Raw genomic sequence first — 72,089 nt, 5'->3', positions numbered from 1 at the left:
GCAATTACCTAGAAGCCTATGAAGCAGTGAGCCAGCTCTCAGATTTCATCAAAAATATCTTAATTTGTGTTCCGAAGATGAATGAAGGTCTTACGGGGTTGGAACAACATGAGGGTGAGTGATTACTGACAGAATTTTCATTTTTGGGTGAACTAACCCTTTAAGTACAGCAATGCTATCATAAATTTTGCTTCTTTAGCTCAAAAATAGAATTTTTCAGGTTACGAATGCACATTTTAGGAGTAAACAAGCACAAAAGCTGGTTTTATTAACTGAAAGGTGGGACTTCCATTCCTTCGTCTGCCATATTGAGTGCTACAATTTCTTCTATATGAGAGGTTCATCTCCTCTCCCTTAAACGGTCTTTTAGGTTGGGTGACGTCACTTGTTTTTGACGTTCGAAGTATTGTCAAACAAAATGGAGGCTAGCTCGTCCCTCCCTCCTCCTCATCCCGTCCCCTCCCCATCCCTCCCCATCCCTCCCCATCCCTTCCATGCTTCCTGAAACAGTCATGAACGCCAGACTGGATTTAACCACCTGTCTAGCAAAAACAGAGCCACCTGAATGTCGGATTGGAAGCCCTTCTCCTGGCGGAGTTCTCGCCACCTTTCGAAGGCTTTTCCGATGGAAATTCGGGACTTCGCACGTTCCTTCTCCTTTTCCCTCTGCTTTGCTATTTGTTCATCGGAACGTCGTCTCTTTGGTCATGTGTCGGCCATATCAAAATTCAAGAGAATATAATTCTAACGTTAGTTGTTGTCTTTGTCTAGGACATCTCTCCTCTAGCTAACTTCCCTCTTCATGCTTCTCTCTCCTCCACTCCCCACACCCCCCTTCATGTGCACGCACACTAACCCCCCAACCCCCGCCCCCAAATCATTCTTGTCGGTTATTGGCTGGAACACTGTTTGTTATGTTTCGTGGTCCAGGCTGGGCCAGTTTGTTTTTCTTGCAATTTGTGGAGCCTGGCAGCTTGCGGATGGTGAGGAGATGTTTGCTGTATGTGACAAAAAAAATTTCAGCTTATAAAACGTGTGACATCGCTTAGAGCACCTTTAAAAAGAGAAGATTCAAGACGAAACTAGACGAGAATTTTTTTTTCAAGCGATACTGCGTTCAATCATGATGTATTTTTGAACAGCAATAAAAACATACAGATTTGAAATATGTTTGCTATTTAGACTCAGGGTTTAAAACATTCAAACAATAATCAATCTTTATTAGCAAAGAAACCTTTCCAGCCTATCACCTGTCATTTCTAACCCTGCGGCCCGCCATCGAACACAGATTTATGAGCAGAGTTATACAATTAAGCGGCATACCAGTCACTCAATGCAAAACTGCACAACAACAGCCCAGAGAAAGAAAAATCCAGGCAACATTCACTGAGAGATGGCTTGATTGTAGAAGATAAACCTGTTACTTCCCTTGTGAAAAAGAAATGCACTTTAGCATAAAAAGAGTACTTTAGAAGTAATGTGCTTTAAAACAGAATTTTTTTTTTTTTGAGGTTTTAACATGTAAACAAAGCATTCTGGTGAACTCTGACAGAAAAAAAAAAAACACATTTGCTTTAAAAAAAAACACATTCACTGACACTAGAGCTGGGCATTGACAAATGTAACAGTTCAATTTATAACTTTAATTGATTTGTAGGCTACTTACATTTTAAGTACACATAAAGAAGTTTTTATAATACATTTTTAATTACATAAATTATGTGTGTTCTTGTTTTTAATATAAATATTTAAATGGTGGCTGTCATAAAATGTATTTATTCAAACATATGACATTCAATTTTGAAGAACAGGTAAGTAAAAAATACAAGGAATATGCAATATAGTGCGCATATTTAGCAGAATGCTCCTCTCTCAGTTCATTTTTCTAGCTGACTAACGTGTTTTTGGACATTGAATGGCTTTTCTGAGGTAAATGTGACATTATGGGACATTGTTCCCAAATGTTTTTATTGACGTCTTTCCGTGGTTGAAACGTGTAACAGGCCTATATATATTACATGACATGATACGGATTTCAATAAGTTGTAGCCTACTGTATCTTTCAACAAACCTTCTGATGTTCATTCATATTTATTTAGTGTCGTAACTAATTTAGTGTCGTAACTAATACAGATGAAAAGATTATTGATTCACGTGTGCTCAGCTTGATCAAATCATCAGTGACTTGCCACATGACTATATATATAGGGTATGTGAGTGTGTGTATGTGTGTATAGCCTATAGCCACACACATATTATATAAACAAACTTTTATGTTAGATGCGGTTACTTGACAGCACTAATATATATATATATATATATATATATATATATATATATATATATATATATATATATATATATATATATATTACCTTTTATTTAATTAATATTATCAACAATCACAGGTTTCTTAATATGTCATTTTTTAATTACATATATTTTTTATTATATATATAATTTTTTGAAGAAGCCTGTAAGTGCTGATAATATAATATTAATTAAATAAAAGGTTACTTAAGTGTACTCAAGGAGAGTATAGGCCTATATACACACACACACACACACACACACACAGAGAGAGATTACAAACCTTTATGTTTGATGTGATTAATCACGATTCATTGATTTGACAGCACTAATATACCGGTATATAAGATTTAAAGTACACTACAAGTGCACATTTAATTTAACAAAGCATACTTCTTTTTCATAAGAGCTGTTACACTGTCACAAACACTTCTGATGCATTACTCTGTGATCATAAATTAAATGATATGCTCATGAGCAAGCCCAGAGAGACTTTTTCCCCACTCAGTTTGAGACAAAATCAGCTGAAAAGATATAAAATCTGTTAAACAGCTGTAAGTACAAAACTCTATGCCAAAATCATTATCAAATGATCTACAATATTTAATAAATGAACACATAAGGGATGTAGGAGGCTGTATATAAGTTGTTCAAATCTTGCAGAAAATCTGTGAAGCATTAATTCCACATGGGCCTCCGCATGAGTTTGAATGCTGTATTCAACATCATATTCTCTTCCAGAAAGAGTCCAAGATGAAATGTCTTTAATCATCTGTACAGTGAAGGCACATACAGACACACACAACAACAACAAGGCAATTTCTATTTCCAACTGCTGTGCCAAGCTGCAGACGGGCTGGTAAATGCAAAGCCCTGCTGCATGAGGCCCACAGCGACATCAGAGCGGAGAGAGGCACAGATCACATCACTAATGCACCACTTAATACAGTCTTAGAATAACACATACATATACACATGCCAAGTTCATCACCAAACACACGGCCTGTCTTGCAGCTGAATGGACACTCAAGCCTTTAATGCCCAAGGGTGATGCCAGGGGCCACTGCAGAGCCACACCTGTCCCTCTCGGCCCCTTATCTATTGTGTTCAGATTAACCGGACAGACGGCAGACGGACAGTCTGCACATACTGTACATGCACATATACACTGTGTACCAGTTTGTTTAATATTGACTCTTATAATGACCATGAACCGTTGTTTATTTGTCCACAGCCATTTAGAACTAAACAGGTTGTTGCCACACTGTAAAAAGTGATCGGTTGACTTAACTTAAAACAAGTGAGGAAACCCGTTGCCTTAAAATTAAGAAATAAACTTCATGTGTAATTGAAAAAATTAAGTTATGTGAACTTGACAATTCCACATAACTTAAATTTTTCAATTACGCATGAAGTTTACTTATTAATTTTAAGGCAATGGGTTTCCTCACTTTTTTAAGTTAAGTCAAACGATCACTTTTTACAGCGATACTGTAGCTTTAAGACTTATATATTCAAAGGGATAGTTCACCCTAAAATTTAAATTCTGTCACCATATACTCGTACCCTCAAGTCCTTCCAAACCTGTATGACTCGTTTTCTTCTGTAAGACACAAAAGAAAATATTTTAAAGAATTTTTTGACTTTCTGTCCAAACAAGGAAAGTCACTGGGGTCCAAAACAATATTCGATTGGACCCCATTGACTTTTAATGTACACTGTAAAAAATGTCTAACCCTCCCAAATCAACAATTTCAAGTGACCGATAACATCTAAATTTTTCAATTGCCCCAAGTGAAATTCTTGTTGCAATAGTCTGTTAACATTGGCTCAATGAGAAATAATACGTCAGACTAATTGAAAAATTTAGATGTTATCGGTCACTTGAAATTTTTGACTTGGGGATGTAATTTTTTTTTACAGTGTAGACATTTTTCAAATAAAAATTCAAATGTGTTTTTTATAAATTGTCTGGATGAAGAGTAAACTTCCATTTAATGTACTATGTGGACATATTTAAACATCAAAATGTCATATGGCAAGGGTGGGTATACATATTTCTGTGCATGTCTGAGCATGACAATAGTTACATAATGTCCAATAAGCCAGCCAAAATCACTCCTGTGCAACAAACAATAGATGGAACACATCCAGATCAGGTCACAGATGGGTTTCTAAGACACAACAGCACATAGCAACACTGATGAAGTCAAATTCTGTATGTGTTAAATGATATAGCTAGAAAGTTAGCCACTAAAAATTTTCACATTATTCACAACTCACAATAGTGCTTTAGTAGCTGCAGTTAAATGGACCGTTCTTCGAAATAAGATTTGTATGTCAGTAAAAACGTTTCAATCTGTAAGGTGAGTGGAGTTGTTTGTTTGTTTGTTTGTTTGTTTGTTTGTTTGTTTCTATGAATATAAGCAAACTTTTCAATGTCTGTTCTGTGCTGTATTGACAAGCCTTGAATGCTCATTAACAAATGTAGTTCTATATTTGCACTGCACTATATATCCTTTGCATGGTAACCGTGTTGATAATGTGTTCTGGGAGATTACTTATTGGTCTTAGTAAAAAGAGTTTTGTTTTTCCCTCCAATTATGCCATCCAATTATGGAAAGAAATGGTACAGGACAAATTATGCATCAAAGTTTAATATTTAGGATTAGAGTTAAGCACCACTATAAAAACGAATATGGTTTCTGAAAATTTCTGTCATTTTGTTCATTCATTTTGTTTTGTTTTCTATTTGAATGTATGTTAAAATGTAATTTATTCCTGTGATGGTAGCTGACTTTTCAGCATCATTACTCCAGTCTTCAGTGTCACATGATCCTTCAGAAAACATTATAATATGATGATTTAATGCTCAAGAAACATTTATTATTGTTATCAATCTTGAATCAGGATTCTTTGATGAATAGAATGTTCAAAAGAACTGCATTTATATGAAATAGGAACGTTTTAACAATTGAATGTGTCCTTGCTGAATTAAAGTTATTTTCTTTAAAGGGGTGGTTGATTATGATTTCACTTTTCTAACTTTAGTTAGTGTATAATGTTGCTGTTTGAGCATTAAAGGGATAGTTCACTTTGAAATTAATTTTTGGTATGTTTTAGCTTACCTCAAGGGCATCCAAGATGTAGGTGTCTTTTTTTCCGCAGTAGTTTCAATTTTTATATTTTTAGGTCAAACCGTTCTTGTCTGTCAGTCATATAATGCAGGTCTATGGTCACGGTCTCAAAACACATGCACAGAGTCCAAATTAAAACAATTCCCCATCGTAAGTACACATTGATGGCCTAAGACACGAAACGAGCGGTTTGTGTGAGAAAACGAACAGTATTTATATCGTTTTTACCACTTACACGCAGCCATGTCGAAGTGATCTGATCTGACGTGTACGCAGACTGGTGCATAGATATATACACTAGATGTCGCCTTAAAGACATTCGTTCAATGAACTGCCGTAGACAAGGCGACATCTAGTGTGTATATGTCTATGCACCAGTCTGCGCACACGTCAGATCAGAGCACTTCGACATGGCTGCGTATAAGTGGTAAAAACGATATAAATACTGTTCGTTTTCTCACACAAACCGCTCGTTTCGTGTCTTAGGCCATCAATGTGTACTTACGATGGGGAATTGTTTAATTTGGACGACGGGGAATTGTTTTAATTTGGACTCTGTGCATGTGTTTTGAGACCGTGACCATAGACCTGCATTATATGACTGACAGACAAGAACGGTTTGACCTAAAAATTGAAACTACTGCGGAAAAAAAGACACCTACATCTTGGATGTCCTTGAGGTAAGCTAAAACATACCAAAAATTAATTTCAAAGTGAACTATCCCTTTAACAACATCAGCAAAGTAACGACGCTCAAAGTTCAAAGCAAAGGGAGATATTTTCTTTTAAAGAAATCGCTTTTTAAGGACTACAACAAACGGCTGGTAGGAACTAAACACCATTCCTCCCGGGTTAGTGACATCATGAACCCTAAAATTTACATTAACCCCGCTCCCGGGAACAAGATTTATAGATGATCAAGACAGAATATGCTAATCAATGACTAGAAGATAACTACACATAAGCTACATAAATTAATCAACTAACCATTCAGAAATGTCCTGTTGCATTCTACATGTTGTCACTTCTTCTTGAGTCTCTCCATCATTATCTGAATCCGGTTTGAACATAAAAGGCTAAATGTTTTTTGAAATTTTCAGTGCATGTCTGTTTAAGTGCAAGCTCTTGAAGCTCCGCCCTCTGTGCCGGGAGCAGCAGCTCATTTGCATTTAAAGGAACAGACACAAAAACGGTGCGTTTTTGCTCACCCTCAAAAATGTACAATTTTAACATGCTATATAAAAATATCTGTGGGTTATTTTGAGCACATACACACTCTGGGGACATCAGAAACTTATTTTACATCTTGTGAAAAGGGCATTATACCACCCCTTTAAATAAAAAACAGACTTTTGAGCGGTACTGTATTACTTTTTATTTTATTATTTTTTATATACAATTGTGTTAGACTGTAGTGGCTAATATATATATATATATTTTTTTTTTTTTTTTTTTTTTTTTTTTTATACAATTGTAAAGACAATTAGTAGTATAGCTATGTGTTTTGTTTCTTTAGCTCTGGTTACCATGATACAAAAATGCATTTACGCCTGTTGCCTACATACAGAATGACAAAGCAAAGGATTGTTCTTCTGAGAAAGAGGTGAGAGGAGATCATTGTACAATACTGAGAACTCTTTCAGTGTTTATAGGGACGTCCTTAGCCAGTATGTGTGTCTGTGTGTTGAATAAAAGTGTGCTCCTCACCTCAACACTGTTTTCAAGTTCACTTCCAGGAGACAAAGGCACTATTCTGCTGAGGAGGAGAAAAGAAGGGGGAGCGGGGGAAAGAAAGAGGGGCTGAAGAGAAAGACAGTGGAACTTTCCAAATCATTTGAGTTTGGAATTTTGTTAGAAGGTGCTACATAGCTCAAAATATTTGTTGTTTCAGTCAGCATGGCAACCAGTACACAGGCCAGCAGTTTGATAATCAGACTTAACATTGAAACTGCTGCCTCAGTTTCTTACCCGCATACAAACAACATGAGAGGTTTCAGGACTCTTCTTGCACTCTTTCTTTTTCTCTCATTTTTTTGATTGCTTAGATTTCACTGATGGCATGCTCCAATGACAAATGTTGAGTGACAACGTCTCTCAGGTGAAACCAGTGACTAGAAACGATAAAGAGAACAGAACAAACTGTCACTTAATTATTAATCTCTCTCTCTCTCTCTCTAGTGCACAGACACGCACCCATCGAAAAAGTCTAAAGCCATTGAACCATTTACAATTCATTCTAATCATTTAAGGGGCAACACAGGTCAACCATTATTGTTATGGCTTTGCAATAACGCAAAAGATCAACCACAATCTAAGGCTAGAAAATTACAAAGCTAAATTAAAGGTACAGTTCACTCATAAAAAGAAAAGTCTGTCATTACTCACCTTGATGTTGTTCCAAAAGCTGTGACTTTCTTCCCCCTGTAGAACAGAGAAGGTAGTTTTTGCAAGAATATCTCAGCCAAAGCTGAGCATGTTTGTCAAAAAATGACTAAAAAGGACAATTAACATATCATATATATGTGATCTATACTAATTGTGCGCAATACTCAAAAGTTTTCTGAAGTCATACAATATCTTTGCATGAGGAACAGATCAAAATGTATTACTCTGAAAATCTTGTGAGTGGCACTAAAACTCGCTCAGATGAATCTAAAATTCTGGCAATGTATTATGTATAATGTATACATATAATGTATTTCTCGAGTTTGTATTATATTTGTATTGCAGCAATTGAGAAATGAAATGTCCAGTGATTATTGGACATACCGCCTATATTAACCCCTAAACCTAAACGATAGTGTTAACAAAAGCAAACGCGAGTTAAAAATGCATTTGCTGAAGCAACCGTGCCATTTCAGCTTTCTTTTATCATGACTTGTGTTTTTATGGGACTCGCACCAAAGTGCTTCACATCACAAGAGCAATGCTGTACCAGGTGAGCTAACAAGCAAGTTTACTATTTGAAAAGCAACACTTAGGGAAATGATACTGCAAAAAAAATATTTTCTTCGTTTAGGATTACTTAGTTGTTGTTTTTTAGTCCTAATATCAAAAAATTAGTAGCAAAACGCCATAAGATATTATGTCTTGTTTTCAAAAAAAAATTAAAAAAAAAAATGAAGTGAGTTTTTGCTTAAAACAAGCAACATTATCTCAATGGGGCAAGAAAAATAATCTTAATTCAAACAGAAACAAGATTCTCACCCCATTGGCAGATCAATTAGCTTGGTTTAGGCAAAAACTCACTTCATTTTTTTATTTATTTTTTTATCTAGTAAATGCATTTAGATTTTTAGAATTTTTAGATATTTGGACTGGAAACAAGACAAAAATACTAAGTAAGAAAATCATATTTTGCGGTGTATGCTATGCGAATGTCAAAATGTATTAGTTTACAAAACGTGCAATATGGTAAACGTGTTTTGAGGTCAAAATATTGTGCAATGAACCATGAAAAAATAAGTATTTATCAATCAATAAAAGTTGTTGATGTTTTACTGCCACTAGTTTTCATTTCAGCTGGAAACTTATATGCTTATATGTATAGGTGCGCTTTTGGAGGAAAGGAGCAACCAGTAGAATATTCAAAATAAATAAATAAAACTGTAACATACAAAGTATGTGATTCTCATATCTAGTATAAGCTTAATTTTACCTAAAGAGGAAGGTGGGAAGAATAAATACAAATAAAAATAGAAATGGAGAGGTTGAGACAATAAAAAGGGAGAAACGTAGATCCGAGAGGTTCTTCTGTTGCTATGCATGCATGTGTTTATGTATGTTAGAAACAGATACAGTGAAACAGGCATGAAATCTGATCACAGATCAATACTCAGCTCTGCTCCACAGAGACCAGAGAACATCAGATAGTGGCTTGTGGGGTGGAGTGGAGGGTGTCTTAATGCACTCGGCTTGGTACATTGCAGGAGGTGCCCACAAATGCTCACCCAAGTTCTTAAAAGCATGTGTTCTGCTTTGGCTGATTGCCAGAATTGGTGTAGAGGTCTACTTCTAATATTTGAAATGTAATCATAAATAAAAGCAAATGAAAAACGAGAGAAAACAGCTAAAGGTGAAAAGACTGTTAAATCTTGCTTCTATATTCAATGTGACTCATGTCAATTCACCCATCATCTAAAGCAGATGACGGACCAAACATTGTACAAAGCCATTTGGGCTAATTACATCATTAATTATTCATCAGTACTTGACCAGATTGAAGGCAAACCAGAGCTGTACACATTAGACAAAATAGAGGCATGATTAGCTGTAATCATTGAATGCTTAGTGTCACAGTAAGATATGATGGTGGTCTTTTGTAGCAGCCCTCTAACCAAAATCAATTACATAAGTGGACACACAGCAACAGGATTCGTTAAATGGGAAACGGTGTGTGTGTGATGGATACGGTGGACGGTTGTGTTATCTGATCACTCAAATGCCAATAATCATCTGTGAAAAGAAGCAGTGTGTAGTAGAAATATGAGAAGAATATGGCTTTTAAAATGATACTTTAAAAAAAAACATGGATTCTTTGGCAGATGGAAAATAAGACTTATCTTCCAGAGGAAATGTCGACACCAAAACGAAACATTTAAACATTAAACTAAATGAAAATAAAAAAGGCTTTGCGCAGACTTGCTGTCTGAGGGGAAAAATGCAAACTGTGGACGAGTATTACTACAGTTTTTGCCGTTTAGAGACTCATGACTGGTAACTGAAAGGTGGTGTGTCTCATAAGGGACCATCCACGAGCTAACACCATTGTGTCCTTGGGGAAGGCACTTAAACCCAGGCTGTTCCAAAGAGACTCTGCCTTATGTTCAACCCAGGCTCATTGGAAAAACGTGCTGTCTCTCCTCTACCTAAAACTCCAAAAACGTACATACACTGTACATGCAAATCACTGCAGTTTCCAAATGAACACTAGTTAAACATCAAACACTTTTATTCCTTTTCACACAAATTATGATTACAGGGGGTTAATTTAGTTTAATAATGACTTATTTTCGTACTTTTCCATGTACAAATTATGAGCTTAACTCACTTTTAACATAGTGAATAATTTGTAAATGAATGCATTTTGACATTTGTCTCACCAACTATTACCAGCTTCATATGTTTAGCTTTTCTAATGTAGTAAACTTGCTCGCTGCATGTTTGAGCTCTCATGTGCTTTTATTAACACTATCGGTTAGGTTTTGATTTGTATGGAAGCTTGTTTCCGCCACAGAATAAAACATTTTAAAAGATATTTGCGACATTTTATATCAATTGCGAGTTTACATCTCGCAATTCTGACTTTATTTCTCAGAATTACAAGATATAAAGTCAGAATTGTGTGATATTAAGTCGCAATTGCGTGTTATAAAGTCAGAATTGCGAGATATAAACTAACAATTGCGAGATATAAGGTCAGACTTGCGAGAAATAAATTAGCAATTGCAAGTTATAAAGTCAGAATTGTTTGTGAGAATGTTTGAGATTGTGAATATGAGCCAGATGCTGAATGTACTAGGAAATGAGCTCTGAAGAAGACAGTGATGATGGTGTGAAACATCTGCTCAAACTGAACCATTTCAAGCTCTAAAAGGTAACAAAATTTGCTTTATTTCATTCTTCTGTAATTGTTACTCTAATATCAGGAGAGTCTTACATTATCCCGACAGTTAGAGATCCATCCGTGTTAGATATAGTTCCGGGTCGCTAAAGACCCGAATATGTAATAATGATTGGCAAAACATACCATGCATTTAAGGGTTAATAAACTTGCAGATCTGCTTGAAAAAGAGATTGATAACAATATAAAAGCGGTAATCTGGAGTTGATATGATATATTTCACAATTGATAAGAAAGCAGTTATATGATCTCCATTTTGGTTCCCAATTTCGTCTAGTTCACATTACTTGCATCTCTTGGCAAATGCTGTTTTGTGCATGGTAAGTTTTGGTAGCAAAACCAAAGGGACAAAAACATGAGTAAAAACATGATGTGAACAATGCTTTCCATTTCTAGAGCTTTCCCCTCTTGAGTCATTACAGTGGTAAACAGCTGCCATGGTGAAACTCAAACGTTGCAGAACAGCACGATTCTGAGCCAAATAAATACAATGTGAAAAGAAACATGAGGGAGATGGGCAGGGGGGGAGGGAGATGGGCATGGGGGGACGTATAATCAAACATGTGCACCAACCAAGAAATCGAAAAAAAGTGTGAAAACAGCCTGAAAGGGTCAGAGTTGGGTATTTTAAAGAGGACTTAAGTAAAAACACTAAACAATGACCCTATTTTAAGCCACTGGTTTCTGGAAAATCCCATTGTAGATTATAAACTATTTCAAGCAGTCATGAAAGTCTTTTACTCATCAAATGTCTATCGGTTTCTCCATCTCGGTTGCTTGCCAGACTGAAGACGTGCACTGTCACTCTTGTATCACAGAGAGATATAACCGAAACTCTCTCCTTGGGTCATGCACTTACCCTTCACGTCTTAAAGCCTGTAAATGTTTCCCACCGAAACTGAGAAACACGAACACAAAGACACACAAGTGCGAGAGAGAGAGATTTTCGCTCTGAGGTGGGGGTCTGTCGAAGTTGCCTGCCACCATACGGGGTTAAATGGTGTGGAACAGGTTTGGCGCAGAGCGACACATTGTTGGGCACCTGTGCAAACAGCACAGCCCATCTGAGCTCAGTGAGTCGCTGCTGCCTAATAGCTATCGATCATTCTGCTTCAGCAGACACACACACACGTACACACACACACACACACACACCTCTGTTAGAGGCTCTGACACAGGCTGGCAGTTAAAAAAAAATCAAACAGGCCCTCTGAATTATACAGGCAGGAGGGGGGGCGTCCCGCCAGTCTGTCAGATGTCAGAATTAGGCCCAAATGAGCGTCTGGATCTCAGCTGGACTTTTCCAGCGCAGTGGGCCTCTAGTCCAAAGAGAACAAGGTAATGGGACTGGGGAGGAGGTCAGGTTAAGAGAACATTCACCTGTAAGCAGACGAACTGGAAGGGGGCCAGTCGCAGAGGTCGTCAGATTTGGATTTGAGCGTTTGGCAGCCTCACAAAGCTCCACATTGTGGCCAAAAGAACCTGTTGAATGTGTGCGCATTTTAAATAGGCCCGTTGAAGTTTAACATGCCGCAAACATAAGGGTGTGGTGGACTTCACGTAAATACTAGTGGACACATTCGGTTTCGAGAGCGAAATTAGCGAGACACATAACAGACCAACATACAGACATGTACACTCAGACATTACCCACTCTGGAGTAAATCTATGGCAAAAAAAAAAAAAAAAAAGATGAAATCAAAAGATTAGACCTCTAATGCAAACTGAGATTTCCACTCTTATGGCAGTAACTGACAGGTATATAGGCCACCAAGTAAACCTGTTATTTATTTATAGCGTCCAAAGGTTTGGGGTCAGTAAGATTTTTTAAATGTTTTTTCAACTGCTCAGCACTGCTGTATTTATTTGATTGAAAATACAATAAAAACAGTAATACTGTGAAATATATATTTTTTTTACAATAACCTACAATTAATCTATTTTAATATTTTAATATTTTAAAATGTAATTTATTCCTGTGATGGCAAAGCTGAATTTTCAGAATCGTTACTCCAGTCTTCAGTGTCAGAAAATCATTCTAATATGCTGATTTGATGCTCAAGAAACATCTCTTAATATTATTATTATCAATGTTGAAAACAGTTGTGCTGCTTTATATTTCTTGGAAACTTTTTTATAATTATTTGATGAATTGAAAGTTCAAAAGAACAGCATTTAATTGAAATAGATTTTTTTTGCATCAATGTAAAAGTCTTTTCTGTCACTTGTTTATTCTTAAAGGGTTATTTCATTACTTCCGTTACCGGAAGCTAGTGATTTCAGTTTATGAAGTTAGAATTTAAACGCATGACTTCAGGAGGCCTTTATTAACCCCCTGGAGCGGTATGGATTACTTTTATGATGGATGGATGTGCTTTTTTGGGCTTCAAAATCGAAGGTACCATTCACTCCCATTATAAAGCTTGGAAGAGCCAGGATATTTTTTAATATAACTCCGATTGTGTTTTGCTGAAAGAAGAAAGTCATATACACCTACGATGACTTGTGGGTGAGTAAATTATGCGATCATTTTTGGGTGAACTAACCCTTTAAAACGTGATGTTCCAAACCTGCTTTACTTTGTTTCCCAAAGAACATATTTTGAAGAATGCCTTTGTCTACATAATGAAAGTCAATGTGGTCCAAACCAACAAACGAAATAGACATTTTAAACCTCTTTTGTATCCACAGAAGATAGTCAGTCATACAGGTTTGGAACGACACATAAGGGTGAGTACTGATGATAGATTTGTATTATGCTTTTAATTAAAAATATAGGCCTATTCTTAAATCTGATTATCTTACATACAGCTTTTGCTTCTTTAATACATAAATGAATCTTATTTAAGGATATTCAATTTTTTTTTTTAAATACTAATTAGGAAAACAATTGCTGTGTTTGACAGGTATGACAGTGACGGGTCTATTACCCTGACGTTTCCTTGAGATTCAGAGGACATAAAGCATTTCCCAGCGGAAGTTACAGCTCAATGAAGGCGTCACTGAACCGAAACAATCAACGAGAAACAGAACTCCACAGTGTAAACCTGAGCCTCGATTAATCAAGATGTTTTAACGACAGCGCTAATAAACTCAGAAAACGCACTCCCGCTCACCTCCTCCACGCCTCCGGGGAGACTTCGGGGAATCACAGTCTGTTTTATAGCTTTATTAATTAAAAAAGCCTGCTGAGATAACTCTCAACATGTCATCAAACAGAGATGAACGGCAGCTTGCAGACGTTACACATTGGCGTTTTTTCGACCTGATGGAGAAGGGCGCATGCTGATGGATGAAAAGTCCTGCTGTCAGACAATATTGATAGTGTAACACCCCTGTCTGTGGCTATAAAGAGACATGAAGGTGACAAGCTGTAGCGCATCCATCCAGGCAATTCATACACACGCCAATGACCAAATGATTTGACATAATATTTCAACCTTTTATGTCCCGCAATGAATCAGAGATAAAAGGCTGAGCTGACGTTTAAATCTGCTTTTTACAATATCTTACTGACATCGAAAATTAAAAGGAGAGGTCTCAAGAATCCATTTCAAGGTCTAAAATACGATCGGGAACACATGTCCGTGTTTAAAACACTTCGCATGTCAGATCATATTTTAACCAGCGCAGGGAAGTCTGCAGGGTCTATAAACTAAGAAATGTACTCTCGGTTCACTTGATTTTCATTTTAGTGCTTCACAAAAAGTCACGATAAAATAACTCACAGAGCAATAAGATCACTCCACTGAGGTAATACTGACCTTTAGATGTGGCGATTCTGCTCCAGATCTTTCTAAAATGGCACCACCATTAATGCGCTATAATTGGCCTGTTTTAAAAGGGTCAGACGACTCGGAGCAGGGCCGCTTGTAAGTTGTGCTTCAGGGGTATCATCAAACTCTGAAATAAAGCAAACAACATATAGAGGGAATTAAAAAGTCATTTATTGCTAATCTAGTACTTGGTTAACAATGTGAGCACATAATCAATGGCCAAATAAGAGTCCTATGGGTTCAAATGGGCATACTATTATACTAGTCTTTATGTTGTTAATGTTAATGAGGCAGTTTTGACATAACCAAGGTTTTTCCATCATTCCGGGACATTACAATCGGTTCAGGGTCACGTCCGTGGTTAGCACAAAGGTTTGTTTCAACTGGGTGGAGGGGGCACATGTCACCTTGTGCGACTGGGAACATTTGTCGCATGTAAGCATAAACAATGGAAGTACTTTGACAAACTGAATGAGGGTGAATTGAGGTGCTAATGCTTAATTCATTTCTGTTCATTTGAGCCCTCTTTGCCCAAGTCAATCAGTTTGTCATGGCTTAATGAACCTGTAGCGATGTCTGCACATGCACGCGTGTGTGTGTGTGTACCTACTTTACTATATTTTGGGGACAAATTTGTACCCAGAAGTGACCAAAACGTGTGTGTGTGTTCCAGCTCTGACCCAAGTAAAAAAAAAAAAAAATGCATATGCGTATGCATATGCTTCCTTGATAATTTAGTTGCTTCTTCTGCAGATCATTTGCTCTTAACTATCTACCCACCCTCATATGCTGTGAAATGTGACCGTGCTTAAAATTGCGCTTGTGATTCTAAAAGCATTTATGATTCAACCTTGTATTTACACAGGAAACATTCAAAATATTCAGTCAAATAATATGTAGACAAATGCAAGCTCACACATTGGCAGGCCAGTAAACTTGACCACAGTTACAGCTTAAAGGAAGTGTAAACGTAGGGATGTTGGCTCTGTCTCATCTCCTGTCACTTGTTGATAGAGACGTGCTGCGGAGAGCAGAGAGCTGGACTGGCACGTCCTTCTGCACTCAAAGGAGTGCTGTGAGACATGCTGAGAAACAGCTGTCCCGTCTCCTTCATAGCAGTGCCTTTAATTATGTCTGACCTACAGAGAAAAGAAGAAACCCGCCACGACCTCACCAAAGCACAGCGCAGTCACTTTCCTCAATAACACCAACTGACCATTTCATAATTCAAATGAACGAGGTGGAACGGCAAAAGAATATTAAGACTGGTACGATGTTTTCACAACTGCTTTCCTGTTATTATTTTTGAGTTGTTGATAAAACTATGAAGAAGAAAAAAAACACACCGTCCGCAAGGACGCAGCTGGTTGAGAAAACAACCCGTAGAGGAACCTGCCTTTTTTTCCCCTCGCCGTCAACAGCTGAAACAACAGCAGTTCTTGGAGGGAAAGCCTTTGTGTTATTGGTAATCATTCTGACACCCGGCCAAGCAAAAGAAACTGAGCCATGCGTCATAAGGTTCCAACCTACAACCTCTCAGCCTACACACACCAGCAGCAATCTCCCTTAGCGCAAGACCATGGGCCCACAAAGACCCTCTCAGCTGGAGAATTTACTCGCTTTGACTAAAAAGAGTCATTGTTTCTATATAAGACCGGGCAGTTCTTAAGTGATTACCACCACAGTGTGCACATACACATACACACTTAAAAAATAAAGGTTCCAAAATATGTATATCACAGTGATGCTATAGAAGAACCATTTTGGACATCCCAAAGAACCTTTCAGTGAACAAAGTACTTTCTTAACCTAAAGAACCCTGTTCCACTATAAACAACCTTTTGGCTAATGGAAAGGTCCAATGGCAAAGACATAAAACCATCAATGCCAATAAAGAACCTGTATGAGGGAAAACTAGGGCTTAGAGTGTGTTATTGAACAAAACAGTTGGGAGTTGGTGGAGCGTTCGCGCTGTGTGACAGAAAGCGCTCAGGAAGTTCACTCCTCTCACGTGGGCACTGGGTTTTCTGGAAAGAACAAACCAACACAATGGAGCTCCACTAAAACTGTTTTCAAGGCAACGGATTTCCTGCCCTAGTTGTAGTAAGGATAGCCATGCAGAGATTGTATATGAGCGCGAGTGTGTGCACGAGCAGATAATGAAACTGATACAAGGCTAGAGCCGAACGACTAAAAAGACAAACACAACATTCTGTCTTATCAGAGTTAGCCTGAGCATAAACAGTCTCTGTTGATAGGAAAAAGAACACAGGATAGCGTAGGTGGCAAAAAGAAGAGGAGAAAGAGGAAGAGAGTCCATATTCTGCACAAATACAATGGCACGGGTCACACCCCCACTTCAGTTCAGCTGGGATGCAGAGAAGAATATGAACAAGAGGAGAAAAACAGAATGTGTTTCTCCAATATGAGGGTCAATGACAAATAAGAGTGGGTTACACTTTATTTTAAGGTGACATGCTACATTGCACTTACTCAAATAAGTACTTAAGTAATAAGTAATATGAATGAACTACATGTACTTACAATAGAGTTACGGTTAGGGTTAGTTACTTGTAATTATGCATAATTTACTGTTATTACTATAGTAAGTACATGTAGTAACGTGTAACTTCGTCACCTTAAAATAAAGTGTTACCTAAGAGTGTCCGCAAAAAAGAAAAGAAAAAAAACTCTTTTAGAAATCAAGTTTAAAGCTCATGTGCCATATTGTTAGTTAGTTGGTTTTATATTGTTAAGAAAAAAATATGTATAACATTTTCAAGAAAAAATCAAATTTAGTAATTTGGTGACAAGAGTCATTTGGTGAAACCACAATGTAAAATGTAATAATATATTTCCTTACACCTTGAATACATCTTAGAGTATACACACCTTAATCATAAATAAAATGGAAAGAAGGAATATATTTTTCAAAGTATTGTTTTTACAAATATAATGAATTATTATATTAATTATATGATTATATGAATTCATTAATATCATTAACTTTTTGAGGGTTTGCATCATATGACATTTTACAACCGGAACTAACCTTTCTTTGTAAAACAAAATACGGTAATCGTATTATTAAATTATCTGATATTTTAAGAGCTTTACTGACTTTTTTTCCTGCATGTTGGTTGCACCACATGACATAATATTAAAATATTAATATGCTGTAAAGTAGTTTATAAAAATATGATATATACTAAATATATACAGTCTCTGTTTAAAGGAAAAGGAACACAGGATAATATATGAATGGTCATTAATACATGAATTTTTTTTTTTTATATAAAAGTTGGATTAGGCACTGTGTAAATACAGAGCTTAGGACTCAGACAACCTCAGTGAAACCACAAAAACCTGGACGTCACAAAATAACCACAAAAGCGCCTTCCGCAAATGGCAGAGAAAGATGTTATCATAAACCACATTAGTGTCTCACACTGCTGCCAACTATGTGGTGGGCACGATCACGGCTGGTAAACTTAAGATGTGGGTCTGCGAAAGTATTTTTTCAGCCCCTGGTGAATAAGTATAATAAATACCCCAAGCATATCAATCCCAAGATTTCCAACAACTGTCCACCATATGTCCGCCTGCAGAACAATAAATTACATTTTTCTTAAAAGCTGTGCTACCCTTAAACTCAACAGAAGCACAAAAAAATGCAAGTATATTTAAAGGAGACATCAAACACAATGCATGTTATGGATCAATTAGATTATGTTTTCTATTTTGCCACTGAGGGATCCATCTTTGCGTGCAAGTTTCTGTTGTCAGGGAGTTGCTTCATTTAAAGCACTAAGTAACAACACTGAACATGGAGGTATAGTATAGAGTTCGTCTTATCTCCCTCTCCACCTGTTCCAGTTTGTTCTATTTTTTTCTTCCTAAGGAAATGGTTATGAATGAAAAGCCACATGCCTTCACAATCAGCCTTCTTTATCAATCTTTCATTCACTGTAATTCAAAATTACAGGAGTTTATGAATAGATGAATGAGATGTATCAATATTTCAGTTGGTTTAAATTCAGTTATGAACAAACATGCATCTCAAAACATCTCTGCCTTTGTCCCAGTGGAATGTGTTATGAAACACTAAAAACTGAATGAGAGTGAGGTAAGATAAAGACAAAAACTGGAGAAGAGGCTCGACAAAACAATCCAATGTGAAATAAATGGCTTTCCAAAACTGGTTGAGATTATCAGTCTCTTATTAACTAACTTGAAAATACATGGTTCTCTATAAAGGAAAAATAGACTATTTTGTGAAGTCTTTTTGTTTAAATGGCAATCAGATTTGGCTCGAACTATTAGATTCAATTAAAATTTGGTATCAAATCAAAAACAAACTCAATTAAAAACGTTTGAGCTTTTTTTTTCTCAGTTCCAGTGTTTGTGTAATAACAGTTTTGCCTTTGTATGCCATTAGACCTTATGTAGCTCTTATGTTTTGTTGTGTTTTTTTTCATTTTTATTAGTTTTTTTATTTGTTTATAATTTTTTATCTATATAGTTGGTATTAAGTTTATTTAGATTTAGTTATTTTATTACTTCAAATAAATTAAACTAAAACTAAACTAAACTAAAATCAGAAATGTTGCTAAAAAATTGCTATATTTATTTATATATATATATATATATATATATATATATATATATATATATATATATATATATATATATATATATATATATATATATGTTGATATTGATATTCTGTTTTATTTCTGTTATTTCTGTTTTTTTATGGATTTAGTTTAGTTGACTATAATAAAAGTCACCAGGTCCATCCTAAAATGTATCCGATATTCAACCATGATAAAATGGATGATAAATTGCCAAGTCTTAAAGTAATAAAAGTCCTCAATTCAACAACTTGCAAACTTTAGAGTATATTTACACGACAATGATGTACTAAAAATGGAAAAGATTTCCCTTTGCTTTTTCACGTACAGACGCTAATGTTGTCAAAATGATCTCCGTTCACACGGATCCACGAAAACAATTAGAAACGCTGTATTCTGCTGCTAGGCCAGTAGTTGGCGATGTTACTTTGTAAAGAAACACTATGCACCCAATACACATGCACATGACGTCACCGTCACAAATTTGCGCTTTTAATGGTAACGCTTTCAAAAACTTGCACTTTTCAAAAGTTTGCGGTTTCAGGCCTCGCAAAATGCTGTTGTCGTGTAAATGAACGGCCAAAAAGCATAAAAAGTTCTCAGTTTTTAGTAGAAAACGGTGTCATGTACACGGCCCCCGCATCATTCATGTCTGTAGCACAATTCCATTTATAACACAGTCCTGACTCTAATTATGAGCAATAATAAGGCAAGCATCACTAAAACTTAGGTAGTGAGGTGATTACTGAGCAGTGATCCATAAAAGAGCCTATTCTCTTCCACATAAAAACCACTCTATGACCCCCACAGGGTTACCTGTCCTGTGTACTCTTTCTCTCTGTCCTGCTAGCGCCAGTGCTCTGATTTACTCTGACTGGGAGACAAGAGACGGCCGTTAGGATGGCTGTGGAGTCCTGACAATAGGCCTACGACAGGATTACTCTGTGACCCTTGACCAGCCCTCCATTAGGACCCTGGTGATTTCTAACCATGGGCTCGAGGGCAATGAACTACAGAACACTAATTACAGACACACAGTGACAGGCCTGGGACCACAATGGGCTTTTATGAGGGATTGGACAGACTGGCATTAAAACAGAGAAGGGTGCAGCAGGGCAGGGGACATGACCGGGCAGCTGTTCCTCAAGCTCCGCTTGCCTCAGATATAACATGATTCACAAACTCAAATGCGCAGCAGCAACACTGCTCACGATATTATAGTAGACCTAATGCTTATGCCGAAGTTCTCGGAGATCATTTTCACGAACATCGAAAACTGGGATGTAAGATAGCGCCAGTATGACGCGAAACAGAGCAAGTGTGCAATGTGATACGAGAGTCATAAAAAGTAGCACGGGTGATATACCAACACAATCTCAATTAGTATGAATGATTATCCAATTTCATTCGTACAATTTTGTACAATTTGCTAACGCCCAGTGGCGTTATGTTTATGATGGGTTTTTTTTTCTTTCTTTTTTTTTCAAAACAATAATGTTTTCGTACAATTCATATTGTACAGCTTCATAGAAAATCCCCAACTTCACTGTAAAAAAAAGTTGTTTCATTAAATTTTTAAGTACAATCAACTTTATGTTTAAGTCATTTCAACTTAAATTACATTAAACTAACGTAAAAATGTGTTGAATCCTGTATAACTTATTAAAAAAAGGTTGAAAATTGCTTAACTTATTTTGAAAACATATGTTTTCATAACTTGTTGATAATATAATTTTTTAGTGTTGTAAAATAGTTGAATGCTGGATGGCAATCACGTGTTCCAACTCACCATGTAATATTAATTGAAATAATGAACAGTATAAATATCAAAATATAATTAAGAGTATTATATTTCTAAGTAAATGATCCGCCAAAATGAAAACAATGGCTATATATCAAATCTGGAATTCGCGAATAAAGAATTCAAGAATGCACCAAGCATGTAATTACTATAAACACTACTCCTTTTGGATTTATTTTCTTAGGCGTGACCTAGGACAGAACGTAACTGGATGTCATACAAGGACGAACAAGTTCTAGTTAAACAAAACATTCCCGTTCTACTAATGTTAATGGAAAACATGGCTGATTTAGATTCTGAAGCAAACACACCCTTTAACAATAATATAAAAAAGTTTAAACCTGTTTAACAACACAGCAAATTACAGCTGAGTGAACATGCATGTTTGTATGAATCCAGCGCAGTGTGTTCGGTTTTCACAAATTCAGCATGTGGCGGTGGGCAATTACTATACGGCCCCGTCTCAGAGGCGGGTAACTGGGCGATATTTACACAAGACCCTCCTCATAGACGGACGGACCACTGCTGAGACGGCCAGAGGTACTGCAAATAACGACAGGCCACGTCAAAGAAAACAGCCCATGGATATCTGATATTAACCCAACAGCCATATTAAAGGTTATAGTATATACACTGATGTATAAATAATTGCTTTTTCCATGGGTGCAAGGGTAACGGTGAAGCCTGGTCCATACCAGCCTCTACCTGGGTGGCTCACACACTGAAAGATATAACTAGTGATCGCATAAACATTCTCTTATACACATAATGTACATAAAGAACATTTATATTAGGGTTACTGTCACACACTATAGATATAACTGCTCTCTACACTGCGATTGTATTACTGTGAATACGGTTTACGTTAGGTGAAGCAGGTGATAGTGACAAACTGTCACTTTAAGCTGAAAGCCAGAATAGTCTAGATGACACATGAGATACAAAAAGGAAACATACACCTGGATTTCGTAACACACTTAAATATGTAACAAAGTACACCAGTACGAAAGGTGATATGAGAATACAAGGCAATCTAAAAAAGGAAAGAAGCAAACAGACATAGTGTGTGGAACTGGTTTCATTGGCAAGCTGCCATCTTCTATGTTTGGTCTGGGTTGTGCTGCCCAAACAAGTTTCTATCAAGTACAAGAACACAGATGATTTCCTCTGTTGTAAGTAACTCTGGACATCCCCTACTGCCTGCATCATCTGTGGTGATCAGAAAGAGGATCAGGATGCTTCAGTCTGGTCATGACCTTTAATTTACAATAAAAGCCCTCGTCTGACCTTTGTGCACTTCAAATGATCAAAGATTTGTAGAAATAGAAATCCAAAAGAAATTCCAATTAAACTGTCAGTAAACATTGCATAATCCATCCAAAAGCCACATCTCAAGTGACTATATACACCATCTATTAACATTATTTTGTATCATTATTTAGGCTCATTATAAAAAGTATAAATTGAGATATTGGATTTAAATACAAATATTAAATAATCATTTAAATAAATACATAGATATGTATGAATTGGCTCTTCACTTTGGTTAGATCAAATGCTTTTATTTGGTAAGTCTTGTATGCGTATGTATTGTAGTAATAATAATAATAATGTGTATACTAATGTTATTTGTGTATCTTAGATTCGCTAAAGTAATGACTTATATATTACGAGTATGAACTCAAATTCGAACTGCTTTATTACCATGACATACGTTTATATGTATTGCCAAAGCATTAACTGTGTATTAAAGTCTATATTTTGTAATCAGTGACGCGCAATGTCATGTTTACGTGCACGAGCACTTGATCTGTCGCAACAAAGTGAAACCTGCCAGAGACTATCAACAAGTCCTGGTGGTCACGAAAAACGTGTCTTATGAATGTTATGTAGGTCTACTATTGTTCAGACTTTTTAAACTATATTTATGCTATTCCTACATCAAACGGTAGAATCCGAGTCATATTGTTTAAGGAAACAATTACAGATAGGATACAGGACAAAAGCATACCTCCAAACATTAATCTCAACATTTAATCCAAATAAATGTGTTAATACATCTTTACATAAGTGTAAGACTGGTGTAAATTGAGTTAAAATATCCCAACCTAGCATGAACCCTTCTTAAAAGTAGGCTACTTAACAACTGTCATGTTAAACTCGATTAGTTCGCGGTTGTGGTTTAAACAGTGACGTTTAACGTGTGTGTGTGTGTGTGTGTGTGTGTGTGTGTGTGTGTGTGTGTGTGTGTGTGTGTGTAGTTTTGAGAGGATCCCTAGGGACGGTGGACCTTGTGGCACGCTGTCACTCCACGAGAAGACACGCCCCTTTTCAAAACCATTGGCTGAAGGACGGAGCAAACGCACTTTGCTACAAAACAGCAGACAATTGCCCTGTTTCTTCGCGCCACACGAGAGTGTATCTTACTATCATATATAAACAATTCATATTTACTCGTCCGATAAACCTGACAGTGTTTAACAGTTCACATGTCATGTTATTACGGACGGCTGAGTCTTATGAGACGCACGAATGAAATTGCCCAACTCTCAAACATTCTTCATACACACATACTGCCTCTTCTTCTTAAACTGAGACGTGAAGTGAAAGATTAAGTTACAAAAGTAACACGTTATACATTACTCGGCTTCTTTGTATCCCGCCACTGCCACAGTCTAAAACAGCTAAGCGGGTAACCAGATATTCAAAAACAATACGTAATCCCACAATGCACCGCTCCTTCGCCTTACAGCATTACCTCATCCCATCAGCCACCGCGCGAAAGAAGAATCTTCTGGGTGGTCGTCTAGGCAACGCGCCTTATCTGAAACTGCGTTCCGCCCAGTAAAGCGCCTCCAGCCAATAAGAGGCCGCGCGCATGACATCATCGCTATTTTTAGTGGGGCAGCGGTAGCAGATAAGGTTTGCCTCCACGCTGGAGAAGCTCAGAGTATACAGATCTCGCCACAGTGAAACATCTAGGCAACACACACTTGAACTAACATAAACAAGAACACTTTTGGGCTCCGCGCTGTTTAAACACCGGCATCTCAGAACGGCGCGGCGGAGGAAGACCCTCTATCCGCGAGACGAAGAAGAAGAACAGCTCGGGACACTGAGCGATAACTTTACGCAGTAAGTTTCTCGCGGGACGGGGAGTTTACGGAGCGAGCTCGAAACTTTGCGACTCTTCTCGCTTTTGTCTCCGAGGACACTAGATGAACTTCTGACAGACTGTTTTTAAACGAAAAAGTTTCGTTTTCTATGTCTACCAAGATGGAAACTACTTTCTACGATGACTCTGTAAACAGCGCTTTCTCTCAGCATGACAGCGCCGCTTTTGGATACAACCACAAGGCTCTGAAACACAACATGACGCTGAATCTGACCGACCCGGCTGGGAACCTGAAGCCCCACCTGAGGGCCAAAGCCAACGAGATCCTCACCTCGCCCGACGTGGGGCTGCTCAAACTGGCCTCGCCGGAGTTGGAGAGGCTCATCATCCAGTCCAGCAACGGCCTGATCACTACAACACCGACTCCGACCCAGTTTCTGTGTCCCAAGAACGTGACCGACGAGCAGGAGGGCTTCGCGGAGGGCTTCGTGAGGGCGCTGGCCGAGCTGCACCACCAGCACATGCCCAACGTCACCTCGGCTCCCCAAACGACCATCAACAACAGCATGGCACCCGTGGTATCCATAGCAGGTGGCGCGGTGTACAGCTCGTCCATGCGCCCCGATCCGCCGGTGTACGCGGACCTGAACACTTTTAACCCCGCCACCAACCCCGCGATGAGCTTCACGAGCGCGCCGCCGCCGCACAGCGTCAATGCGCCTCTGCCCGTCCAGCACCCGCGGCTCCAGGCGCTGAAAGAGGAGCCCCAGACGGTGCCGGAGATGCCCGGCGAGACCCCGCCTCTCTCCCCCATTGACATGGAGAGCCAGGAGCGGATTAAAGCCGAGAGGAAGCGCATGAGGAACCGAATCGCCGCATCCAAATGCCGGAAGAGGAAACTGGAGAGGATCTCCAGGCTGGAGGACAAAGTCAAGAACCTGAAGTCGCAGAACTCGGAGCTCGCGTCCACCGCCAACATGCTGCGCGATCAAGTGGCCCAACTCAAGCAGAAAGTCATGAACCACGTCAACAGCGGCTGCCAGCTCATGTTGACGCAGCAGCTGCAGACCTTCTGAGAGGAACCGGAGGACATTTGAGTTCACTTACATGGACGCGAGGGACAAACTGCGAGCCGGCGCGACTGCTGGCGTTAGCCCGCTGGGACCGGGAGCGTCCGGCCGGCCGCGTGCCGTAAAAGGATGTTCTGACTGGACTTTAGAGGGAGGGCTAAACTTCTCCAACTCGGTCCGACAGAGACAGCGACAGAGAGCATGAGACTCACTCTGTTACATGTTTTACTTTCTGACGAGAAAAAGAGACTTGTTCACTTCGAGCAGGTTGTGCATGGACCTGTACGCTCCAGAGGAGCGCTCAGTATTATAGGAGTAAAACAGGGGACACGAGTAGGGATATTCATGTCTGGCTCACCAAGCAAGAAGTTCTGTCCGCTAAACTCTTGCCTAAAAAGCTGCCTGACTTCCGAGTTACACATTGTCCTTTTTTGTTCTTAAACTGAATGGAATTGACTTTTTTTCTTTGAGTTAGTCCAACTTCAGCAGTTTCTTTTTTTCTGAAAAAAAGTTCATTAATGAGGTTTCACTCATTGTTATTTGTAAATAAGATCAACCAGGAGTACTTAAGTTTACCATTTGTAAGTAAAGTATACAATATAATTTTTTATGTTTGTTTTCTGAGCACATCAGAAACTAATCAATATTTATGAACTGTAATAAAGTATGTGAAACGAAAAACAATGTCTCTGTTTCTCGTGTGTGTGTGTGTGTGTGTGTGTGTGTGTGTGTGTGTGTGTGTGTGTGTGTGTGTGTGTGTGTGTGTGTGTGTGTGTGTGTGTGTGTGTGTGTGTGTGTGTGTGTGTGTGTTCACCAAGACAAACTTTTGAAATGTCCACATACATTGAAAAATGGGGCTGATGATGTCCAAAAGTTATGTCAAAAACTACAATAATTTAACCAATAATAGTCATTCAACGGTAGCCTAATAAATATGATAGCATGCATTCTGAACTGATTTAAGTGTGAAATGAAAACCTCTTACAAACAATTAAAGCTTGTTTTTAAGACTTCAATTATCAAGATTGAAGCAGCACTTAAAACTTGTTTGTCAGGTGCAATAACGCTGAAATTAACAAATCATCTTCAAACAATTCAGTACTAAATTGTTAAAAAGAAATATGCATGCCTTTAATCACGTTATTGTGTCAACTGAAAACACAAAAGTTCTCAATGGTTTATCATGATAATGCAGTGTTCAGCAACACACCTCTTTGCACCAGCAGAGGGCGCCGTCGGCCTACACTTCATCAATCTGAAGCAGCCACTTGTTTCTTTTGCGATTCCAGTGGCCAGTTGCATAAACTGTTAAGACTAGTCTTATAAGTTAGTAATCCCAATTTTATTCTTTAAGACTGTTAATACCTTTTTAAAGTCAGTAACATAAAAACATAGATTGGTCTAATTTGACACCGAACCGTACGACCGATTACCCCCAACTAACTTCTAGTTGATACTAGTCCTTAAGACGCAGTCTATGTTATGCAACTGGCCCCAGTTTTTTGGAGTCTGATCAGACTGTTAACTTCGGCGTGACTAAACGCCAATAGAAGATACACATCTTCTTTAAATAATTATACTATACATGGTATAATTCTTAAAAAGAATCTCACCGTTATATTTAGTTTGTGGGGAGTTTTTATTTATTTTTTATTTTATTTTTTAATGTAGGCCTATGTCACCACACACAAACGAGGCAAGAAAAAAAAATCATTTCGTATTCAGGTCACCAACACAGATTAATATTTAGCATCTTTCAGATCCTCTTATTTCACCGCCCAAACTTGGCAAACGATGACATCATACCGGAAAAACGGCATCTACCTATCCATATAAGGCAAGCACGCGGTCGGAAGATCTACGTCATCTGAACTAGTGGGTGTGTATTACGGGAAGAGGAACTCCTCAGACTAAATCTCCAGAAGACTGGCAGACCTTTAGTGCACTCTTTTGGAAGAAGGAGATTAATCATTGACCCGGCGCATTATCAAATAGAAGCAAAGTGAAGCAAGGACTTTACTAAAATACACGACACAAATTCTATTACCAAAATATGAGCAGAATCGCTGAAAAGTGGCCTTTTTATAGTAGGCTATTAACAGTAAAAACATGTAGGCTATATCAGTATTGTGTGGTCATATACATACTGATTTGAAGTTCAACAAACCTAAAAGTATATTAGTCATTGACAACATCATAAAACTTTTGACATGATAATTTTTTGTCCTCGTACCACATATATTTTTTTAAATGTCAGTCAATTAGCCTGTTAGCATGTGTGGTAAAAGTGTCATAACATTTATAAATATGACAGTTTGCTCAGAAATCTTATGGAAATAATACTTCAAAAGAATATAGGCTACGTAACTGCAAACTGATTGTAACATTTTCGGACACTTAATTGTTTGTTAGATACAATTAATGAAAATGTATTATAATTTAAATTTATATTAAATGCAATTAGCTAAATGTTTAGAATTATTTTCTTGACCGACTTCATATGTAATTTAGAGTTACTTCTATTGTCTTTGAAATATGGAGAGTGTAATGCCGAATATACTGACAAGCATTTATGGACTAAAATGATACTTTAATGCAATTTCTACAATTGTAATGATGAAGTTGCAATTTTGTATTTAAAATAATATGAACTTAAAATGTAATAGTGAATAACACATTACAGTTAAAATTATAATCAAGTATTTTACAATGTTAGTCAACACATGAAAATAAGTTTACTTAAAAATGTGACAAAATGTTATTAAAACAAAAATTTAAAGGGATAGTTCACCCAAAAATGAAATGTCAATTTTTCTCACCCTCATGTTGTTCCAAACCTGTTTGAGTTTCTTTGTCCTGTTGGAAAAAAAATATATATATATTTTGAAGAATGTGTGTAACCAAACATTTGGTGGACCCCATTGACTTTCCATAGTTTTATTTTCTCATACTATTGAAAGTCATCGGGGTCCATCAACTGTTTCTCCATCAACATTCTCCAAAATATCTTCTTTTATGTTCAACAGGAGCAAGAAACTCATACAGGTTTGGAACAACATGAGGGTGAGAAAATGAAGACATAATATTATTTTTTAGGTGATCTGTCCCTTTAAGTGTGAAAATGTACTCACTTTAAGTGGCCTTTATTTCATTAATTTGAAGTAAACTACAAGTGCACATTAAAAACAATTAAGCACTCTTCTTTTAAGGGTAATATCTGATTCAAGATCAAACTGCAAGGGCACTGTAAACTCAAATACAAAAGACAATTCATGTCATGGTTACAGTATCCACGCAGCAGGTTTCTTGTAATAGAGAACTAGACCATGTGCACTTAATCAGAAATGTTAAAATGTTATCAAAAAAGGTTACCAATGTGCCTTTTTTTTACTTCATAGTTATATTAACACTTTACTTCAGAAAATTACAAAACCTAATGCAGATTTTTACTATTGTTTACTTCGTATTGTTGCTAAGAGACGATTTTTTTCTTTCTTTCTCAGTGATAAAGACGTAGAAAATCAGGTTCTTTCAGGCGCAGGACTGCTTTGTCATGTCCACACGTTTCAGTTTACAGAAGCTCACTGCTTTCCTTCAGAGCGCTGAACCCATCAAGAGGCAGACATGGGTTCAACCAGCTTTACCAATCCCTATGCGATTGAAGTCATCCGCATGAAGAAAAGCGAGCTGGTCAGTGGCATTTCAAATACAGAGGATTTGCTGGATCTCCTCATTGCAAACGGAGTTCTTCAACCCGACAGCCGAGCTATGATGTCCAGTATCACTGCGCAAGAGGAAAAGAACTCCAGGATGTTAAATGTCTTGCTCGCGAGAGGAGAACGTGCTTGCCGAATCTTCTTCTACCCTTGTCTGAAAAGAGCGGAGCCTGACCTTTACCAGCACATGAGAACTTACGTGGGTGGGGTTAATGAGGGCATTAAAGACGCACGGAGACAGCTGATTGGATATCTGCTGGAGAAAGACAAACAAGGTCTTGTCAAATACTCAAAATCAAACAAGGAACCTAATCCTGAAAGAATCCAGCCGAAGTCTATACGGAACAAGGCTGCGTCTTCAATAGAACAAAAACAAATCCCAAAATCTGAAGAAGATCATGATGCCATCCTCAGAGCCATATCCTCAGGTGATCTCCATCTCCTCCAGGAGCTTATCAAAGGTTTGGATGTCAATAGTTCTCGCTCGTCCTCTGACACTCTGCTACATCTCGCTGCTGAATATGGGAAGGAGGCCGTTGTGTACTTTCTGCTCAGACAGGGGGCGAAACTGAACCTAAAGGACACGGAGGGCCGTACTGCCCTGCACAGAGCTTCAGGACGGGGCCATACGGCTGTTGCTCTGGCCCTTGTGAAGGCCGGGGCCGACATCCATGCTATCGACCACACGTCAAAGACACCTTTGCATCTGGCTGCTCAAAATCAACATGAGAGTACGGTCAAAGCTCTAGTGCTCGAAGAGAAGAAAAGCCTCAAGAATCAGACAACAGTTCTGCACATGGCGGCCATTGAGGATGAGGCAAAACTGGCAGAGGTTCTTCTGAGAAACGGCGCTTTAGTAGATACCCGAGATGGTCAAAGGAAGACGGCTCTCTATCACGCTGTTCGCCACGGAAATGAGAAAACCGCCGCTGTGCTGTTGAAGGCCGGAGCCCAAGTGGACTCCGTGATCGTGGATGCTGCCTTTGAGCTGAACAGAAAGTCTCTGTTGTCTCTGTTTTTGCGGTATGTCCAGATGTCCATGTCTCAGAATGAGATGAACTCGGCTCTTTTTAAAGCGGTACGGAGGAACTTGGACGGGGTCGTGGCTGCGCTCATTGATCATGGTGCAGATGTTAATAGTTTTAATGAGCTTGGATACACACCTGTGCTTCTGGCCGCGGAACTAGGAAATGCGGAGGCCTTCAAAGTGCTGGTCTCAAAAAAGGCCAGACTGGATGAGAGACTGCCAAACCAGATCTCTGCTCTTCACCTGGCCATCCAAAGTGGCAGTATGCAAATAGCACAGGTAAATGGCTTAGCCTTTAAATTACATTTTTATTCATTTTATGAAAAAAAAAATATACACACACACACACACACACACATACATAAATATATGCGTTATCAGGGGTTTTCTACCTGGAGTCCACAAGGGGATGCCATTGAGAGAAAAAAAAAAACGAAAAAGAAAAAAAAAACGTATTTTTAGGGCTGTCAAAGTTAACTTATTATAAATGTAATATTTGAATGCAATATTTATCATCTTAAATGTTTTATATTAATTTTATATGTATATAATTTCATTCTGATTTTTAAAGACTGGTCAGAAATCAAGAAACTAATTATGATCAGTGCTAGTAATTTACATGTAATCTGGATTATGTAAATAGATTTTAAAAAATCAAGTACTTGTAATTAGATTATATTACATTTTAAAATACTCGTGATCGGACTACAGTTACTTTTTGATTGATTACTTGATTACATGTTATGCTCACAATGGAAGGAAATTATTCATTGATTCCACTTCATTGTTATATTCTAAATTTGCCTTTCTATAAAAGTCTACTGCTTATACATTCAGAAGGTCTTCCAGGTTTGAATTGCACACACAGACCAGTAATACCAGTACTGGTAACGCTTAAGTTTAGGGTCCAATTCTCACAATTAACATGTTGCTTATTAGCTTGCATATTACTAGGATATTGGCTGTTTATTAGTACTTATAAAGCACATATTAATGCCTTATTCTGCATGAACATATTCTACATCCCTCAATCCTCAATACTTAAACTTAACAACTATCTTACTCACTATTAATAAGCAGTAATTGGAAGTTTGAGGCAAAAGTCATAGTTAATTATAGTGAGAATTGGAACCTAACCTAAAGTGTGACCAATGTAATATATATATTATTTTTTTCTCTTTGTATTTTCATATCAATATGGTACAAGATTATCTTATTCAAATCAATGTGATGAATGAATCAGGTCAAAAGTAACCTAAAAAGTATTCAGAAAGTAGTTAGAATACATTTCCTAAAATTTGTAATATATACCTTAATAACTTTATTGTTTTTGTCATGTAATTTGGACTACACTGTAGTCACTGACTACAATGTAATCTAGCACCAATTATGATTATAGTATTCTACTGACAGCCCTAGTTTTAAAATAAGAAATGAATCATTAAATCATTAATAAAATCTATAAATCCTCTATTTTAAATCATTAACAAGTAGCCTAAGTATTTAAATAAATACATCAATAAATAATTTCTTTCTTTTTTAGATTGATATTCATGCACACACACACACACACACACACACACACACACACACACACACACACACACACACACACACACACACACACACACACATTATCTGCCTTTATATTTTGGTCCCTTGCAGGGGGACCATTATATGTGGGGTCCTGGACATCAGAATTTGAAAAACCCTGAAATAGAGAATTAGACTAATCCCTTAAAGGGATAGTTCACCCAAAAATGAAAATGTTGTCATCACTTACATCACTCAAGTTGTTCCAAAGCTGTATGAGTTTCTTTCTTCTGTTGAACATAAAAGAATGTTGGTAACAAGACACTTGACGGTAGCCATTGACTTCCATAGTAGGAAAAAACAACAACATGGAGGTCAATGGCTAACATCAACTGTCTGGTTACCAACATTCTTTTAAAATATATTATGTTCAACAGAAGAAAGAAACTCATAAAGGTTTGGAACAACTTGGAAATCCGAAATGTAATAATCTACTGCAATAATCAAAGCTGCTCTTTGGGTCACTAAAGTACATTATAAGTATAATAATCTGAAATCTTCTGTTCTAATCCAGATATTGTTGGATAAGGGTACAGACCCCAACATCAGTGGCCCTAAAGATCAGACCCCTCTCCATCTAAGTGCATTATATAACCAGCCAGCGTTGATGGCGCTGTTGTTGCGTGTGGGGGCTCAGATTAACTCTCTCACCCAGGATGGACTCACTCCCCTGCACCTCGCGAGCCAGAGCGGTCACTCTGAAGTGGTTGCCCAGCTGCTGGAGGCCAAGGCTGACCTCTGTGTCAAAGACAAACAGGGGAGAACAGCCCTGCATTGGGCAGCAGCACAAGGGGAGGCGGGTGTCATACAGCTACTGCTCGCTGCTGGGGCCGATCCCAACGCCTCTGAAAAAGAGAAAAAGACCCCACTGCACCTGGCTGCCATGCAGGGACACACCAAGGCGGTTTCGGCGCTGCTGGCCGGTAAAGCCAAAGTCGGAGCTAAGGACATGGATGGCTGCTCTCCACTGCATTACGCAGCTCGAAGCGGGAAGGAAAGAGCAGCTGGCGTCCTTCTCGCATCTGGTAAGAACATGAATGTGGATGATAGGAACGTGTGGAGAAGGACTCCTCTGCATTTAGCGGCAGAACATGGCCATGAGCCGCTGGTGGGCCTTCTGCTGGAGAACGGTGCCAAGATCAACTCCCTGGATAACAATAAAGACACACCACTGCACTGCGCTTGCCGTGACGGGCATGTGGAAACAGTACAGAGACTAATAAACTGGACAAATGGAGAACGAGCCAACCTTCAGGCAACTAATAAAGTTAAAAAAACAGCCCTGCAGGTGGCAGTGTTAGAGGACACACCGGCTCACCAGAACATAACTACCCTGCTAAAGAAGAAGATGTTCCTCGTGAAATAATTAGAAGAAGAAGAAGAAGAAGAAGAAGAAAACTGTATCTTCATAAAATATGTTTGGCAGAAATGTTTGCTAAGCTGCATTATGAATCAGTGACTTTCACCCCAACCAGCTAGCACCTTTCACTCTTTTTGCATCATCAGACTAATATTATAAACATTACATTTAAAGTACAACAGAGACTGTCATAATTAGCTAAATGTATACTAATATTATCTAACGGTTAAAGTCAGCATGAAACAGAAGTTGCGATATTCGTCTTCCCTATTTTGATGTGATGTTCCAAGTGAAATGGCATCTTGAACAATAATTTTTATTTTTATTTATTTAATTTTGTCTATCGGGAGTTGATTGGTTGTGGTTTGCTATTGCTGTGATGTCATGTGAGTGACAGGTTGTCCCGCTCTCATGTCAGTTACACGTCATCAGAGAAAAGAAGAGATACAAGAGGGAGGGAGTTATTTATATTAAAGATTACGAGGCAAATGCGTTAAAAAAATAATAATGATGTGCATGGATAAATATTATTTTTAATTTACACTGCAATATTCCATAAAAACAAGAAGTGTCCATTTTGATTTCATGATGACTTTAATGTTGCATGATAAAGCAATCCACAGTTTCATCAATAGGTGTCACTCAAATCATGCACTTGGGAACCTTCACATATAAAAACACCTAAAGTAGGCTATATGGTGTATTAAAAAAAAAAGCGTTTTTATTTTTTGGTTACATTACGCACAATAGGCCTTATCTAAATATGGGCTAGCAAGCTAGTTGTCACACTTTTCACTCTAATGTATATTTCTCAGGGTATATCTATTTTCGAAGTCAATTTCTGTAACTAAAATTAAAAGATTAAAATCTTGTCTATAAAAAGCTACTGAACATTAATCCTATTAATGCCTAGAAAAAAATTATCCACAAAACTTTAAGATGGTTTTGTTGAAACCATCCAAAAGCCACTCACAGAGAAAAAACACGTTTGTCTATTTAGACGTTTGACTCAAAACCTTATAGTTATTAGTTACTCAAACGGTTCTTGTGACAACAACTGATGTAAACATAATACATTTTACATATGTGGCATTAAAGGATTGACGTAGTTTGAAACCACGGTCACAAGTCATGTGACCGTCTGTCCACTCTTGTCACGTGACTCCGTGTTGACGGAAATGCTGCAGGAATGGCAAGAAACGAAGAGAAGCAGTTTGGAAGACTGAATCGACTGTGGCTCCAGAAAGAGAGAGAAGGTATGAGACGCATGCATGGTTTATTTAACCAAGTGAATTCACCCTAATGTGAAACGATGGAAAATGCCATCGCTATAAATGTCCGTGTAAGCTTCTGTGTTCTCACATTCGTTAGCACATTGTCAGTGTGCTGCATAATGTATCTGTGTTTTTATTTCCAGAGGGTCGCATTAAAGATGTCAACGTGTCACGGCCAAAGCTTGTGAGAAATTTATTTCGTTGTAATGCATATCTTATCATTTCAATGAGCCCGCTAGCATAAATGACAACCTTACCTTTTTGATGGACCTTTTGTCATGCAGGCAACGTTAAATACAGTGGCAGCAGTGACGAAGTGGATGCCGAGCATTAAGAAGGAGATAGAGTACTATCTGCAGGTACTGATCATACTGTCAACACGTGAAAAGTAGCAAGATAGTACTACCATCTATCGGCGAATAATACCTTATATCGGACGCTAACTAAAACACACACAGCCAGGCCACTTTATTAGGTTCCCCTGTTCAACTGCTTGTTAACAAAAATGTCTAATTAGCAACTCAATGCATTTATGGTCATGGTCAAGGTGATCAGAATGGTGAAGAAAGATGATTTAAGTGACTTGGTTGCTGGTGCCAGACGGGCTGGTCTGGGTTTTCAGAAACTGCTGATCTGCTGGGTTTTTCACACACAACCATCTCTAGGGTTTACAGAGAATGGTCCGTAAAAGAGAAACTATCCAGTGAGCAGCAGTTCTGTGGGTGAAAATGCCTTGTTGACGTCAGAGGTCAGAGGAGAATGGTTACAACCGAGGTCTGCAGAAGAGCATCTCTGAACACACAACACAATGTGTTCAGAAATATGCCTACGTGGCATAGGTTCAACAAGGTGCTGGAAACATTCCTGATGGCATTCATGACTGCATCACGCAGTTGAGATTTGACCATGTCTACATGCCTAAATGCAGTGAGTTGCTGCCATGTGATTGGCTGATTAGATTTTTGCATTAAAGCAATAGAACAGGTGTACCTAATAAAGTGGCCATTTATATTATTAAATTGTGCAGCAAGTATTTCAGAGGTAGCATTGCAACATTGTAACATGTACAGAATGTGCTTTACATTAATAGCAATAATTAGCCTAAATAATAAATTATCCATGAATAATTATTAATCAAATAAAAATTTGATTGTAGATACTATTATCAGATTTAGATTTATTTATTTATTTATTTATTTAGATTATTACTTATTTAAGTAAGTATGTGTACACATACAAGGAATTTGGATACAGCTCTTCTTTGGGCTTTGGTCTTTATGCCTGGGGTGCTTCTCATTTCTTATTTGTGCATCCTCGTTTCCTTTCCTCGCTTCCTTTCCTCGCGTCTCTGTAGGATGTGAGGAAAGGCTGCAAGGAAAGAAAAGGAGGACAGAGGAATCGTATGAAAGCTTTTTTTATACATTGGAATACTTGATCACTCGAGCGTCACTTCACAGCGTCATCAGCTGCGCTCAAAGGATCTGCCCTTATATTGTTGAAGTTTGTTTATTTAAGAAATTCATAATAAATATTAATAAAGCAAGTTTATATGCAAAGGTAAAGTATAAATAAAAATGATTGTGACCGATGTGAAGGGGGAGGAGAATTTATACGTGCGTCACGTTTAGTCGATAAAACTCTTCCGCATAGGATACACCTGTGTATCCTCGCTCATGACTCCTCAGGAAGCCTCCTCACTCCTCGATCCTCGACTCCTCACGGTGCAATTAGATAATTGAGATGTCCTTCAAGATGGCTGAGCTCGATCGGTTTCCGGGTCATAGGATGGAGGACGGAGGAGACGAGGAGGGATATTGAGAAGTACCCCTGGTCTCTCCTCTTTCCCTGAGGGCTCAACTATTTCCCTCTGCTCCAATGTCTCAGGATTTTCTGTCAGTGGACTTTCATATTCATCTTCTAGTCTTGTGTCTTTTCCTTATTTGCTTTCTCGGGGTCACATGACTTCTTGGGGGTTAGATGCCACATTGAGATAAGAGCCCTTTTCTTTCCTGTCACTTTAGAAAACATCCTGTAACAAACTGTTCAAGATTGATATAGATCTAGATAGATTGATTGATTTGGAATTGAGCATTACCAGTCGAAAATCTGCAAAATGAGAGTGAGAGGGACTGTCAACCTCAGTTTTTGATACTGATCTAGCTATTTTGCGTTTAAAAGATGTCTAATAGCCGTCCAAACACAGCCCTGACGTCCAGGCTAAAACCAGGCAAAATTTGGACTCTATATCCGGACTATATCTGGTCTATAGTTAACCAAGATGGTGAAATGATGGCTATTGCTTGCTGGGTGCACAAACTTTGCATCTCATGTACAAACCAAAGAGATAAATATATGGTATTTTTGATCACAAGAGTCTCACATTTGGTTTAGTAAGAATATGATCCTTTGATTTGTTGATAACAAACTGTTGATAACATAACATCTTTGCACTTGTATTTTGCAGCAGTCGCAGTTATCTCACTACCCAGAGAGGAAGATAGACGAGTTCCGTCTGCATATTGAAGAACTCGAGAGAGAATACAAGCGCTACCTGAAGAAACTGCGCTCCCTAGACCCTTCCTGCAAACACAAGCCTTGGGAACCTCGAGCATACACCAAGAGGAGGCAGGAGCCAAGCCATCAACACACCTGTCAGTTCATGCTTTCAAATTACTAGTCTTGTGAAACAGTTCACTTATATCAACATTCAAACTTAATGGGTTTTTACTGATCAGATAGCTATCTGATTTCATCTGGTTTCATTTGCACTTGGCCTCATAAATGTGTCTCCACAAAACAAATATATATCCGATCTTTAATTCCCACGCTATTTGAAAATTACACTGTGTTGAGCCTTCAGGATGTGACTGTGAATGTTGAATTTAATTTGTGGCAGTTTGCTTGCTGAAGAAAGATGGATTGGTACCATTTTTTTTAAGGAACTAGTGGAAATACATTTGTGTGGTAATCAGCATTATATCAATCTCTATATTTATCAACACAAATCTTGTCGATTTGGCCTAATGTGTGTACCGAAACTGTAATATTCCATTAAAAACAGTATTTAAGATATTAAATAAAAACTTGTTTAAGATATTTAGAACTACTCAGATATTTTAACACTTACTAAACTGCATTTTTAGCATTAATTTTACTTATTTGGGGTATTTTATCTTTAGTTTGACATCTTCTGTGTAATAAATCTGCATGCACAAAAATAGCTGAAGAGAAATAAATATAAATAATGGACATTTTAAGTAATATGCATCAAGAAAACACTGAAATTAATGTTATATTTAGTGTAAACTGAGCTTACCGGTATTCATATTAATGGCTGCCGTACATGATCAAGAATATGCTAATATTCTGATTTTGTCAACACATTAATTTGATTGCCATACAGATTAAGCTAATATGGTTTATAGAAATCTGAATGAGATAGCGGATATATGCATGTATTAAACAGACATAATTTCATAACAGAGGGCATTCTCGGTGATAACAGTTATAGATGGTTGAAGCATGTTAAAGATGAGTAAGTATTTAAATAAATATGATGACCTACATTTTGCTATTTGGAAAAATCTTGTGTGCTGTTGAAAGGACATTAACAAGAACTAAATTGATTAAGAGTTAATTAAATGATTGAAATTGATTGTAATAAAGAGCATCTCCAATATTTTACACTAGACTATGGCGGGGGAAAAATCATTTCTTAGTGCATGGAAAATGCTGATTATATGTACACAGGAATTTTCAAGTAGCTGTGGATCATGTAAACTTCAGAATAAAATCTTAACTTGAATATAGATTTGAATTGGATGTAAATGTAGTAATTATTTTGTCTTCTTTTTCTTAGCCAAAAAGCCGTGCCGAGCGAGGGGAGAAAAGAATGTTAATGAGGATGTTAACCCCGAGGCAGCAGGAAACCACACATCTCTCACTAACGTACAAGAGCTTCCCACCCCGTCGGCTCCTGTTACCACCCAAGCCTTTGATCCCCCGGCCCAGGACCTCCCGCTGTGCTTCGATCGGGCCCGGCTCGCGGTGGCAGTGGCAGGTTCACGCGTGGCTCTTGCCGGGCAGCGGCAGGACACTGGTACACTGACACGAGTGTTGCTCTCCGGCCTGCCCAACCTCCACAGCCTCCCGCTAGCACAGGCAGCAGCGAAAGAGGGAACACGGGGGCCTTCTGATGCTGAGACAAAAACTGAACATTTACTGGGACTCGGCTGCTACTCGTCGTCCTCTGACGAGGAAATATAGCTCAGTGAAATTTCATCACTCATCTGATGATGAAACATTCGTAGTTTTTACATCTTTTTTTTTGTTATTTTATTTTGTTGTCTGTTAAATACAGGGCGACATTCAACATTTGATATTCATAATGTAATTTAAACATTTTCCGATTTGGTGCGTGAAAGTGAAACTTGAAAGTAAAGCATTTTCAAATGAAACCTGAAAGCTGTAAATAACCTGTGTTTATATTTGTCTTAACCTAGTTTATTCCAGCTGTGAAAGTGTTAAGCAGTGTTAGAGTCTCAAGAAGAGAAAAGGAAATGGTTGAGGTGTGGTTAGAGTAGAATTCTGAATGGGAAACCTGTGATTACTTACTGTCATAAACAAAAGTATGAAGGGTTGTTTACTTTTTACAGAAGTTTATCTAAGGAGTACATCTCCTTCGGTGTCTATATGGTTTCAATTTCAACCGCAAGATTTTGTACAGCTCGATGCCATAGGAGACACTTATTAAGTTGCACGGCGAACATTTTATTCTCGTTCTTTACAAAATCGATCATGTTCTGGTGCTTTGAAGAATGCAGAAAACAAACACTGATCTGAAGAACTGAGAATGTAATGCTTAATCATTAAAGCACCATGAAGTCAACTCAAGAACCGTGCACAATAAAAAAATTTTTGGTTGAACTTGAAAGTGCACAGAACCATTGAACAGCCTTTATGTGAGAGCATTTGGCATAGCTTTACAAACCCCAAAGTTTCAGATTGACATATTTTGAAGTCTGTCATAAGAGGTTTGATAATGCACCAACCACAGCAGGCCTGATTAAAACGATTACGAGACTATTAAACCCTCAGTATGTACAGGGATGCTGAGTCAGAGAGATACAGAGAAAGATATCTGCGTTCACCAAAAAAATACAGCATTTTTCCAACAGTTTGGTTACAGAACTAGGGCTTTGTGCTGCGGCCCACGATTCGACCCCAAAACCCCTCATGCATCACCAACAAGAACTGCTTAGCAGGCATCACTTCTGGGAAACTGAGCAAGAGCAGATAATTGTTACTAAGCAGCAGTGGTGATCTCTTACTCATTTAGAATGTCATTGTGTGACTTCTAGCACCTTTGGCTACATTTGCTTACATAGTAGACAGGGTTTCCCATACCTGTGAGGTAAAGTAAGGAAACTGATGCAACTACCGCTGACATCAGTTGTCAAATCCGCAAATATTTCCTCCATGGAATTTACAATAAAATATTTTTTAGCTGTCTTCTCATGCATGGCATTAAAATGTCTTGGAAAAGGCTTTGCTTGCATAAGTTGCACATTTCCTGCAATGACTGGACATGACATGCATATTGAATAATTTAAATTTGGTTATTATACCAGCCTCATTTATTTCAGAAGATTTTGCTTTTACATTTAACTTAATGTAAATAAATATGAATAAATCTAAACCATATCGCATTTTGAAATCCTCAACATTTTTTATCAAGGTAGGAACATTAAAATAACACAAAACAAAGAAAATGTATTAAGCAGTGTCATTTTAGTAGTTTTCATCAAGGTTACACTTGAGTGGACTTGATGGTCCACTTTAGAAATTCTACTAACTATAAGTAATTTTGGAACTACATCTCAACTAACTCTCATTAGAGTGTTAGTAGAGTATTAGTAGACTGTTAGATATTAGGGTTAGCAGAATAAGTTGACATGTAGTTGCAAAGTTATTTATAGTCAGTAGAATGTCTGTTGGGAAGAAATAAAATAAAGTGTTAGCAGATATCAAGCAGACAGTCTACTAATACTCTAATGATTGGTAGTTGACATGTAGTTGCAAAGTTACTTATGGTTAATGTCTAAAGTGACCATTGAAATTAAGTGTTACCTTAATATTTTAATATATTTTACTGTTTCTATCATTGTAGTTACCGTCACTTTTGAACAAATTGCAGTCGTAAATCTAGGCTACACCACAATAACTGTTGTGGCAAAAATGGGTAGAAAATGTTTCACCAAACATCAAACCTTTCCAACATTTTTGGTAAATTTTTTAATTACTGGCTTTCGCATCATGTACGCTACATGATCACAAAATTCCATTTGATGGTTTTTTTGCGGCATCTTCACTCAAATGTCTGATTAAATCAAAACTACCGCTCATTACGGTAAAGCAAATTTCCGCTGATGCAGCAAATGTAGCTCCTCAAATGAAAACCGGCAATGACAAGTTACACATACAGGGACTTGGGAAGAGGGAACAATTTGGGGGGAAAAGAGCAAGAAAGTTAACATTCTTTATCATGAAAAGTATGAGAAGTGGGTAACCTATATGAGAGTGAGGCCAAGCAACTTACGGAAAAGGCAGATTCTTCCAGGAAGGCATAGCGGCCGATGACTTGCAACAGGGTACGCAGCAGGGTGAGGGGTTAAGGTGAAGCCTTTTCCTGCCTCGCTTGGTTTCAACCACACTGTTCACCTCACTGTCATAGCATCACCATTCTCATGCAGCCCCCTGAGAATGTATGCTGCAAGATCGAAAGCACACGCACATAATCATATGCGTTAACAGACTGTTTCATGTGGCAGCTCCTGCTCTTTAGTGGTATGTGAGAATGGGTTTACTGAAACTCATTTTCTGCTGCATCACTGTTTACAAACAGTCGAGCAAAACTCTAGATGTTCTAGATGCAGTTAAATGTTTTGCATATGATTGTTGAAACTAAATGGTTCAGGGTTTGGCACATTTTCAGTTAAATTCAACTTAATGCCTAACATAGCACCTAATCGTGGTGTAAATGGTAAGGAAAAAATATGGTAACACTTTATTTTGATAAGTTTGTGTTCACTTGGAAACTTTTTGCATTATGCATTGAAATATAGTTGTTCCTATAGTTTTACCAGATTTAGTGAACTCAAAACTTGCGCTTGCACTTGCACATGAGTGTTTAAAGTAAACGCAAAGTTTCTTAAAAGCAGTGTTGGGGAAAGTTACTTTTAAAAGTAATGTGTTACATTATATTTTGATGGTCCACTTTAAGTAACTTTGGAACTCTCATTAGAATATTAGTAAACTGTTAGATGTTAGGGTTAGTAGAATAAGTTGACATGTAGTTGCAAAGTTACTTATAGTCAGTACAATGTCTGTTGGGGAAGAATTAAAATAAAGTGTTAGCAGATATAAAGCAGACAGTCTACTAATACTCTAATGACTGGTAGTTGACATGTAGTTGCAAAGTTACTTAATATTGTTAGTAGAATGTCTAAAGTGTACCACTGAAATAAAGTGTTACCTTACTATTTTGAATTCGTTATATATATATATATATATATATATATATATATATATATATATATATATATATTCTGTTTCTATCATTGTAGTTTTAATTTTGAACACATTGCAGTCGTAAATCTAGGCTACACCACAACATAACTGTTGTGGCAAAAATGGGTAGAAAATGTTTCACCAAATTCAATAACAAAGTCCATTAGTAAGCATCAAACCTTTCCGACATTTATGGTACATTTTTTAATTACTGGCTTAAGCATCATGTATGCTACATGATCACAAAATTCCATTTGATGTTTTTTTGAGGTTTCTTCACTCAAATGTCTGATTAAATCAGAACTTGATCCACTTTTGCTTTCCGCTGATACAGCAGCTGCAGCTCCTCAAATGCAAACTGGCGATGACAAGGTACATATCCAGGGACTTAGTGGAAAGAGGGAACAATTTGGGGGGGGGGGGGGGGGGGGGGGGTTAATTAAACAATTAAAAAAACTTTAATAATAAAACAAACAACACAAAACAAAAGTAAAGGCGGCAGCACCTCATGGACGACTGCCGCACACACATAATAAAACATGAACAAAACACGACATAAAATCCAGGCCTGGTCCTCTCTCGTCCTTCACTGTCGTCGCTCCTCCTTTATGCTTCCGCTCCTCCATGAGAGATACGAGACCGGTGCGGTGGACATCCGGACGGCTCGACGCTCCGATGGCCTCCGGTCGAGGAGTCCCCTGTTCCCTGCTCCGCCCCCATCATGGTGGACGGCAGCAGGCTCTGGCCCACCCGCTGTTCAATCACTCCAGCACCATCGCCTCGGGCAGCCATCGGCATTCTCCGCTCCTCCTCGGCACAGCGATCTCCGACAGTGTGTCCCTCCTTCCCTCCACTTGTAAAAATTTACAAGTGAATGCAAAAGCATTGAAATATAATTTTTCCTCCAATCAAATCTTTTTAATTTATTTTTGTAATGCCTGTTTGGCACCAATTCTATTAAGTGTTTTACCATTTTTGATATCTAATATAATTTTTTATATATAGTCTAGAAGTGGGACAAATGAATTGTTAAATAAACAAACATTCCAGTTATGCATAATAACAGCAGGATTAGCAAAGCGCCTGGATTATAGCACATCATATGAAGCTCAGCAACTCAATGAGAATGAGGGATGGGTTTGATGGTGAAGACTTGCTGCTAAATGGGTTTATATTCTCAGTCAACCTTTATACATTACAGGATGGCAGACAGGATGCTAGTGGTCTTTAAAAAGATCTGTGGCCTTTCTGAAGAATTCTTTCTAGGTCACAGGCTGTCCTTCGCCTCTTATGCAGATCAGTTGCCACACTGACCAATGGAAGAGCCTGAGACATTAAAGCCAGTTTTGATTTGTTGTAGTGCACTTATGGACGGATAGATGGATGAATGAATGAATGCATGAAAAAATACATTAAAAGTTGAATATTATCCTAATCGTTTGATCAAAGTTTTGGCTTTTTCAAATGATCAAACCAAACTTTTGCCCAGGAAAGACATACAGTAGTTCACCCAAAAATGACAAAATCTTATATGGAACAAACGATTTATTTCACAGAGGTCTTTACCATTCAATGAATTAGGGCTAGACTCCAAGGTTAGACTCCAAAATGAAAAAAAGCACCATAAAAGTACACTGTAAAAATTATATTATTAATAAGTTATGACAATATACTGTATGTTTTTACATTGCTTTAATTCATCAAAATAAATTAAGCAATTTTCAACTGTTTTCAACAAATTAAACTCGTTTTTAAAACTCAGTTTAATGTAGTTTAAGTTGAAATGACTTAAACATCCAAGTTGGTTGTACTTAAACATTTAAGGCAGCAACTTTTTTTTACAGTGATAAGTTAATTTGAGAACCTCTGTGACCAGATTGAGTCTGTGAGTTGAATTTGGATTCGTGAACAAATTGGTCTAATTTGTGGTAAAATCATCCAGTCTGGTTTGTTGAAAAGATCCCACTCATTTACTGATTCTGTTCTCAATGAATTAGACTAATTTGTTTATGATTTAAAGGTCAAATCATTGATTCAAAGATACAGTCCCAGTGGTTAATAGCTGAGTTAATAGCTTAATGAAGGTGAAGATTTATCAGTGAAAAACCATGTCTGTCACACAGTTATTGAATGGCTTCATAAGATTTGGAGTACAGCACATAAGTAAATGGACTATTGTGCTTTTTTGTCATTTTTGAACTGTCCTTTCGTGGAAAAGACAGAAATTAACCTTTTGTGTTCCACAGAAAGAAGAAAAAATAAAACCTTTGAGTTTGGAAGGACATAAGGATGGATGTAAATAGGCTACATAACAGAATTGTCATTGGTGAACTGTAAATCTTTAATTGTAATTTGTAAATCTTTTATTTTGTTATGCAAAGGTTGCAAGAGCACAGAAGACTCGAGATGAATAGTTTCCTCTCCGTGATGTCACCATCATATCCCTTTCAGATAGGACTTTATGCATATTGGTTCACCACAAATGCATGTGAATGCAGATACATTGACTAAAAATTTCATAATAGTGAATACATGAGTGTGCATGAGTATCTGTGCATGACTGAATGAAGGAATGGATCAGAGGCGGAGAGTGAGTGAGATAGATAGACCGTTTGTGTGTGTGTGTGTGTGTGTGTGTGTGTGTGTGTAGGTGGGTGGGAAGTCTAAACCGCACTGCAGGACCTTTTAAAAACTGATGTTCAGCAACAACCTTTTCAAGACATACTCTTGTCGCTCACACCTTCACACGCTCTTCTGAGCTCTGCAAACATGAGCAATAACTTCGGTCCCCCATCCCAACCAGTGTTCATGGTGGATTCTGGCAGAGGTCACCCTAAACAACATCAGTACTACCACCAGCGGATGCCCAGGCACATAGAGCCACCCATGGTTCCCTGCTGGACGTTCCCCCCTGCCCGAGCAGAGATGAAGAGAAAGAGCTGGGGAGGGTTGAATACTGGGGTGGCCTGGGTACTGACTTTGATACTCCTGCTGGTTTTTGCAGCCCTGGGACTGGGAGCCTATCAGATCCTGAGGTTACAGACTGAAGTAGAGCGCCTGACACAGGTAAGAACCACTGGGCAGTGCATCATATTATCTAATATATATGTGAAGACTTCAGATGCAAAAGCCTCTAAGTGCCATCTGCAATTTTCTTCTAAAATGAGCATTTCTTTCAAGTTTATATGTTTAAGTTCAGTAATTTCACTTTAATGACAATTAATAGGTCATTTTCATTGCCATTAAAGTGAAATAACTGAACATAAACATAGAAGCTTGATAAAAATAATCATTCTAGAAGAAAATTTCAGATGGCACTTAGAGGCTTTTGCATCTGAAGTCTTCATATATATATCTATATATATATATATTTTTTTTTTGTGTGTGTGTGTGTGTCTGTTCATATAAATAAGTTTTATATAAAGACAGTAGCCCAAAATGTATTCTGATGCATCAAAATGAATGAATGTTTTTGCATTAAATGTCCTATGATTAAATGATTTATGAAATTTAATGAAATTTAATTTCAAGAAAGATAGTACAAGCTCAGCATTTCACAAAAAGTTGTAACCTTGTAAAACAATAGATGCACAGTTAAACATAGAAAAATCTTATCTATGGTTACTTTCTGGTTACCAGATGTTAGTGGATCATGTTCATAGTTAATTTTATAAACTACACCTGGTTTCCAGGACAGCTGGAATTTTGCAATATTAATTTAGCACGATTTTTAAAGTGTCCAAATACTTCCCTGTATACTAGCTCACATATGTACTGAAACACCAAATTTTTTAGATAAAGATTTGGAGCCTTAATTATTGAAACACCTCGAAAGCAGCCAAGCGCTCCATTATGTGTTTGATATATCATTTGAATCTCTTTGATGTGCATGGGAGTACAGTTTCCATTCTGACATGAACACGCGACTGAGTAGGACAGAATTATAAGAGAGAAAAAAAAACTTGTGGTCACTGGTCACAGGCTACAGGATATCCTCTACTTCAACTAGCAGTCTAACACCATCTTTTCCTTTTCATAACTAAGAGTCGATTAACTTTAGCCATATCTATTTGAGCCAAATGACTTTTGAATGCACAATAATGCAAATCTGTGACACTACTGAGCAGTTTGTGACCCATATTTTCAATGGCAGGAAAGGCCCACACAAATACAGAGCGTCTCTCCACAGAAACAAGTTGGTGAGTTGCATGACCAAGTTGGCATTTATCAGAGCTTGATCCTCTGCTAAATCTTATCTGGTGAACATGATGACCTGATGACATTCTTTATTGTTCAACAGGCCTGAATCCTGCTGAGCTCAACAAGAACAAACAAAAATCTGCTGCACACTTAATAGGTACGATTTGGATTCCGAAATGCATTTGTCCTCATAGTAAACCTCTGGTTACACTTTATTTCGATAGTCCTCCAGCATTCTACTATCTTTGCAACTATCAACTAACTCTCATTCATTTGTAGCTACGTGTTAACTAACTATCATTAGAATATTAGTAGAATGTTAGGTTAGGGTTCGTGTTAGTAGAATAAGCTGACGTAGTTGCAAAGTGTCTTTTGGGGGACCATCAAAATAAAGTGTTAGCAGAAGCAGACAGTCTACTAATAATCGAATGACTGCTAGTTGACATTTAGTTTCAAAGTTACTTATAGTTAGTAGAATGTCTAAAGTGGACTATCAAAATAAAGTGTTACCCATTTTTTTTAATGCAAAACAATATGCCACCTGCATCTTTTTTCTAAAACAGGCGGTGCAGACCAGAGCACATCATCTGGCACTCTGAAGTGGAAAGAGAAACTCGGCGATGCCTTCACACATGGCATCAAGTACAGCAACGGTGGCCTTCAGGTCAACGAGAGCGGTTTGTACTTTGTTTACTCCCGAGTGGAGTTTCTTTCACGCACGTGCAAGTCCTCAGACCTTTATGCTCACAAAATGAGTCGGCTGAGAAAAGGCCATTCCAGAATAATCATGGAAGATCACACAGAGGGCTTCTGTACGCCGGGGAGAAACCAGCCATGGATGACAGGAAGCCATCTTGCCTCCCTTCAGCAACTCCAGGAGTCCGACTGGCTGTTTGTCAATGTCTCACACCCCCATTTGCTCAGCAAAAATTATCACAACAATTATTTTGGCCTCTTCAAGATCCACTGATAGAGGACATCTAGGTGGTGCATAGGAAGGGCATGATTGCGAGTTCAGATGAAGAGGTCCGCGGTCTTTGGACTATAATCAACCCTGAGATCCTTACCGCAATCTGTCCGCCTGCTATTGTCAAATCATAATTGATTCTGAATGTATCAGTTACCTGTGGCCATTAAGTTTGGAAAGTTGTGCAGAAGAGTTTCAGATTGAATGAACACTAATATGCTTCTGTATCAGGAGAAGGTAGATTAAATACAAATATTTATTGTCCTTAAACTCTGATTGTATATTAATGTGATCAGTGGTCATATTGACTGAGTATTATATAAATAATGCCTATAATAAAAAGTTTGATTGTAAAAAAAAAAAAAACCTGCTGTTGATTTCACACTGAATGTGAACCGAGAGAAGATGTCTCACACTCTTTAAGAAAAATAATATTGTGTGGTGGGATGTTTCCATTCCCACTAATATTTCCATGTAATAGTGGGTTGGTTGTCATAGTAAATTATGCTGATTTTTGGTTGAAAGTTTCCAGAGCTATTTTTATTTAAAAAATCTAAATAATGTTCCTTCATTTTCTGTTTTATTGGGTATTTCATTAAACATATGGACAACTTAATAGTGTTAGTTTGTTAAATTATGAACAGAGAATTATATTGCATAGATGAACGTAACTCGAACGCTGTTTTTGAATATCCTCAATGGACCACAAGGCAACTTTTGCAGGGTTGTGGTTTCATTCCTCGTCATTTCTGCAAAGACCCTCTGGTTTGCTTCATTGCAGTTTTGCTGAGCCACACTTAAAGATTTAGAGGTTTTTGTGCAAGTATAACTGTGGCAGTACACTCTGTGCTTCTTCATTTCTCATGCTTCCTTCCTGTGTTTAGGTATGGTGTTTACAGGGGCCTAAAAGCTTTGATGAGAAATGAAAAAGAAAACCTGCTTTTGTCACTCATTCATTCAATTACTCATGAGAATGTGTAAATTTCTCACTGTCGCTCTTAGTATGTGCTTCAGCTGTTTGAGTATGTTATTAGGCCTGACCATCCAATGAAACTGTGTGTTACTCAGTACTGTGTGTGTTTTTGTCTTGTAAATCTATTACACCTCAATATTCCACTTACTATGAGGGTGAGTGGAAACAAGGCCTACTCTGTCACCTCCTCCAACTCTTTTGTACAGACACACACCCACAAAATGCAAATACCACAGGAAGTGACCACTGGATAATCATCACCCACGATTCATCCACTCTCTCTCAAACTCTGCTTCAAACTAAGTCTAAGAGACAATATTAGCACATGAATGGATAATATATACACTGTAAAAAAATATTCCGTATATATATTTTACTGATGGGAAATAAAACGTATGTAGTGTATTTCTGTGTGACCTTGATAAGATCAAACAAACCAAATACCTAAGTAATTACACGAATAAAGTCCTTGGGTGTGCAAGACCAACTGAAGGTGGTACATAATTTAGCTCAAGTTTCCAAATGAATCACTAGGGCTCACCACCCAGCATCACTTCATCATAAATGGCAAAAATACTCACTCTTGTCTTTTCCAAAAAACCTTTTCCAAAGTGACCAAAGGTGCAAAATAGATACTGAAGCCATTTATTTACCTCATCAGACTTAAAACATGCACCTTTTCTAGGACAGTTCCAAAAGATTGTATAAGTTCTCACCACAAAAAAGGGCTGATATGGCCCAGTAATATTACAGAAGGCTTTTATACGCTTCTGCTCATGCCATTATCAAGGGCTTTGCAGAAAAGCTTTGCTCAAATGCATGCTAAATTCCCTTGGACTGAACAATCCAAAGAGGCTGTATTGATTAAACAAGGTTGTTTAAGTATTTACAATTTCTTGTTAATGTGTACATAGAGGAGACCCAAACCCAGGTGTATATACAAACAATAATTAAACAAAACCAAAAATAGCTTTTATCAATTAAGAGCTGAGGTTAAAGTTATCTACTTTAAACACTTGTTAAGTTCTTTTATGTTTTTACATCTTTTACGTTCAAGCATTTACGTTTTTCATAAAATTTGGTTTTGAAAACATTTGACCATTTATTTATTTAAATTTAATGACTCCAAAAATGTAGACTCCTTCTAGTCTACCTTAAGTGCTCACATCTTAATCATTATATATATATATATATTTAGATTATATAGTTGTATGTAATTTTATAAAAAAATTTTACAGTCCTTGTCTGAATAATTGGCACCCTTGGTAAATATTAGCAATGAAGTAAAAACAATAATAATAATAATAATAAACAAGAAAAAAAGAAGTAAAACAACAACAAAAATCTAACCTTTCATGAAAGTAAAACAATTGAAAATGGTTGGAAAATCTCATCATGAAATAAATGTTTGATAACACTTTATTTTGCAGTGTCATTGTTACATGTGTTACATGTAATTACTGCAGTACTAAATATAAATTATGACATAATTACATGCAATTAACCTTAAACCAAACCCTCATCCTAATCCTAACTATATAGTAAGTACTTTGTTATTGCTCAGTACTTAAATGTATAATTACTAGGGGTGTAACGGTTCACAAAATTCACGGTTCGGTTCGATACGATACACGTGTCACGGTTCGGTTCGGTACGTTTTTGATACAGCAAAAAGAAAGAAATGCCTGAGAAATTTCCTTGATTTAATCTTTTTTATTCTTTTTTTTTTTATTAAAACTAACATCATAAAGTATGATATTTTTTTTACTTTGAGCAATTCTGGAGCTATAATTGACTCTTCTTAGGAGCATATAAAACAAAACAGCTCCTTGGAAAAAATGAAATGTAATATTGTAGTTATAAACAAAGGTTTATTTTAGTTCAGATTAACATTTGAGGGCAGCAATTGTATTCATAATGTCAAAATAAAACCGACGTAATGTTACTTGAAGGCATTTATAGCCTACTATTCCTGCCAAACTTCCATGGTTGCAGTTAGTGTTACAGTAAATCCATGGTGAATGTTGCTGATCTGTGGACACTGGATAGTTCATTCATGGTACAATGTTTCTTCCAGGTTTCAACGCACTGTTTGATCCGTTAATAATGGAGAAATGTGAATGTTTCTCACTAGATCTCGCAGTGATGTTATTACTTAAGTGGCGAATTCAAATGCTTTTTTTACTGGATCTCTTATTAGCGCTGTGTAGTGATCACGATCGGCTCGCGCTGCATTGGTCCAAACTGATAAACGGTCCTTCAACCACACAATAATGAGCAGTTTCGTTCCGCTTGCATTACGTTTGCCATTTGATGTTGGGCAATGTTGTGGTCGCGCCGGCGTCTCTTACATTATGAGTGCGTATGCCACACGCAACGCGCCTACATTTGAAATAACGAAATTTTGGTCGGCAGGAAAAATGGTCAAACGAACCGTTCGGTTTGAAAATGCGTACCGAAAACCGAATCGAAAGCCTCGTACCGAACGGTTCAATACGAATACGTGTATCGTTATACCCCTAACAATTACACTGTGATACAGACACCTTAAAATAAAGTGTAACCAAATGTTTTCTCGGGTGGGGCTCAATGGAGCGAACACTCAGTTGAGCTCTGAGGCTGCAATGAAGCGGACTCCGGGTTGAGCTCTGGGGCTGGAGTGGACTCTGGGTTGAGCTCTGGGGCTGGATCGAACACTGGGTTGAGCTCTGGGGCTGGAGTGGACTCTGGGTTGAGCTCTGGGGCTTGAGTGGACTCTGTGTTGAGCTCTGGGGCTGGAGTGGACTCTGTGTTGAGCTCTGGGGCTGGAGTGGACTCTGTGTTGAGCTCTGGGGCTTGAGTGGACTCTGTGTTGAGCTCTGGGGCTGGAGTGGACTCTGGGTTGAGCTCTGGGGCTGGAGCGGAATCTGGGTTGAGCTCTGGGGCTGGAGTGGACTCTGGGTTGAGCTCTGGGGCTGAAGTGGACTCTGGGTTGATCTCTGGGGCTTGAGTGGACTCTGTATTGAGCTCTGGGGCTGGAGTGGACTCTGGGTTGAGCTCTCGGGCTGGAGCAGACACTGGGTTGAGCTCTGGGGCTGGAGCGGACTCTGGGTTGAGCTCTTGGGCTGGAGCGGACTCTGGGTTGAGCTCTGGGGCTGGAGCGGACTCTGGGTTGACCTCTGGGGCTGGAGCGGAATCTGGGTTGAGTTCTGTGGCTGGAGTGGACTCTGGGTTGTGCAATGGGACTGGAGTGGACTCTGGGTTGAGCTCTGTGGCTGGAGTGGACTCTGGATTGACCTCTGGGGCTGGAGCGGAATCTGGGTTGGGCTATGGGACTGGAGTGGGCTCTGGGTTGAGCAATGGGGCTGAAGTGGACTCTGGGTTGTGCTCTGTGGCTGGAGTGGACTCTGGGTTGAGCTCTGGGGCTGGAGTGGACTCTGGGTTGAGCTCTGGGGCTGGAGTGGACTCTGGGTTGTTCTCTAAAGCTGGAGTGGACTCATGGGGCTGGAGTGGACTCTGGGTTGAGCTCTGGGGCTGCAATGGAGCAGACTCTGGGTTGGGGTCTGGCGCTGGAATGGACTCTGGGTTGAGCTCTGGGGCTGGAGTGGACTCTGGGTTGAGCTCTGGGGCTGCAATGGAGCGGACTGTGGGTTGGGGTCTGGGGCTGGAATGGACTCTGGGTTGAGCTCTGGGGCTGCAATGGAGCGGACTCTGGGTTGAGCTCTGGGGCTGGAGTGGACTCTGGGTTGAGCTCTGGGGCTGGAGTGGACTCTGGGGTTGAGCTCTGGGGCTGGAGTGGATTCTGGGTTGAGATCTGGGGCTGGAGCGGCACTGGGCTGAGCTCTGGGGCTGGAGTGGACTCTTGGTTGAGCTCTGGAACTGGAGATTGGTTTACCACGTACAGCGCGCGCGTCTCTCTAAATCCCTCCTTTTCGCGAGCTACTCTGCTCTGATTAGCCAGACAGCTCTGTCTGTTGTGATTGGTCAACCGCGTCGAAAACAGAAATGTCCATTGCCATAACAACTTCAGCTCTGTGTGTCCTGAGGCCTCCTACACCGTAAACTAAACACAGTAACGAACAATGATGTCGATTTTACCAAATCAATGCGAGCGCGAGTCCGATGATGAAACATATTCAACTTGAACCTCCATCGCAATTTTTCTAATATATTGCGGTGAACACGTGGAAACTGTATTAATAACAGTGCATTTATGCAATGTATACATTAGCCGAGCTCTAACGTGAATGACTGATGTAACATAAACATTGGTAAAACAAATCTTGCTCCATGCTTAATCTTTCCTCAAAGTAGTGAGAACGACAGAAAATCTGCATTAATAGACAATTAGTAATAGTGGGTGGCCCACAACTGATTAGCAGAAGTATTTCAGTAAGACAGTGATAATCTGAGTTAGCCAGTTAGCAGGAGACCTACACAATATAAAACTCAAAACTAAGTATTTTGAACACCATCTTTCCTGCACTGAACTCCGAGATTTGAGAAGCAGTCGTCAGTAAAATAAAGGGAACACAGCAAAAGTTTAGGATTATACTGCTGTGATATTGTGGTAAAGGTTAATTTTAACCACTGATTCTTCACATGCTCATCCTTGGGCAGTGAAAAAAAATACTCTACCTTCACATTGTAGAGCAAGCGTCTTCACATGACGCTGTCCAGTATCCACAGGAATCAGCTGCCGGTTTGAAGAGGTGCAAGATTTCCCTGGTGTCTGCGCGACTAATGTTTCGTCTTGACATCACAACGAAACGGCTTATGACTCGTTTGCAAAACGATTCATTTAGACTTACTTTTGAAAGACAATAACTTTATATACTGTGCACTTTCAGATTTAAAACTTTGCAGGATGTTTTTATTCACATAGAGCTATGTTACACACTACATGAAAGGTCATTTTCAAAAATCCAAAATAGGGGCCCTTTAAATTAGATGTTATTTGCCCTGGTTCCACAGACAAGGGTTAACTCTAGACCCAGAGTAAAATGTATGCATTGTCATGGGACAGGCTATGTGAGTAAATGGAAGAGTTCTGAGCCCCCGTTTAAAGCTTGAATTTGGATGTAGCCTAATTTGTATTGACACATATTATTTTTCTGTATAAATGTACATAAAATGTTTTAACAACATATCAAACATTAAAGTAACTGCAAATTTAGATTACATAGCGCACTGAATAGGTGTTTACAAGTAGAAATCATCCTGTCATTACTAAGCAGTTTAAAAGTATAGAGCAAAAGGTTTTCTATTATTTGTTGCACAATTATTATTATTATTATCCTTTCTTTGAAATTATGTTCAGATGAACAGGAAAAAATTAGTTATTATGCCAGATCACTCAACATACCCCCTGAACTGATCTTTAACCTGGGACAAGTTGTACCACTTTTTTAATATTAATGGGGTCATAATTTGCAACAATCGTACAAAGATTTCCAATGTCGTTGTTGTGGTTATCTTAAGAGTCCTTGAGAAAGATAGCTGGGTGTTTGCAAAGACCACCAAAACCAGTTCGACTCATATTAATTGCTAAAAACCTATGTGTGATAAGCATCATATTTGGGAAACTGTGTTATGACTGTGCTGTTTTTCCGATACAATTTTATTGTGCATTCTTAACAGTCATTGATTTCGAGAATCACACCCATTGTTGAGACATAGTTTCCATGTCGAATCTTGAAAAGAATGGTGGTGAGGTATGTTGGGAGAGAGGTTGGAACTGAATGATCTCCGATAACCTTTTTTATCATGTTACCCTTATATGTTAAAGAGGGGGAAATCTTAAGAAGATAAGCTGAAATTCTGATGAAAAAATGTCCACAGCAGTTAGAAATGGTTGTCTTTGATTTGAATCATGGACGTCACTTACATAAGTGAGGGTCAGATTATTATTCTGCATTATGTTGCAGCTTTTAATAAAGACAGTTATATTGTAACTGTAATTATGTCAACATTTACTCACCTTCATGTTGTTCATACAAGGAGGGCATTCCACAGGCAAGGAGTGGCGGCGCAGAAGGCTCTGTCCCCAATGGTGCGAGTCTTAGTCCTAGGGGGATGAAGCCGATGAGTGTTTGTGGAGCGGAGAGAACGTACTGAGATCTGTGGAGTAAGGAGTTCTTTAAGGTCAGTGGGGGCATTGCCATGGATGCACTGATGTGTGAGGAGGGAGACTTTATACCCGATCCGGGCGGAAATGGGAAGCCAATGTAAGGATTGAAGAATTGGTGTGATGTGTTCATATTTACGCACTCTCATCAGGATTCTAGCGGCACTGTTCTGTATGTGCTGGAGTTTCTGGATGCTCTTGCCAAGGATTCCAATGAGAAGAACGTTATAATAGTCCAGTCTCGAGGAGACAAAGGTGTGAATGAGTTTCTCAGCATCATGTAAGGTGTGTGTGGGACGGAGTCTGGCTATATTGCTGAGGTGATGAAAAGATGTTTTGCAGAGATATTTAATGTGGGCCTCAAAGGTTAAGTGTGGGTCAAATCTGACGCCGAGATTGGTGGCTAATGGTTATAGGAGAATGCCCTGGCCAGAGAATGTAATACAGGTTATGATGGATGATCTGGTCTGATGAGGGGAACCAATGAGGATGGCTTCTGTCTTTGAGCTTTTCAGCTGGAGAAAGTTGTGATTCATCCACTCCCTTATCTCTACCAGACAGGCAGTGAGTGTAGTTGTTGATAATGACGATGACGATGATGATGATGAATGAGTGTCAGTTTTCATGTATAATTGTGTATCATCAGCGTAACAATGGAAAGAAATTCCCAAACTACAGATGACTTTGCCAAGGGGGAGCATGTAGAGAATGAACAAGATAGGTCCTAGAACTGAGTCCTGTGGTACCCCGCAACCAATCACATGTGAACGGGACATTGAGCTTTCCATGGCTACAAATTCAGATCTGTGTGTGAGGTATGACTCAAACCAGTCCAAGAGGGTGTTATTAAGTCCAATAGAGTGATAAAGTCGTTTGAGAAGTATACCGTGGTCAACAGTGTCGAACACTGCAGAAAGGTCCAGGAGGACATGGAGTGATGGTCTGGGGCTGGAATGGACTCTGGGTTGAGCTCTGGGGCTGCAATGGAGCGGACTCTGGTTTGAGTTCTGGGGCTGGAGTGGACTCTGGGTTGAGCTCTGGGGCTGGAGTGGACTCTGGGGTTGAGCTCTGGGGCTGGAGTGGATTCTGGGTTGAAATCTGGGGCTGGAGCGGACACTGGGCTGAGCTCTGGGGCTGGAGTGGACTCTTGGTTGAGCTCTGGAGCTGGAGATTGGTTTACCGTTTACAGAGAGAGCGCGTCTCTCTAAATCCCTCCTTTTCGCGAGCTACTCTGCTCTGATTAGCCAGACAGCTCTGTTTGTTGTGATTGGTCAACCGCGTCGAAAACAGAAATGCCCATTGCCATAACAAAGTCAGCTCTGTGTGTCCTGAGGCCTCCTATACCGTAAACGAAACACAGTAACAAACAATGATGTCGATTTTACCAAATCAATGCGAGCGCGAGTCCGATGATGAAACATTGGAAGAACTATTCATTCAACCCGAACCTCCATCGCAATTTTTATAATATATTGCGGTGAACACGTGGAAACTGTATCAATAACAGTGCATTTATGCAATGTATACATTAGCCGAGCTCTAACGTGAATGACTGATGTAACATAAACATTGGTAAAACAAATCTTGCTCCATGCTTAATCTTTCCTCAAAGTAGTGAGAACGACAGAAAATCTGCATTAATAGACAATTAGTAATAGTGGGTGGCCCACAACTGATTAGCAGAAGTATTTCAGTAAGACAGTGATAATCTGAGTTAGCCAGTTAGCAGGAGACCTACACAATATAAAACTCAAAACTAAGTATTTTGAACACCATCTTTCCTGCACTGAACTCCGAGATTTGAGAAGCAGTCGTCAGTAAAATAAAGGGAACACAGCAAAAGTTTAGGATTATACTGCTGTGATATTGTGGTAAAGATGAATTTTAACCACTGATTCTTCACATGCTCATCCTTGGGCAGTGAAAAAAACTGGCTTTACCTTCACATTGTAGAGCACAGCGTCTTCACATGATGCTGTCCAGTATCCACAGGAATCAGCTGCCGGTTTGAAGAGGTGCAAGTTTTCCCTGGTGTCTGCGCGACTAATGTTTCGTCTTGACGTCACAACGAAACGGCTTATGACTCGTTTGAAAAACGATTAATTTCGACTCTTACTTTTGAAAGACAATAACTTTATATACTGTGCACTTTCAGATTTAAAACTTTGCAGGATGTTTTCATTCACATAGAGCTATGTTACACACTACATGAAAGGTCATTTTCAAAAATCCAAAATAGGGGCCCTTTAAATTAGATGTTATTTGCCCTGGTTCCACAGACAAGGGTTAACTCTAGACCCAGAGTAAAATGTATGCATTGTCATGGGACAGGCTATGTGAGTAAATGGAAGAGTTCTGAGCCCCCCTGTTTAAAGCTTGAATTTGGATGTAGCCTAATTTGTATTGACACATATTCTTTTTCTGTATAAGTGTACATAAAATGTTTTAACAACATATCAAACATTAAAGTAACTGCAAATTTAGATTACATAGTGCACTGAATAGGTGTTCACAAGTAGAAATCATCCTGCCATTACTAAGCAGTTTAAAAGTATAGAGCAAAAGGTTTTCTATTATTTGTTGCACAATTATTATTATTATTATCCTTTCTTTGAAATTATGTTCAGATGAACAGGAAAAAATGAGTTATTATGCCAGATCACTCAACATACCCCCTGAACTGATCTTTAACCTGGGACAAGTTGTACCACTTTTTTTTTATTAATGGGGTCATAATTTGCAACAATCATACAAAGATTTCCAATGTCGTTGTTGTGGTAATCTTAAGAGTCCTTGAGAAAGATAGCTGGGTGTTTGCAAAGACCACCAAAACCAGTTCGACTCATATTAATTGCTAAAAACCTGTGTGTGATAAGCATCATATTTGGGAAACTGTGTTATGACTGTGCTGTTTTTCCGACACAATTTTATGGTGCATTCTTAACAGTCATTGATTTCGAGAATCACACCCATTTTTGAGACATAGTTTCCATGTCGAATCTTAAAAAGAATGGTGGTGAGGTATGTTGGGAGAGAGGTTGGAACTGAATGATCTCCGATAACCTTTTTTTTATCATGTTACCCTTATATGTTAAAGAGGGGGAAATCTTAAGAAGATAAGCTGAAATTCTGATGAAAAAATGTCCACAGCAGTTAGAAATGGTTGTCTTTGATTTGAATCATGGACGTCACTTACATAAGTGAGGGTCAGATTATTATTCTGCATTATGTTGCAGCTTTTAATAAAGACAGTTATATTGTAACTGTAATTATGTCAACATTTACTCACCTTCATGTTGTTCATACAAGGAGGGCATTCCACAGGCAAGGAGTGGCGGCGCAGAAGGCTCTGTCCCCAATGGTGCGAGTCTTAGTCCTAGGGGGATGAAGCCGATGAGTGTTTGTGGAGCGGAGAGAACGTACTGAGATCTGTGGAGTAAGGAGTTCTTTAAGGTCAGTGGGGGCATTGCCATGGATGCACTGATGTGTGAGGAGGGAGACTTTATACCCGATCCGGGCGGAAATGGGAAGCCAATGTAAAGATTGAAGAATTGGTGTGATGTGTTCATATTTACGCACTCTCATCAGGATTCTAGCGGCACTGTTCTGTATGTGCTGGAGTTTCTGGATGCTCTTGCCAAGGATTCCAATGAGAAGAGCGTTATAATAGTCCAGTCTCGAGGAGACAAAGGCGTGAATGAGTTTCTCAGCATCATGTAGGGTGTGTGTGGGACGGAGTCTGGCTATATTCCTGAGGTGATGAAAAGATGTTTTGCAGAGATATTTAATGTGGGCCTCAAAGGTTAAGTGTGGGTCAAATCTGACGCCGAGATTGGTGGCTAATGGTTATAGGAGAATGCCCTGGCCAGAGAATGTAATACAGGTTATGGTGGATGATCTGGTCTAATGAGGGGAACCAATGAGGATGGCTTCTGTCTTTGAGCTTTTCAGCTGGAGAAAGTTGTGATTCATCCACTCCCTTATCTCTACCAGACAGGCAGTGAGTGTAGTTGTTGATAATGACGATGACGATGATGATGATGAATGAGTGTCAGTTTTCATGTATAATTGTGTATCATCAGCGTAACAATGGAAAGAAATTCCCAAACGACTGATGACTTTGCCAAGGGGGAGCATGTAGAGAATGAACAAGATAGGTCCTAGAACTGAGCCCTGTGGTACCCCGCAACCAATCACATGTGAACGGGACATTGAGCTTTCCATGGCTACAAATTCAGATCTGTGTGTGAGGTATGACTCAAACCGGTCCAAGAGGGTGTTATTAAGTCCAATAGAGTGATAAAGTCGTCTGAGAAGTATACCGTGGTCAACTGTGTCGAACACTGCAGAAAGGTCCAGGAGGACATGGAGTGATGGTGAACCAGCATCAGCTGTCATTAGCAGGTCATTTGTAACTCTCACTAAGGCTGTTTCCGTGCTGTGGGCGGAACGGAAGCTAGACTGAAACTTTTCAAAGATATTGTTGTGTTTGAGGTGGTCCTGAAGGTGCCTGGCAACTATTTTCTCCAAAACCTTATAAATAAATAGCAGGTTGGATATGGGCCTATAATTAGCAAGAGTTTGAGGATCAAGGGTAGGTTTCTTGAGTAATGGTATGATTATAGCCATTTTTAGGTCAGGCGGTACGTGACCAGACTGAAGTGATTGAAGATATTTTATGCATTTCATGTTATCCTTTATTTATTAATTCTGTGTTGTGAGTTTATTGATTCACTGATAGTGTGAGGATGTATATGATGCCATGAGTATATAGTTGAGTACATACATGTCGTGAATGAAATTGGAGTGTTTGGGTCATTGACAAATTAAACTTAAAAAATATATATCTTTTTTTTATATATATTTTCAAAACTGATGTAATCCATATTTTTGAGTCATGAACAATGTGTTTAAACACGTTTCAGTAGGTAAATAACATTTCAAAGTGTTTAAAGTGTTTTCTTCTTTTTCTTTTTTTTGAGGTACAACCAAATAGTGAGTATGGGGAAAAAGCAGAAGAGACGGAAGAGACAGCAGGCAGCAGCGTCTATAGGGGCTTTCGCACCGGAGGAACCTTTTCGTAGTTCCTAGAACTATTGGCAGAAGTACCCGTATTTTGGCATGTTTGCACCACAGGAACTAGGAACGATTTTAGTTCTAGGAACTCCTTTTGGAGGAACTAATTTAGCTCCTACTTTAAAGTCGGGTCTAAACCAGCACTATAGGAATTACCAGTGACGTTAGTGTACGCTGACTGGCCGAACACACGCAAAACACCAACACCCACCATTTTTAAAAAAGCTGTGTAAACACACAGATTATAGCCAATATATTTACTCCACAAACTAACTCTACGAACATGGAAAACAGTGATGGACCTCTCAAACATTATGCTAAGGAGGAAATTCAACGCAAGCCAAACATGATTATGTATTTCTGCACGTATTTCACATGGCATACGCTAATAACTTTTCATATACTGTCTACTTTCTATGTATAACAGTTTTATCTAATAACGTATTAAGACAGGACTGTTAGACAGATCATAAACTAATGAACACGGAGCGTTGCGTGCACACAGTATAGGCCAAATAAATAAATCACCTTTACCCTTTAAAACAAGTTTAGTTTGCGGACAAATTATAAGTTAGTGATCCTACAAATGTATATTTAAATTGAGTGACTTATTCAAAACTTCAAGTTTCCAACATGAAACAAATTCACAGTTTTGGTAATCCATGCCACATAATATACAGTACAAGCAAATTTCAGATAATGAAACATTTGAATGCACTTCACACTACATCACTGACCAATGCATATACTATATATTTACAGATGATTCAGCTCAGGGAAGATCAAGGTGTTAAGCAACAGTTTAGGGAAGATTGAGGTGTTATGCAACAGCTCAGGGAAGATCAAGGTGATATGCAACAGCTCAGGGAAGGTCAGGAGGGCCCACACCCTGTCGTGGAAGGTCAGGAGAAGGAGATGTTTAAAGATGGCCAGAAATACCATTTACTCAGAAACCACAACAAGCCTTCCAAACACTTAATTGTTCCATCACAATTCCTTCCTGGCTGCAGTGGGGCATTGAAGCATGGGTGGTTGGAAAAATATGGCTGGTGGTTGGTGTACAGTTCCATGCTTGATGGTGCCTTCTGTACGTGCTGTGCTAGTCAATGCTCCATTCAAAAAATGGCACAAGAAAAGCATGGTAATAGGCAGCCATTCAACAAAAGCATATCACTTAGCTGTAGTCAAAAATGCTGAGTTGTTTCTCCAGTCAGTTGAAAGACCCAAATCTCAGTCCTTATGGACAGTAAGAAGGAAACAGACACATACTCAAGTCTGTAGCAGAGAGTGTACTATACTTTGGTCCCCAGTGCATTGCACTTAGAGGTACATCTGAGAAGCAGCATTCTACTGGCAATACTGGAAACTTCTTGGCCTTGATGAAACTACTTGCAAACCATGATGAGAAGCTGAAGCAGCATATGGAATGGCCAAAGCTCAGAAATGCCACCTACCTCTCGCCCCAAACCCAAAATCAGATAACTGACGTGATAGGAAAGTGAATGATTCAGGCCCAGATTGTGGACGCAGTCAAAAATGCACAGATCTATACAGTCATGTATATGAGCAAGCAATCAGGATGGATGCACAGGTCAATGTGCAGCCTACCAGTTCACCATGGGCTGCTGGAAGGTAGACACACAGAGAAAATGTACCTTCTAAAACTGTGAAGGACTACTATCATCGAAACATGGCTATACATTTCCTAGACCATGTCATCTTTCAGATTTAGTCCTCTGTACCCGTATCAAGAGTCCTGGGTCTAATTCCGTCTACACAGTGCAACTCAAATGTGATAGTGGAATTCTCTAAAGTACTCCAACTTTACCAAGATGACTTACCTTCACCAGAGCCAGGAACTGAAAGTGGCAAAACAAGTCATCAGAACTAAGGCCAACTTCAACATGTGCTGAGGCAATCAAAGAATGTGATGTGCTGATCTACCCAAACGTCTTCAAGCTTCTCAAAATAGCTTGCACTATGCCAGTCACCTCATGTGAATGTGAACAGTCGGCCAGCACTCTCCGGAGACTGAACACATTCATGCGTAGCAGCATGAGAGAGGACCGCTTGTCATCCCTGCCCCTCATCCATACACAATATGACATGGCAGTCAACCTGGGTGAAGCTGTGAACATATTCTCCAAATTGTACCCAAGAAGATTGGAAGTGACTAGTGTACTCAATCCATAAGGGTCAAGACAAATACAGCAACAAACGAAGAGGCATTGACAGAGAGACAAGAGGGGATGATGTTATTAATATTTCAGTAAAGTTCCTTAAATCTATTCGGTTGTTAGTCTGGTCTTTAAACTTGTGAACTGTGTGTGTGTGTGTGAGGGAAAAAACTGCAAAAAGGTCCACTCCAGCTGGTGATCGTGACAGTATCATACTGGGCTAATGTCCACAGTGCAAAAAATGGCCCTCTGTGAGTTTTTGTTTTTTATAGATTTATAATATACAATATAGTTAAGCAATATTACATGCGCAATATATATTTTTTCTATCATTTCATATTTCTGTATGCAAAATTTTGTATTTAAAACAATCTCATAACATAATGCAATTTTTAATTGCAGTGTTATACCATTCATGCCACTTATGAGCTGCATTAAACGAAGTGCGAAGATGGATTTGATGTAGGGCTAAACGATTAATTGCAATTTACATGTAATCGCACTTTAATCGAGATGGCTTATGGCGATTTTAAAATCACAAAGGCTGCGATTATTTTTTATGCGCAGCTTGTCATTGATGTACGGCTCTGTAAACGCTGCTCCATCTGAAAGCACTGTGAGTTTGAGTCACTTATAACCAGGGCTTGACATTAACACCCGCCAACCCGCCAAATGCGGGTGGATTTTGCTTGTGGCGGGTAACACAGTCACTCCAACTAGCCACTCTGGCGGGTTGAATAATTGTAGTCTTTTCAAAAGGCATCTGAAATAAGCCATATTGCAGTGTGACACTGTTGCCTTGCGCTTGCGCGCTAGTGACCGACAACACAGAAACGAAGAGACAGCTAGCTGCCCTGCTGGAGTTACGTCATGTCAGTGTTGCCAACTTAGCGACTTTGTCGCTATTTTTAGCGACTTTTCAGACCCCTTTAGCGAATTTTTTTCAAAAAAGCCACTAGCGACAAATCTAGCGACTTTTTGGACAAACCTCAGTTACCTTCAAATGTTGCCAATACTGTCCTGCGAGCGCGAGGTCTTGCTTTCTCCCCGCCGTCACTCTCTCTAGCTGCGTCTACCCTTTTCAGTGAATGAGAGGAGCAGCAGCACGTTCATCTGTTGAGTGCACGGCTGCTGAGACGTGAATGAGTAATGTTTTTCCACGGACTTATCACTTATCTGCTTTTCTTTTGTTTTATATTTAAAGAATTTGGTTTAATTCTTGTGCTTAATACTTGTAATACTCACTATCACAGAGCTTTAGTTCATCCGGTTCCCGAACTCTAATTTTCCACATAGGCCTATAAAAAATTTAGTCATTCACTATATCATAGCTACTCGTTCTTGTCAGACAAAAAAAAAAGATAGGAAATGAGAACAGCTTTATTTGACATTCGGCTATATTCTATTATATTATATTATATTATATTAAATACAGTATGTGGAGCATTAATTTAGAGAGAAAACACATTAGGCAGGCACAGTGGTTTTACATTTAAAAGGGTTGTAAATCTAGTTCAAGTAAATTTTAGCACGCCATAGTCAACTTTTATCAGGTAATTTAACAACAACAAAAATGTGGCTAGTAAAAATGCTGTGTGGCTAGTAACTTTGGAAAACCACTAGCCACATTGGCTAGTGAGCAAAAACGTGCATTTGAAAAAACAACACGCGTCAAACATCTTTCCAAAACATGAGAAGCGTTTTATGAACCTCTTGTCCAAGAACAGACAACATTTAATAACATGCATTTACTCCAAACTCACTTCATAACGACAGTTGAGCTCATCCTTCTGAATAAGGCAGAATAAGGCAGTCGTGTGTTTATAAGTCATGTTTAATCAAAGCATTTCAATCTTCTGTTAATTCAGCTACAGCGATAGGGATTTCCTAGCCTGGGTTTCCCCATGCTGCCTTGCATGTAGTGCGATTTTATTCACGCTGCTAGGCAGCCTGGACACCATGGACCAGATTTTCCCCTCAAAAAGGGAACCAATCACAGAACAGGGAGGGAGCAGCAAGACGATGACGACGTCTATGCGACACACCGAAGCAGTTTGTTTATATCTATGGATCCAACATGGCATCAGACGCGAAGTTACCTTTCGATGCAGCCTTAGATAGTGTTCTAAGTAGTTTAGAACGCAAGTTTATTTCGTCTTCTTCCTCGTCGAATTTCTGTCGCTCTACATAAGTCATCTGGTATAATTGAAACGATTGGCTATGAGCTACGTGCAGGCGCATTTGATGGACATTCGTATCGCCCAATAAACGGCTCTGGGCATTCGTAAACCACGCCTCAAATACGAGAAAATGAACATGTGGTTCCCAGACTACGTCTCAATGAGAAAGAGGTCTGACATTAGCCAGGCTAGGGATTTCGTACTTCTGCAGCGGGGCACATTTATCGTGTTTGCATGAGAGCGCCCTCTGGCGTTCAAATGGGGCAGTATTTACTACCAATCAGCCGCACTCCACTGACAAGCTGCGCATAAAATAATCGCAGCCATTGCCAAATCGCGTGCGGTTTTATTGCGATTAATCATGCAGCACTAATTTGATGGTACTTGGATTTGTTCAGTAGTAACAGCTTTATCGTATCGTTTTATTCATTAATTGAATATCATGTAATTGAATGAACTGATTAAATTAGAGAATTTGAAAAAAGATGATGCATACATTTAATAAGGTTAAAAAAGTGACCATATGAAGGTGAATGGAACGCCTTAATGGAAAAGTTGATTTCACTGCTTAAGTGCATTGAGGTGCAATGAGGTGCAGTGATCTGCAGAGCAATGAGGATGCAAATAATGGAAATATATGAATAATCAATTACCAATAACATCATCAACAGAAATTCGAAAGTGTATAAATGAGAGAGACAGTGTTTTTATCAGATCGGACTCCTGATAAGCAGAGTTGGTGTGTCGCTTTGGGGGGCTGCAATGGTTGCATGATGTGGAAAACAGTGGATTATTATCTCAAAAAATTTAGGCTATCTGCAAAACTTGCATGCAGAGTAAATCTAACGTGTTAGCCACAAACGAAAAAAAAAACACAAGGCAATGAGTGAGACGCATGTAAAAAGGTGTTAAAACAGAGGCGATGAGATGAAACAGACTTAAAGAGAAAATATCTACAGATAACAATCATAAGCATTTACATAAACGCATGGAGACCTTGAAACCATTTGAAAATCAATATTACTGCTTGATAATTCAAACAATAATTGACACAAAACAAAGAAAAGTTCTTATGCTTCTTCAGCTGTAAGCAAAGTTCAGCATCCACCACATCATTTTACTAAAGTGTGGTTTATACTGTAGATGTCAGAGATGCTTGAGAATGCAGAAATGTCTGATGTTTGAGAAAACATGCCAGTGCTTGTGCTGAGACCATTACCTGAAACAGGAAATCTGTCTGACTGAGCTGATATGAGAAATATTACGAACCAACTGATGCAGTAAAGGTCATTACAAACCACTAGACACCACAGTAAGGAAACTTTGAATAAAAATTGCTCCCCAAAAGCAGTTTATTGTAACGCTGTCAAAGATGGTAATGGAGTGGCAACAGTTATTTCCACTCCTCCATTTTGGTTGGCCGGGCAACATTTCAAGATTGCTCATATATGTTGAATTTGCAAAGCACACAACCATAATATTTCTGCCATTTCCTTACAACCAGAGTATATCACATGCTATTTCAAATATAGCAAAACAGTCCAATTCACTGTTAATATCACTTCGCTTGTCTAAGTATTAAAAACAGACTGTCTGTGCATTAGTTTTGAGAATTTGTTCAGTGAGCCTTTCTGTAAGATACATCATAACACCAGTAACAAATGACTGTCTTTATGAGAGAGTTATTGAATAATTAACTCAACTGATTTGTTCAGAAAAGTAACTAGCAAGTGTCTAAATATTAATTACTCAGGATAGATTTCTTGTTTATTGAACTTTTGCGGATCACCAGTGTGATTGTGAGTGTCATACACACATCGGCCATTTTATAAGGTACATATGCTGTTTATGCTCTTTAACATTAATATCTAATCAGCCAATCACATGGCAGCAACTCAATACATTTTGGCTTGTGGACATGGTCAAGAAGATCTACTGAAGTTCAAACCGAACATCAGAATAGGGAAGAAAAGTGATTTAAGCGACTTTGAACGTGGCATGGTTGCTGGTGCCAGACGGGCTGGTCTGAGTATTTCAGAAACTGCTGATCTACTGGGATTTTCACACAACACCCTCTCTAGGGTTTACAGAGAATGGGAAATGGGGAAAATGCCTTGTTATAGCCAGAGGTCAGAGGGAAATGGCCAGACTGGTTCGAGCTAGAAGGCAACAGTAACTCAAATAACCACTCGTTACAACCGAGATCTTCAGAAAAGCATCTCTGAACGGTGAACGCACAACACATCGAACCTTGAAGCAGATGGGCTACAGCAGCAGAAGACACACCAGGTGCCACTCCGGATAGCTAAGAACAGGACATTGGACAATAGGAGATTGGACAAATTGGACAATAGAAGATTGGAAAAACGTTGCCTGGTCTGATGAGTCTCGATTTCTGCTGCGACATTCAGATGGTAGGGACAGCATTTGGGTCCTGCCATCCTGCCTTGCATCAATGGTTCAGGCTGCAGCTGGTGAAATGGTGTGGGGCAGTGCTTAATTTGCAAATGAATAATTGGCACAACAACGGTGATGAATAAGAGCATCATTCACAAGTTTCTGCACGGCCCTAAGTACAGCCTATTAAACTGTTGTACTGTATATATATCTACGTTGAGACCAAATATAATTTAGTCGATCAGTGATTATCTCTTTTACAGATGATGTCATTGCCTTTTCCATTGCATTGATTTCTGATTCTACAGTTCCATTTTCTCTGGACCATCAGCCATCTGAACACCATCGGCTTTACTTGAGGATATTAAAAATGTCATTTTTGACATTTTGTTGATATTAACTTATTTTTAATAGAATAATAGTTAATAAAACAGATACTGTATACACTCTCACCACACTTTCCGCTATTCACTGTTCGCAAAACAATAAGCAGTAAGCATCAACCAATAAGAGTGATTTTGAACTTTAAAAGCTGATTGGTCAAAGATATATTTGTTGAGGGCCTGTCAGCCAACATGCCCATGTGGGGCCCACATGGATTTTATCTGGGTTATATAGGCATCATCTGGGCATTGGTTCAGAGTGGGCACTTAAATGGTCTGAATGTGGGCCCCAGCTTGGTTAAAGTTGTTGGCCCCAGTTAGGCTTATTGTTTATTTGAGGGTCCCATTTTGGCCACATATGAGGCTATATTTATAATGACTTTTTTTCTTCAGCTGATTTGGTTTATATCATTATGGGTAACTGCCATAATTGTATAAAAACATTTTCAATCAGTTGATTACATTTCAAGTATTGCATTTTTTTATATATATGATTATACAATAATTTAATAAATAATATATGATCCTTTACTCATTTGTTTTTATTTAAATGTATCTACAAAAAAAAAAGTGTTCAAAATGAAAGCACTTGCATCACCTTCCCCTTAAGCCAAGATGAATGGCATGTGTGCCTTCTCGCGAATCCCACCTTCCCACCCATTTGAGAAAAAAAAAAAAAAAAAAACAGTCGCCCCTCACTCACTACTTGAACACTATCACCTGCGTGTAAGATATGTATATTTCATTTTATATTAACCAAACTTTACTGTTGCTTTTATATAATTGGATAATTTTAAAAGATTTTGTAAAGAATGATAGTGATGATAATAATATTGGCTGTTAACTATAGCAAGTTTTGATATGTCTCTCTTATCTGACACACTAAATTGAGTTCATGGAGCTCTCTTCTAACAAGCTGATGATCTGAATCAGGTGTGTTAAATAAGGGAGACATACAAAATGTGCAGAATGGTCACCAGGACCAGGATTAAGAACCACTGCATTAGAATAAATGCTTTATGCTGTTTGCACATTTCACCAGTCGAATATTACTAATTCTATGTCTTTTCTTTCTTTACTTTTTATATTTAGCTGAGGAGTCTGGCCGTGGAATAAGAGACTTTTATCCTGGTTCATTCAAGAGGTTTTATCTTGAAGTTCAATAAAAAAAAATTTAAAACATTATTTACACATTCCGAGTTGAAGGATTTTCTTTACAGTTAAAATATTTCATCATGTAATCTCAAATATATAGAGCACCACATAAAATCAGCGGATTTTAGGAATTCTTTGTTTAGTCAAGTACAGGTTTATAAAAACTTTTTAACCGAGTTGGAGTGGTTTGAAAGTGTATTTTGCATAGTAGCTCATTATTTGACCCACTGGAATCTTTAAAGAAATTAATTGGGCCCCATTTTCACCCACGTGGGCCCCATAATGTTTTAGCCCACCTTGGCACAATTATTAGTACCCATTTGAAACCCAACATCTAAATGGGCCCCACTTAGAGCCCGCTGTGGACTTTTAGTTGGACGTAAATACAAATTAGCCTTCACACATTTAAAATGATTATTATAACAAAAAAAATAAAGATCATGATTAGTACCATATACTGTATATATAGTGTAGTTCCTATACAGAGATTGCACTTTCTGAGCATATTCACACATTTAAAAACAATGTGAGAATATTAATAGACTAACAATATAAAAAAGATTAAAAAATATCATGGTTGGGCTTATATTATTTATAATTAAAACAGCTGTTACAAATGTGTGTGTGTTTTTTTTATCAACTGTCCTATGGAAAATTACTCAGTTATAATACTGACAAAAACAATTTTTTTTTTTTTAAACGGATATCACTGAAAATATTAATAACTTTCAGTTTCACGAGTTCGCACTTACATATAACCAGATGGAGTGAAGTTATGCATATTTGGTAAAAAAAAAAAAAGTACTGGCCAACAAAAGTAATTTGTTTGTTAATCTGAATACACAGGTCACACTGTATGTTTTTGATTCACTAAAACCTCACTAACCTGCTCAAATTGTAAGAAGTTTATATAAAGTCTTTACAGTTTCTTGCTTTGTATCACTTTCAAGACAGACTTAAGGTTTAGCAGCCACCACCACCAAGTTGCATAAACAGTTTAGACTAGTCTTACAAGTTAGTCATCTATTTTTTTTCTTTTTTTTCTTTAAAAGACTGTTCATATATATATAAATGAGAAATGGAGTGGTCTAATTTGAAGCCAAAAAGTATGACTAATTACCTATGGATAACTGCTAGTTGGTCAGACTAGTCAGACTTAGTCTTAACATTATCAGACTTAACTGTATTTATGCAACTGGAACCTGGGGCTACAAATTTGAGATTTGTTTTCTACAAACATATTCAGTTCTCTAAAAATATCTTAGTTTATCTGCCCATAAAACTAAAGTGTAGTAAAGAAACAGCTTTTATTTTCTCAATGGTTGAATGAATTGGTTTTTAAGCTGATCTAGGTATGAGTAGGCTATAGCCTATATGTGAGATGACACCTTTCAGGCCTTTAGTAACAGTCCAATTGGGAAAATAACAAATACTAAAGGTTATAAACAAAATACCTTCTAGAAGGTGTTTTTTAGGTGCTCATTATAAATAATCTGGTTTTCTAACATGAAACCACTGTGTGCAGCTTTGTAAATATCATATAAATGCTATCAAAAAAATGTATCTATAAGGACATCTACAAGTTCTCATGTGGGTCCCTTAACTTCCAACAAATTAGATTAGATCGCCACCATGTGGTATTTTATGGGACGAAATTTGTTTTAAAAACGTATTTAAAATCAACAGCCCAGTCTTATGTCTCCCTCTGCCGCAAGTTTGGAGCTACAACATATGTGAATGTAACTGAAAAGCATACAGTCTGTAAAAAGTTTAAATGAACTTTAAACATGAATTTCAGAATACCCATTTACCCCGTTTGCTTTAATTATGCATGAGAGCCACAAGACAAGAGCATTTTGTGACCTTCGAGGATATCAAATTCTCATTGACACTAACCGAATGATAGTGCACAATCTTATCCATTTTACAACATAGGCTACTTCTCCTTTTTAAAATATATATATAAAAAAATCTTCAGGCTTACATTTTTTTTTTATTTGCACTAAGTGATATTATTCTCTTTGCGCTGTGTAAATAGTTGTTAATAATAATAGATGTAATTAATAGGCTGTAGTGCCAGTGGCGTAGCGTCTGGGCAAATGGGCCAGGGCCGATTGAATTTTTTATTCGTTGCCACAATCAATATATTTTTGTATGAATGTTCTTGTTTCTCCGCAATTTATAATTTCTCCGTAATCTCTTGTGTGGATTTGTTATTATTCTCACCCCGGGGCTGCCGTAGACATACTCCGTTTTTTTTTTTTTTTTTTATGACGCACGTGCGAACGATGCATCGCCGGAGTAAGGGGAGGCTGCAGACCTGGAGCCGGTAGATCTACGCCCCTAGCAGTTTTACGCCCCTGGCAGTTTTACGCCCCTGCTGTTCCTGATGCGTCCAGTAGGGGGAGGCTGTACATTGACACGAATTGATTGAGGTATAATAAATAATCCGCTAAAGTTATTGTTGTTTAGCAATGATGCAACATTTATTATTTATAAACGAATAGCTTGATAGAGCTAGGTAGTTATCAATTCATTTCTTTATATCAATGGATAGGTCTATCATTTATTTCGAGAGACAAAAAGTTCTGGACGGTCAGGTTGATGTTCTGTCTGGCTTAAATTTATAAGTTATAGCTTACCACGTGTAAGTTTAGCTGCCCCTAGTCTTCTCTACTCACTTTCAAAATTAATTTTCTTTTGTTGCCCGTCTTTATCTTGCCTCTTCTGGTAAGACTCCTTTACTTTCTGGTTTGAGTTGTTTCTTATAAAATGAGATGATCTAACTATCTCATTTATATCTAAATATAAATTTTTCTAAAAATAGCGTACTGATCTGGATTAAAATGTAGGCTGTGTGCACTTAAAGTGGGATTTATCACACTCTGTCTTTGCCAAGTAACTTGCATGATGCATCCCATAAAGGTGTGTGTTTGCTTTAGCTATGGAAATCTCTCTCTCTCTCTCTCTCTCTCTCTCTCTCTCTCTCTCTCTCTCTCTCTCTCTCTCTCTCTCTCTCTCTCTCTCGAAACTTTTATAAACTATAAACACCCATCTCTTTTTTAACTGCATTCCAAACCAATAGCTTCTCTAGTAAATAAATGACTTACAGAGACATACAAGGACATGTTTTTAATGTCATTTTTTACATTTTCTCTGCACAGTCCATCATCAGTGGCCAAAAGAAATCAAAGTGTCTTGACACTTTTTCCAAAAGTGTTCCACCAACAAGTACCTGTGCCATTGTACTTTGAAGATCAGGAGCAAATTGATGCAATCCACACTCACCTGACATAAATTCTGGCATAAACACACACACACACACACACACACACACACACACACACACACACACACACACACACACACACACACACACACACACACACACACACACACACACACACACACACACACACTGTGACTAGATCAAATTCACCATGGATGTCCTTTTTATATTTTTTTAAAGTTTAGCTTTTTTTTAATGAAATACACACATGAAATGCAAATTAAAAAGGCAGTTTGTGTTCTCGTAACACTTTCTTTTATGTGGTCTGTGACTCATGGGGTCAGTGATTCTGCAGGGTCTCCAATAAGTATTATAGTTTATCTCAGTTGCTTTGGTGCATTTCTCAGATCACACCTGAAATCACATCATCTTTCACTTGTGCACATCATAAAAGCAATTTCTCATTTTATACAAATTGCAAATGCTTTGGTACATTCATGCAATTCATAATGTACAACTGTCTGCTGTTTCCTACATTATCAACTCTTTATGTCATGTTGATCAAAATATAGGCCTATTATGCTATTTCTCTGTTGAATTGTCACACTCAAAACATCTAGCCATTAGTTCCTTGCATAAGTCATTAAATGCAAAATGGCTGACTAGTTGTCATAAACTGTTAAGCATGTTTTCAATACATTTCTATTACACTTTATTTTGTAAATGTGTCCTGAACTGATGAATTGCGGAGGTGTATTTAGAATTTCACTAATGAAGGAAAAAATGAATTGATATAATGAATAATGATGAAATGTACAAAAGCAACTGTGATAAAAAATTAAGGATTCAGGAATTTTATACAAAATTTAACAGTGAGTCCTGCTGCTTTTGAATTTGACAAAATCAAATTCACCATGGATGTCCTTTTTACATTTGTTTGTTTAATTAAATTTTATTTTTTTATCAGTGAGCAGAAGCACTTTGACAGGAGGATAGAAAAACAGTTAAAGCAGAGTGGCAAGCCATAGGGGAGTCATCATAATTCATAAATGGTGTTGATAAATAATGTTTTTGTGAACAAAAATATTGTCTCTTTCTTATAAATGGCCCTTGGAATTTTAGAAAAGGGATAAATTGTGTTTGTCTTCATAAAATGCTATATAGGACACTGTTTTGTAGCTGTATGATGACTAAGTGAATAGTACAGCAGATATTTAATCGAGAATCCACATGATTACATG

General features: G+C 38.3%; 4 protein-coding genes across 5 annotated transcripts; all 4 read left to right on the top strand.

Moving 5' to 3' along the window:
* The first annotated feature begins 24,240 nt into the window (after window positions 1-24,240).
* jun (Jun proto-oncogene, AP-1 transcription factor subunit) lies at window positions 24,241-26,150 on the top strand. Its single transcript, XM_082146903.1, has one exon. The coding sequence runs from the start codon at window positions 24,546-24,548 to the stop codon at window positions 25,470-25,472; it is 927 nt and encodes a 308-aa protein (XP_082003029.1). The 5' UTR covers window positions 24,241-24,545; the 3' UTR covers window positions 25,473-26,150.
* Window positions 26,151-27,670: 1,520 nt separating this feature from the next.
* On the top strand, window positions 27,671-33,490 carry caiap (CARD- and ANK-containing Inflammasome Adaptor Protein). Of its 2 annotated transcripts, XM_082146810.1 has the most exons (3): window positions 27,671-28,529; window positions 28,970-30,488; window positions 32,317-33,490. In XM_082146810.1, exons 2-3 carry the CDS (start codon window positions 29,091-29,093, stop codon window positions 33,166-33,168), a joined length of 2,250 nt encoding a protein of 749 aa, XP_082002936.1. In that variant the 5' UTR covers window positions 27,671-28,529; window positions 28,970-29,090; the 3' UTR covers window positions 33,169-33,490. The 2 variants fall into 2 exon arrangements, with proteins under 2 accessions (XP_082002936.1, XP_082002935.1); XM_082146809.1 differs by having other exon boundaries at window positions 27,671-30,488.
* A 797-nt stretch (window positions 33,491-34,287) lies between these two features.
* Window positions 34,288-38,900, top strand: LOC309481820 (uncharacterized protein). The gene is made up of 5 exons (XM_082146923.1): window positions 34,288-34,418; window positions 34,580-34,620; window positions 34,721-34,795; window positions 36,901-37,087; window positions 38,296-38,900. Exons 1-5 carry the CDS (start codon window positions 34,352-34,354, stop codon window positions 38,700-38,702), a joined length of 777 nt encoding a protein of 258 aa, XP_082003049.1. The 5' UTR covers window positions 34,288-34,351; the 3' UTR covers window positions 38,703-38,900.
* Window positions 38,901-44,658: 5,758 nt separating this feature from the next.
* On the top strand, window positions 44,659-47,788 carry faslg (Fas ligand (TNF superfamily, member 6)). Its single transcript, XM_082146920.1, has 4 exons — window positions 44,659-45,071; window positions 46,159-46,204; window positions 46,306-46,362; window positions 46,769-47,788. The coding sequence occupies exons 1-4, from the start codon at window positions 44,775-44,777 to the stop codon at window positions 47,173-47,175; spliced, it is 807 nt and encodes a 268-aa protein (XP_082003046.1). The 5' UTR covers window positions 44,659-44,774; the 3' UTR covers window positions 47,176-47,788.
* Window positions 47,789-72,089: the final 24,301 nt, after the last annotated feature.

Source organism: Leuciscus leuciscus (assembly GCF_965113295.1).
Source record: "Leuciscus leuciscus genome assembly, chromosome: 19".
In the NCBI taxonomy this organism is placed as follows: Eukaryota; Metazoa; Chordata; class Actinopteri; order Cypriniformes; family Leuciscidae; genus Leuciscus; species Leuciscus leuciscus.
This window is presented reverse-complemented; position numbering and strand designations above follow the sequence as displayed.

Excerpts from the sequence above, each read along its gene's own strand:
- jun (XM_082146903.1), top strand. The coding sequence starts at position 24,546 with ATGTCTACCAAGATGGAAACTACTTTCTACGATGACTCTGTAAACAGC.
- caiap (XM_082146810.1), top strand. The coding sequence starts at position 29,091 with ATGGGTTCAACCAGCTTTACCAATCCCTATGCGATTGAAGTCATCCGC. Across the intron at positions 30,489-32,316 it reads GCAGTATGCAAATAGCACAG|ATATTGTTGGATAAGGGTAC; the intron begins GTAAATGGCTTA and ends GTTCTAATCCAG.
- LOC309481820 (XM_082146923.1), top strand. The coding sequence starts at position 34,352 with ATGGCAAGAAACGAAGAGAAGCAGTTTGGAAGACTGAATCGACTGTGG. Across the intron at positions 34,419-34,579 it reads GCTCCAGAAAGAGAGAGAAG|AGGGTCGCATTAAAGATGTC; the intron begins GTATGAGACGCA and ends TTTTATTTCCAG. Across the intron at positions 37,088-38,295 it reads GCCAAGCCATCAACACACCT|CCAAAAAGCCGTGCCGAGCG; the intron begins GTCAGTTCATGC and ends TCTTTTTCTTAG.
- faslg (XM_082146920.1), top strand. The coding sequence starts at position 44,775 with ATGAGCAATAACTTCGGTCCCCCATCCCAACCAGTGTTCATGGTGGAT. Across the intron at positions 45,072-46,158 it reads AAGTAGAGCGCCTGACACAG|GAAAGGCCCACACAAATACA; the intron begins GTAAGAACCACT and ends TTTCAATGGCAG. Across the intron at positions 46,363-46,768 it reads ATCTGCTGCACACTTAATAG|GCGGTGCAGACCAGAGCACA; the intron begins GTACGATTTGGA and ends TTTCTAAAACAG.